Source organism: Ischnura elegans, chromosome 4 (genome assembly GCF_921293095.1).
Source record: "Ischnura elegans chromosome 4, ioIscEleg1.1, whole genome shotgun sequence".
NCBI classification, from domain to species: domain Eukaryota; kingdom Metazoa; phylum Arthropoda; class Insecta; order Odonata; family Coenagrionidae; genus Ischnura; species Ischnura elegans.
The window spans coordinates 68322678-68374506 of record NC_060249.1 but is presented as its reverse complement, the minus strand read 5'-3'; the positions used below and the strand labels follow the sequence as shown (position 1 = coordinate 68374506).

The 51829-nt window shown below is 36.2% G+C and overlaps 3 protein-coding genes across 3 annotated transcripts; all 3 read left to right on the top strand.

The window, feature by feature from the left end:
- Positions 1–3513: 3513 nt before the first annotated feature.
- LOC124157636 (chymotrypsin-2-like) lies at positions 3514–12687 on the top strand. Its single transcript, XM_046532536.1, has 7 exons — positions 3514–3601; positions 4282–4394; positions 5862–5947; positions 7250–7394; positions 8389–8502; positions 9798–9944; positions 12460–12687. The coding sequence occupies exons 1-7, from the start codon at positions 3550–3552 to the stop codon at positions 12601–12603; spliced, it is 801 nt and encodes a 266-aa protein (XP_046388492.1). The 5' UTR covers positions 3514–3549; the 3' UTR covers positions 12604–12687.
- A 2471-nt stretch (positions 12688–15158) lies between these two features.
- On the top strand, positions 15159–22814 carry LOC124156874 (trypsin-7-like). Its single transcript, XM_046531364.1, has 7 exons — positions 15159–15296; positions 16477–16589; positions 17185–17270; positions 18956–19100; positions 19806–19919; positions 20982–21128; positions 22660–22814. Exons 1-7 carry the CDS (start codon positions 15245–15247, stop codon positions 22804–22806), a joined length of 804 nt encoding a protein of 267 aa, XP_046387320.1. The 5' UTR covers positions 15159–15244; the 3' UTR covers positions 22807–22814.
- A 2991-nt stretch (positions 22815–25805) lies between these two features.
- LOC124158164 (transmembrane protease serine 9-like) lies at positions 25806–45889 on the top strand. The gene is made up of 14 exons (XM_046533348.1): positions 25806–25909; positions 27196–27314; positions 29110–29195; positions 29682–29823; positions 31069–31185; positions 31818–31970; positions 32956–33096; positions 38422–38542; positions 40421–40536; positions 41640–41725; positions 42427–42568; positions 42893–43006; positions 43527–43682; positions 45671–45889. The coding sequence occupies exons 1-14, from the start codon at positions 25861–25863 to the stop codon at positions 45815–45817; spliced, it is 1689 nt and encodes a 562-aa protein (XP_046389304.1). The 5' UTR covers positions 25806–25860; the 3' UTR covers positions 45818–45889.
- The last annotated feature ends 5940 nt before the right edge of the window (positions 45890–51829 follow it).

Sequence of the window (51829 nt, the reverse complement as noted above, 5' to 3'; positions counted from 1 at the left end):
GCCATGAGTACGCGACATAGACTCTATACTCGCGACGAAATAATAATTTTTTGTTTTCAGAATACTACTTTTTTATATTTTCCTCATTTGATTTTACTCTTATTTTTCACAAATGTTCCTATTCTTGCCCTATGTTGAAAGCTCTTATTGTTATAATATCCGCAAGAGGATAGGACTTTTCTTTAGGACTTAGTAAAAGACATTCTTCAACGTCGCTCGAGGCTGTGAAAAATATTTTTAACTTAATTGTTATAATTATTAAAAATTATAATAAATTAACTAAGCTCGCTGATTTATTAATCAAATTAATAGTTTAATAAACTTATTTTGCATTATAAACACTATTTAGTCTTCTTTCTATCATTTCAACGTTTGTTTATGCCCATATACTGGATAGTTCGCCTAATTGGGGCAAAGTGCACAAGTCCTGATATGTCCCAATTAACCGGAATCTACTGTATTCGAAGAGCGAAGTGGCCCAGAGAAAGGAACTGGGCCACCTACACTAAATGTGTGCAATTCACACGCCTGTGGCTTACTTCGGGGTTTGCTCTACCCTGTCTTATCCTAGCCAACCTTTGAGTTGGATGACCGAATATGCATTATAATGTATCGGAAAACATACTAAAAGTTATACAAAAATGTTTTCTCTACCTAATGAATGCTATAAACCATATTGACCCTAACCTCCGTTACATTTTCGGAATATTAATTCTGAAATAATAAATTTAATGAAGATAAGAATTACCATCAGGCTTAAAACACTTGAAACACGACGAAAACCTTGCTCAGATGACTGCCAAATTCGAGCCGCGTTTGTCGGTGGAGAACCCGGCATTTGGTAGTCATCGTGAACATCGCCGCGGAAACCTACGCACCAGTTTCACCTTGCTCAGATACCAAAGAAAATGAATAACTGTAGAGAATACCGCCGAAATCATACAAAAATTAAAATACGTCATTTATATCGGCAATACAACTACTACAGTATCATGAAATATTAGTAGACAGCGAGAATATGAGTTTTATATAAAAAAATATTTTTATGATATAGGATGAGAAGATTATTCTAAATTTACAGATAAAGAAGTGATATATTTTAGGATGAGGATGCGAAATGCTTTTCAAATAGGGTTACGGGGAATGCTGGTAAGTCCAAAAAATTTGAATCATAGACGTTTTTCGTGACTGTATGTTACTTAATTACCTCTATGATCCATATAGAGGTCGAATGATGATCCATACATCAATGAGATCCATACATCCATACAAGAATGTTCTCCTGCTACTTGAAGAAAAATAAATTCTTTTCGATAGTTGATCAACTTAACTCTTTTAAAATATTTGATTTCGAGATAGGTCAGAGTGAAAATGGAAGTAAATGGTTGAATTGATTTTTATGGAGTTAATATTAGAGTATTCTACCGATTAAGGTAGGTTTGCATGGAGTACTAAAGAAGTGATCTGGGAGCCTTCCTTTCCTTCCATTACCGCCTTCTTCAATTCACTATAAGGCCTAATCCCCTTCAATCTATCTAAAAATCCCATTCTTTTCCTTCCCCTCCCTCGTTTCCCTAACATTCTACCCTCTAACACCTTTTTCAGCATTCCCTCTCCGCTGAGTACTCCCTCCATCCACACCTTCTGTCTCCTCCGTATCTCATTCAAAAGCTGCCTCTCCTCACCCACCATATCCAGCACTTCGTTGTTCCTTTTCCTCTCCGTCCATTTCACCCTCTCCATTCTTCTCCATACCCACCATGGGAACGCGCAAGCCTTTCCACCGCGACAAGGTTGTAGCCCAAGGGAAAAGTTTTATGGATTAGAAAGAGGAAAAATTGCTTATAAGTTACTGATACTCAAGGAAAGAAGAGATAAAGCAGTAGAAAAGCTTCCGAGGGAGAAATTCGGATGAAGATCCACTAAACATCATTTAGGGAAAACAAAAATACTCTATGGTTTCATCGAAGTGTGCTTAAGAAACTGCGAAACTATAGAAAATCGAGTGGATAGTTCTATATTACACAGGAAGCTATATTTCCTCAGATTGTCCCATATAACGCAGGGTAGATAGAAACTATGATGCATGAACTGTAACTTTCGTCATGCAAGAAAGATAGTATTTCAAAACCCCTCTCATACGTCTGATTTTGAGAATATACACATCTGCTTCGCGCGAGGGGAAAACCAGGAATGAGTAATCAACATTGCTCTCGAGAAATCTTCCTCGTGGTCTGAACGCCATAAACCCGGATAACAAGAAGAAAACAAAAAATTACAGATAATCCATTGATGGCAAATATAGATAAGGAATGTAAAAGATTGACTTTTTGTGTTTACAGCGCGACAAACATGATTTTGTCAGCAACTTGTTTTTTTATAACTCAAAAAATAAAAATGAGGCTAAAAATATTTATTGTAAAAACAAAAATACTTCTGAATCGCTTCTAAATAGCCGCGAATTTTCCGATGGATAAACTATTATATTTTATAATTTTACTTAACCTGCTTTAAGTTTAAAATCTTTCATAATCCACCGATAAATTATTATAATCTCCAAAAGTAAGCCGCAGGATTACTAAGGAAATCCCCAATTTTTCTTCCTGAGCTTTAGTTAGTTGTTGCCTGGTATTATAGTTCGCGATTGAACAAGGACATTAAAATTTTGTGGAAGCGAATTCTATACAGTCAAAAAATCCAAATGCCTTCAATCTTTACCTCTAAATTGATATGAGAAACTTAAAATCATTTGGCTAGCACTCTGCACCAGCAAACCTTTCGCCTATTGAATAGTTTTGTTCTACGTTGCAAAAATATTAAATCACACGGATCATTTATGGCCGTAGGAGCAAAAGTGACTTAAAATTCAGTTGTTGTGCCGTACTACAACCCACTGTACAGGGGCGTATTTTATTTTGTATTTGCATTAAATATTTACGAGACCACGCTTTTTCTGAATGTCCAAATTTTTGAAGAAGGGAATTGGGATATTGTACAAGATAACTCTCATAAGGAAGTAAATAATGTTAGCAAATGATATAATCAAAAGCAATTCCAATTACGTGAAAACCTAAAATCCTTTATTTTAATATTTTTATCGATTCAACATAAAATGATACAAGGTGTATTACTTTCGGATTTTACGGAAATAGCCGTAAAAACAATCTGCTAATTATAAATATTTGGTGATAAATTTGGCTCAGTATTCCAGGGTATCCCAAATTAACGGACACCATCGGCTGGTGCAGGTGCCCCGGAGGAGACAACGAAAATCTGAGAAAATCCCAGAATCCTTTCATCATAGCAACAAATCTTCGTTGACCTGAGATATAAGGAGAAGCTTTTATCTTCTTTAAAAAAACCGCAAACAATGCATCTCCAACCTAACGTGACTAACCTCTTCTTTATCTAAGCCATTGCACAAAATTCTTACTTATAAACTTGATATCTATTTCATTACTTATCTCAAGCAGATTTAAATAGATAGGGCACCTATAAATATGGCAAGTAAACCAAAGCGTGTGGTCAGTCGCAGCCATTTCAGTCAACATGTTCCTGAAAATTGCAACCGTAGCGCTCATCTGTGTCGGCCTTGCGCAAGGTAATGCAACTTTTTCTGCTTTCCTTCTCAGCCGAACTTTCGAAGTTACATTTGGAAGCATACCACTAATTTTTACTATTATGATGCCAAATAGTAGTCTGAAACGATTTGAGCAATGCCATATGCGCACAAGCGCTTCAATTCCTTTTTATTTTTAATATTTGACAAAAATAATATTATTAAGCAGTTCGCAGACTGGAAAATTCAAGTTTGCTTCTTGGATCAGGCATTATATACTCCTTAGTGAATTCGAAATGATAATTTCTTATTTTTACCCTTGGCAGTGTCATTTTCATATATGTAAGCAACATAATTGAATTTAATTTTAGAGTATCTAAGTTTTATACAACAATGAAAAAATAATTGAAAATAAAAATGTTGGACTTTTCCTCTAATGATAATACCCAGTAAGAAAAATTTTTGTAATGCCTTTGGCATATTTACTTTTTGAAAAACACTTCAAATACATGAAAAAGCATCTTATCCGGGTTTCAACATCTTGCCTCAACCTCCAGCACAGATGTGGTCAAGACAAATGATTTTTCATCCTCTGCGTAATTTTTGCATTTTAAAAGCACCTGCGGATGACTCCGTAGATGTACTCAGCTGGTTGGTACGAGGTTGCTCCTTGAGTAATGATCCAATTCAAAAATATAAAAACTTTCCTTACACCACAACAGCGGGCCCCAAGAGGAAACTGCCTGGCATAGGAGCTGCGTTCGACCCCAATGTGCCTTATGACCCGTACATCGTGGGAGGCGATACCGTAGTAGGGAGGGAGTACCCAATGCAGGTGAGATTTTTCCCCCGAATCACAGAATCACAGTTTTGAGATAAAATTTATAAAGTTTCTTTAATAATTTGGTTAAAAATACTATTGTAAATCATCTACCATAATTGACAAGTTTTCGGTGAAACCAATTAAGAGATCTAATAGAAATTTGATTGTTTTCGTTAGTACCAAACATAAGTAGATGGTATCGGAAATAAACAGGAAAAATAATGGCCTGTATAAGATGAATGCGAGTGATTTATGCCCCTGTGGCTTAGTCTTGAATGAGTTTTATCCTCACCTACGAAGGCCAATATGTAGGTTGAGTGAGTGTAGGCTGAGTGAGAAAGTGAACGAAAGCAGCACTGTACTTTTGTATTATCATGGTATTTTTGGAAATGTTCATAATATTTTACATTTCATTTTTTTAGGCGTCAGAAACGGGTAAATTTATATAATCGTATAGATTACACAATGCAGAAAACTACAAAGTCAAAAAACCTTTTTTTAAATGTAGGTGTTCTTTCTCTATTTTGGTCGCCTGAATACTAAAATGATACAGCATCACCTATCCAACACAATCTTCGGGTTGACTAATTGGGTGAGCGATCATATAGCATCATCTCGAACAAAAATACCAGTTATATATAACCTGGTCAAACCAATGCAGCGACAAGATAAGAGAGTTGGAGGGGAGGTAAAAGTAGAGAAACAATCGTGGTGTGACGGAGCTGCGTGGTCCGAGGACTTTTATGTGGAAAGAAAAAAAAAGGCTGAAATTAAAAGCTGAAAATTTAATAACAACTATTGCAAGGCTAAGCCGGTTTCTGAATAATTTCATGTTGCTCAAAGTAATTTCATTTAGCCCCCTTTAAAATTGAAAATGGTATTAAACTCAGCAGCAGCTATAACAATTGGGTAAAAATTACTAAAATGACCAACGTCAGAAACCAAAAGCAGCATTTATTTTAACAATTGATAAAATTCAACTTTTACACCTTTACTCTTGTATTTAAACCTCCTGTCAGTTTTTCCAGTATTACATGTGCCACGGATATCATACATTATACGAAAAATATATCTAAATCTAGCTATTTTTAAGCGTGATCGAGGGAAGACTTAAAAGAATTACAAATATAAAGGAACCCAAAGATAATAACAACATAAAGAATCCGATGAATCTGTTTTTCATAAAATTTCTAAAATCATTACGCCCATTAGAAGTCTAAATATTTAGACCTAAATTTATGTAAAACTTATTTATTTTAATTTAGATAAATCACAAAGTATACCCAGAGCTCGTTACTTTTCTTTCAATACCTCGGACCTGTGGCAAACTTGTCAAAATAACAGGAAAAAAATGATAGTAAAAAATTAATGAAAATTTTGATAGATATGAGTTTGAAAATGCCCAAGAGAAGTGTAATGGTTGCTGTCCGACTTCAGATACCACGAACATAAATTGAAATTAATTTTTATCCCTAACAGATTTCTCTGCGATTTGACGGAGATCACAACTGTGGTGGCACCATCTTGGATAAAGACTGGATCTTGACGGCGGGTCACTGTTGCAAGTGAGTACTCTTTGATTTTTTTGCCATTTAGGGATTGAGTGGCCTCTGTAGAAACTATCAATACCCTCTGTGAATTCAAAGTAAACTTCTATGAACGAGACCATCTCATGCCCGAATCACATTTATGATGTCACTCAGAAGCAAACTACCAGTAGTTACCAGAAAATAACTTGAAATATCGTAAAATGGTCCCAATTCCATCCATAAAGCTTACAGATATCTTTAAAAAAATCTAAATTTCGACCGTTGTTGGCTCCGATATTTTCATGATAAATCAGTGTCAGAAGAGACGAACTCTAACAATCCGGATTAAAATTATGTAGCATTTAACTATATACACAATAAATACACGCATACACTACTTACTACAATATTGATCACATCAGAAGTGTCCACTCATAAGTGCCACAAAATCGCATTGGAGTATGAATGCTGAATGGCATTTTAAATTTAAATATTACGTCCATTCTTTTTCGCTATGATAAATCGAAGACCAGTATCATGGACTTACGGTCATCTTGCCATGAACTTAACATCTTGACTTTCCTTTTTACCTTTTTTTGACAAAATTATAGACATCTTAATACTCGGATTTTTACATCTCACCTAATCTTCTGACGGACTATTTCCAAGTCTTAGTTAACATTCAAGTGTGATGCACATTTCTTTAATGTTCGCTTTTAGTGGTCTTCTCCATCCTTCATTACGACGGTTTATTTGTACCATTTTTAATTATAGTAATCGCTTCCAGGGTATGATTATCAGAAAAATACTCATTTTGTTAAAATTTTATAGCATTCCATTCTTGTAATTGATAAAAAGCCAACTATTTATACATTATTTTCTATTTATACTTTTTTCAATTGTGCGATTATTTCTATTGGAATTATTCTGCCGGTTGGAAAAAAATTTGAGAAATCATAAAATGCATTTAAAGAAATCTTTTTCGAAGACTTTTACTTTTAAAGAAATCGCAAAGATGAAGGTAGGAGAAAAATAATTTAATTTTCAAACGAGTTCTATTCACCATAGTCAATAATTACATGGCATGCACCGTTGAATAAAAAATATATTTTCGATTATTTGGACTATTTTCAGATTTTACACTCAAGAAAGCAATGAATTTCATAAAAAAACGATAAAACATTTTCATTAACTCAAAGAGTCCTTTCTGAAAAATTATGAGTCTAGGAAATTATGCGGTCAGATGGCACTTTGAATGAATTTGAAGTAGCAAATGGATGTTAAATTGAATGCCACAATGATTAGAAATACAATATAAAATGTTTCATTTCCTTCCAGGGATTACGATGCTGAAAGCCTAAGTGTAGTGACTGGATCCAACCTATTGAGCAAGGGTGGAGTATCTCATAAGGTTGAAAAAGTCACATGGCACGAGGAGTTTGACCCATCAGATTCATGGAAGAATGATGTTTGTGTGATTAAGGTAATCCCTACAGCGATTTCCGAGTTTATTTCGGTTTTTAGAAGAACAAAATTGTGTGTTTTAAACTCAAATAAATGGTACCGATGCGGTGAAAGTAGTTCGTTCGATCAGTAAAATCTTCAAATTTTACTCTTGAAATGATGTTCACGTATTTTCGATACACGTCTAAGTGCCCAAAAGCCTGTTTCACGTGAGGCACGTGATTGCACGTCTACAAGCAACATTTTTTTCTTGATCACGCTAGCAATAACTCGAAAAATAGATAAGGGTATACTTTTTTACACCTTTTGTGCATGTATTTCCGCACGTGTTCATGCAAACCACGGCTTTCCACGCTTAATTTTTAATGCAGATTCGTAAGTAAATTTAGTTGTGCAACAACTACTTTCCTCGTTTAAATTGGGCGCACTATGCTTAATATGCGAATACTTTTGAGCCGTACAAAGCTGAAGATGTAATGACGTCTTTGCACATTGGATATTGACCGAGTTATATCGTCAGCACTTATACGAACTAGAGATGGGGACTATTATTAAAACTTGATAGGATGTTGCAAAACTAAACATATAGTAGTTAAATAAATACAAATAATTATAGCAGTTTTTCATATTTTACGATGCCAATTAATAAATGCAAAGAGAAAAATCTTACAAATGTACAATAAACAAGAATGGTAGGTGGGAGAAGGCAATATATTTTAGGGAAAAGATCGATGGGGGGTTCATTTAATCAAAATTGCGTCGTTATTACCATTATATTAATCAATTATTATGATTATCCACCCGATAAGCTATGTTTACATGATATATTTAGTCAACCTGACCTGTCTCTTTAACCAAATTCATTGTTCTTCTTTCCATGGCATAAAAGTCCTATTACCCTTCAATATTCATCAAATCCGACCAATAATTAATGACCGATCAACTCGTGATCGGTCACATCATGAATTGGAACAATCATTAAAATAATGAATGGAATGAACTGTGTCCCACAGGTGAGCCCTCCCATAACCATGGAGGAAGGCGTTGCACCCGTGGAGTTGGAGACTAATATGCAGTACCCAGCCGATGGCACCAACGCAACGGTTGTTGGATGGGGTCGAGTTTCGGTAAGCAATCATTTTTACACACTATTTTTCACCCTACGTATATTTTTATCAAGTTTTTAAAACCATGCGATGACGCCAATCAAAAATCTAAATACATTTTTAACCCTAAAATGACGCTCAAATAATTTAATTTATATAAATAAAAAAGTATCTACAGATCTCGTTCACTAACTTTAATACCTTAGTACTGTGTAAAATTTGAAAAAAAACACAAGAGCAAAAAAATCTATGACAAATTTGATAGACCTGAGTTTTCGACTATCTTAGAGAAGTCTAATGGTTGCTCCCCAGCAACAAGCGCCACATGAATCCACAGAGTTACATGAAACGGACCAAATTACCACTCGTACTTACCACATCTACTTCGAGTTACAAAGAGCAAAGTGCATTTCTGCTACTTCAACATTAATAATAATGATAGATTGAAGCTATACATATTACATTAAGAACATAAAATCGTATCCGGCTCGATTTTGTGGAAGTTCTTTATATCCATGATAAAAAGAAGAACACAATGGTAATTTCCACACTTTAAATGTCACAACTCAGCAACCGACCATGGTTTCAACACGTAAGTGTCATTTTCAAGGAGAAGTTGCTGAGTTGTGACATTAAAAGTGTGGAAATTACCATTGTGTTCTTCTTTTTTTCATGGTTACATTAAGAAGATGAAAAGTGAATGACAATTCTTATGATTTTATATCCAATTTTGGATAGCGATCCAAGCTTTTACATTTAACTTATTTATCAGGCCTTTTCCTTTCTTAGTTAGACTGCTGAATTCGTAAATTTAATGCCTCCCCATCAAATAAAAGTTTTGACCTCTTCTCAGTGTATGACTGCGTTAGATCAATTCATTCCCGGCCAACGAATCAATATTTATGTTGAATGAGATAAAGTGTTACTTTCATTTGTCTTATGTCCGTTCGATGTATAAGGGGTCAATATAATCGGCTTTATATTTCTACAAAAATACCCTTCTGTTCTCATAAATGTCTCTTCTCGTGCTGAATATCATGCTCAACGACTCCATTAACAAATCCTTGTGCAGGCTCTAATAACATTCTAGACTCTATGGTGCTATCTTCTACCTATATTTTGCTCTTGAAGATTCGTTAAATACAACAATAGTATGGTGATAAGGCACATTCAGACTGTTACACAGGCTGTTGACATTTCTCATTGCGATTTTAATTTTCTCGCATAATTTTGGATTCTATGAGTCACCGTTGTAATTTTAGGGTATTCAACCCTTGAACATTTGATCAATTTGAAAAGAAAAATTTAATTTACAGGCATGGGGAGATATTCCAGATGATCTCCGTAAGGCTGCCCTTCCAGTGGTCAACCAAAACTCCTGCCAGCAAGATTACCAAGGCGAGGAAACTATCCGAGACTCGCAGATCTGCGCCGGAGGCGGAGGAGACAAGGATGCCTGCAACGTGAGTCTTCCAAGAACCGAAAAACATTCCCGCGAGCATCTAGAAATAACCATAGTATCAGGATTTCAGATTTCCCGAAATGCACGACTCATTGAATTCCACAAGTCTTAGGTTTCCTAGTCCAAAATCAAGCGTATCAAAACGAAATCATGGTAGCATAAAAATTCTTAGAATAAAATCCAGATTAGGTCGTCCTATCGTTGATTTCCTGCAACAATTTAAATGCACTCAAAATTAATCCTGATCAAACTCAGAATGTCTTATTACCGTTGACAATATGATTGCTGCTATTGCTGATTATTTACATATTACATACGTCGGTATGCACATTTACTAAAGAGATACATAGTCACACTATTAAGCAGGAAATGAACGGGCGGCACGGCACAGCTTGGCAATAGAACGGCCGGAATACTCTCCGTTAATCCGTTCACGATGAGCGGCATTTTGGCACCAGCCACGTGAGCATGACGATTCATTGTCCTATATTTCGTTTTTGCAACTAGATAAGTGGGACAATTAATGAGGAGCTATCCCCCTGATCAATGAAAGATTATTCTTCCCTCCATGACATTTCTGATCGAAATTGGACATGGAGTCAACCTGGAAAGAGGTATCGCTGTTCTCCATCGAGTCCCCCAAATATGATTTCCTTTGCATTGCGTATCAGCAGGTGCCGTAGCTATGGGTCCATCCCCCAAATAAACTGCCCATTCATACCTTGGGTCGAGTGCTGGGGCGTTTGATACGCCTTTTTGAGAGATTTCCGGCTGAGATACTTCTATCTAGTAATTAATAAAGCACGAAACCCATTAAGAACGGTCGGAAATGCTCAACACGGCGTTGAAACGCTATGATATTCTGAGAATAGCGCCTCAGTATAATCCGAAACTAAGGCATTCTTCTGGGTAATACCGGGGTTATTTTTGGGTCGACAGTTACCTTGGACCATACCCTAAATAAGTACCATTTCGCCTTTTTGCATCAAGCCATTTCGAATAATTTTGGCTTTGCGCTCGAGGTCCGAATCCTTAAAATAACGTACTTTTTTGTACCTATATTATACAAAGGCATAAACTCTACTTGAAATCAGAATTTTTCAGGCGATTTAGCTAAATTACCGGATGTCTCAATTTATTTTCCAGATGTCAATCTATGTAGTCTATTCAATTATTAGGGTTTAACTGATAAAAGCATTCAAGCCATAGGTCTCTTGTACATTTAACTCGCATGTGCAACTCTTGCATGAATACATATAAAGTTCAATACTAAACTTTTTTCGAAATCGAAGATATTTACATATCCTTTGTAAGTTTCCAATTTTCAAGGGATATGTTGAATTCTCTGGGCTCCTTGGCGGGACTTGTTACTAGTGCCTCAACATGAAAGTTGGGTGGTCCGCGTTGTATTAATAACATGTGATATTCCACGTATATCACTCAAGTATGGAGGGAACAGCTTGGAGACATGGAATACTTCAACGAATGTTATTTAATATATATGTTTTTAAGGAGGATGCTTAACTATACAACAAGATGGGTAATGTAGGGAGAAATTAAATGCTGGAGTTTCTCTCTTACTGCTAGAGCTCTGTTCTTACAAACAAATAAAAACTAAAAATAAATTTTAGTGGGTATTTTAAAATAAAAAAATGAAATTAATTTAAAAAATCTAAGTAGACTAGGGAGAATATTCGGATTCTTTCTTTGTTAACGGCTGGCTACAGCTATTAATAACAAGTATAATCGCACACGAGCCATTGCGGTCTCGCTTCCACCCGTTCAGGACTATTGAAAAAGTACGAGACCATCACATTCTTAAAGGACAATGTTTCTGCTGTAACTATTCATGAAGCGGGCCTATAGGCTGTAAGCTTGATAATCTGATCTTAATGCTAGCCATTATTCCAATATAGCCACTAATACTTGGAAATTTAGCACTGAGTTGTAAAGGATTTAAATCAGTTCATCCTTCCAATTAAAAATATTTGCGTAAAAAATGGCTGTAACCGATGGAAAAAACGGAAAGTGGTAAAAATGTTGGGACAACGTAAGAAATAAGCATTAAAAATTGTGATTTTTTTCCATATTATGAAAGCAATCCTACCGAGGAGGTTAAATAAAATACCAAAAATAAATAATTTTTTCGCGTACAAGTTTTTCATCATCTAAGAACCTCAATGTATTTTCCAAGTCCGACTGAAACGATTATTTGGGAGAGATATTTTGCCGAACGGATTGGTATGGGAATTCGTTTTTACTCCGAAAAATAAAGGACTTCGGTAAATTGTAGGTGAAGCGAAGTTTGCGATTCCTTCTCATTTCTTTTATTTTAACATCCCCCCCACACGCTGATGAGTGATGAGGGCGCTTGCGGGGTAGCATGTAGATCCAGATAATGGATTCTTCGAAAGTATCTACTTTGCAGAAGCAAGTTCGAAGTTTTATCTTATTTTATTAGTTGATAATGTTTTATTCTTAAACCGATTCTAACTACACATTTAAATGCACTACAGGGAGACTCTGGTGGCCCACTCTTCGTGAACAACAAGCAGATCGGCATAGTTTCCTGGGGGAGGCCATGCGCCGTCGAGGGATACCCGACTGTGTTCACTGAAGTACCAAAGTTCATCGACTGGATCAAGAAAAATACTCAATAAATACTATATTCAACACAATTATCACCTAAAATATAATTTAAATCGTAAATAAATTTTATTAAAAAAAAGAAACCCTTCATTTAATACGGAATTTTATTTCATCAAGACAAATTTTCCTCCATTCACCGCTAACAGCCATAGGACTGGCAAAAAAACATCTAAATTTGTTGGCAACTCATTATATTAACCAAATCATCAATCATATTCTTGTTGAGCTGAAATCATCATTCTTTGCTTTGGCGAGTGATTAACAAATGCCGATTTGCAATTGGCCGCAATGAACCTTCATTATCTGAATGAAAGTGACAAATAACGGTAGCCATGATAAAAAGAAGAACACAATAGTAATTTCCACACTTTTAATATTACAACTCAGCACCGACCATGGTTTCAACACATAAGTGTCATTATCAAGTGTCATATCCTTGATAATGACACTTATGTGTTGAAACCATATCCTTGATAATGACACTTATGTGTTGAAACCATGGTCGGTGCTGAGTTGTAATATTAAAAGTGTGGAAATTACCATTGTGTTCTTCTTTTTATTATGGATATAAAGAACTTCCACAAAATCGAGCCGGATACGATTTTATACGTAAATAACGGTAGAAATGAGTCACGATTGGTTTCAAAAGTCGCATGGTCACCACCTGAATTCTGTGTTAGTCATCATCAGTGCGCATAGGATTTATTTAGTTGAATTCAGAATTTAAAGTGATACAGAGTTTCACTGTCACGCCTTTAAGAACAAGAGGTAAAATAAGTTTTTTAAAATTACGAATAGTATTTTTCATAATTTTTGCGTTCCATGGCTAATCCAAGAGATATTTTCTGGGAGGAAAAAAAGATTTCTACTGAGTGTATCTGAAATAAGTACATAAAAATAGTCATGCAAGGCGAATTTCACGATAAGTATACATAAGAAAATATTTTTAGGAAATGATAAGAAAGTCTTAGATTAAATGGTTGACCATCGTGCACTCAGAAAAATTTTAAACATTATCTGGGAAATCAAAAGCGTCTTATGTAATAGACTAAAATTCTGATAAGACCAAAAATGTTGCAGCACAGACGTATCAGATGAAAGCCGGAACTTAAATGAGGAGGGAAATTCGTACAAAATTAATCGGGACAGGGAATTTTCAAACTCAAATGGCACAACAAACATAATAGTTACCGAAACCCAAATAATAAACTCCGTGATTCAAACCTAGCAGTTGGTTTGGACAGGTGACGCCTGACCTCGTCCCAGAATACACTTCGAGGTCGTCGCACTTCCGTTATTTTCAATCGGGAGTGTCCGAATGTTTCTACGGAATATCTCCAGAAAAATCTCAGGGTTACTCACTCCTTTCATAGGATGGTCTTCTATTTTCACAGAAACAATAAATTCAGTTGTGATAGAGGTTGCCCACGTCGTCCAAATGACGGTGTCGGGATTCTCCGTCCTCCCTTCAGAACCTATCCCTATCCCCGAAAGCGTCGGTTGCTTTTAATTACGGCGGCGCACAGTGGGCTAAAATCGAAAAAAGCTAGCCAACACCTCAAAAATGTTTCTTTCGAGAAGTTGAAAATTTACACTGTTGTTGTCAATAAATTAGTACATGTATTGGTGCATACCGTTTTTTAAAGGTAACCTAATTTTTCTAGAATCTCTGCGGCTTCCTGAGACACTCTTTGAGCACCAGAACAAAGACGCTCATTCAAACACGGGACATTGCTCTCTACTGCTTTAAGAACAAAATCCCGCGGGACTTATTTTTAAAATTATTTTAGAGAATATAGCGACAGTATAATCGGGGGTTAAAAACTGATTTCTGCACCGCAGGCAAAATAATTCCTATTGAGTAATACTATACCGCGGAAATAAGAGTTACATGCAGAAACTTGCGAATCCTTCCCGCCTGTCCCCATCTATTAATTAATAGGAAATTTGACTTAAAATTAACTTTATTAATTTAACTTTACTTTAATTTAAATTCAATTTCTAACCTGCATAATGCACAGTAAGATCCATGCCCTTTCATTCTATCGATATCTCTATTCTCTTCCAACAGCTTTTCTGGTACCCGAATAGGCTTCCCCAAACTCTGCCTTTCCCTCGAGCTACCTTACCGCGGAGGAAAGGCTTACACATTCCGATGTCTCCTTGAGCTGCACTGTGGGGATAAAATACCAATTACTCCCGTGGGGCCCCCATAATACCTAGGGTAGGAGTCAGTCTAAATGAAGTCCATGCCACGTAAATATCGCTTTTATAATGGACGTAGGAAACCCAACCAACTATCTCCTCTCAGAAAACATGGACCAAAAAAAGAGAGCTCAAGTGAAGAAAACTAATTTCAGTGAGAAAATACATCATTTCACATTATACAGCTCCCAGCTAACTTAAAAATACTTCTTTGGGTATGATTTTTATCTTTGCAAAGTAATCGTTAAGAGCCAAATCTTGATCAACGTGAGGTCTCCTATGGCTTAAACGTAATCGCTCACATTTTGTCAAGTTAAACCTCACTCGTTGACACCATTCCTTATCTTAATCAAAGTCCATCCATTGAATTTTTCCAGCAAAAGAAGACAATTTCTCAAAAGCAATAAGCTGGGATTGGCGTCAAGACTGACTGAAATTTCAACGGAAATGTTCTTCAAAACTACGGCATCGATAATCTTCTTGGCAAGCCTCTGCATGGGTAATGTAAATTACTTATGATCTCCAACGAAACCTTGATCAAAATTTCGGGAGTATAATATTCGTCACAACCTAGATTCTCTCTCTGAGTGAATCAGATTTTAAAAAATTCTATTGCTGTTTTCAATTCTAAAGTAAAATCGGACAGCACAAACACTCATCGTTCCTGTACTTCCTCGCTGCATTTCATTTGTTGTCTCATATGATGTTTTGCCATTTTAAAATCGTATTGTTATTTTTCTATGATAAAAAAATAGATACACTAAAATCATCTCGCTTGAATGCAGACGCATAGCTTAAACGAATTAAACCTCTTCGTAGACACGGTATTGCGTGAAGTGGTGTAATCATTAAGGGTATCGCTAAGGGAGTTTATATAGAAAAACCAGCCCCACCAGGTCTCAAATATTATCCATAGGTAATGAAAGTGGATTTCGTAGGAAACATTTGTTAAAAATTCCACGAATATTAAAAACGTAATTTTGGGTTTTTATGTCAAATGCGACATCTTAGTCAATCTTAGTCATGAATGAATCGTAATTAATTATCCACAGAGGGTAAAATATTTTTAATACTTTTCTGACAGGATTCAAGTGATTAGTCCTTTAAAAAAGGAGCATAATAAGCTAGAAAATTCCTCAATGCACACTTGAAAATTGAACTTAGCAAATAAGAAAAATTCTCATTTTACTTTTTCCCGCGCCAAATTCTTTTTTGCAGGATCTAAATGCCAATCTGAGCTTGAAAATAACGCCCATTTTTTCCTTTTCTAGACCAATAAAAAATTTTCGGCTTACTATTGCCTCAATACAACAAATTACTCACATCTCTCCCAGAATGCGGCGTGGGAAGTCGCTCAATTTTCTCGCTGCCGCCGTCCAATTGCTACGCAGGCGATAACCAGATTTCACCTCCTCTACCTAAATTGAACTGGATCACGGGCAGCACCGCGAACTAAAAATGCGAGACAATTTTGGCGAAATCCTGTTTTAAATTTATACAACAGTGAATAGACTCAAGCTTTTTCACATTAAATCAATTTCCTCATTCATTTATAAATTAATTTAAGATTTCGGGTCGATATAAATGACATTAATGAAGAATTACGATGTCGAGATTTACGATTTTCAGCTATTTCTAACCTTTCCTATTTTTAGTGTTTCAATAAACCTTATTTTCAGGCTTCCCTGAGCGGAACCTAGGATGGAAGAAGGACACATCTTGGGGGCGTCAACCTCACGGTCCTTACATCGTGGGAGGCGATGTAGTACAGGGACGGGAATACCCCTCACAAGTAAGATTTATGACTTCTATTTGATTTCACCACCCTTGTTCAGTATTTCAAACGCATGACATTTGATGGGTAATTACAAAGCTCCCTAATTTATCATTACAAGTTTAAGAGGACGAAAAACTCTTTGGATAGCAGAGCTCGCTAAATCAGTAGTGCTTAGTCTTTCTTCTTGACTGATACTTAAGCATATCGTATAAGCAAGCTATCAAAAAAAAAGGCAAAATACCGAAAATAAAAAAATTCAACTAGTTGAGTCGACTACTAAACATTTTAATGGACAATTAGAGACGAAAATTAAAACCTTTTTAAAATTTGAATATAATAATTAAATCCTGAATTATTAATAGCAACCTCCAAATAAATCACGCTTCTCCGGTTCAATTCTGAATAACAATAAATTTGCATAGCTGGATAAGAGTTGGTAATTTTATATTTATATCACTCGCTAATGAATGATGTAACCTATGCAAAGGTTTCATATATACTGTCAAAGAATATTATTTCAGGAAAAGATAAAACGTTCATTTGGGTAAATATAGCGTAAATACGGCATTGTATGACCACAAGGCTAATTTGCTTACATATTTTACCTCAGGTCTCCATACGCTACAACGATAAACACATCTGCGGCGGTACTATCTTAGGTCCTGATTGGATCCTCACGGCTGCACAATGTGGAAAGTGAGTGATCATAATTTTAATCACCATTTAAATTTTAATTATCAAAAAATAAACTTGTCACTGTGAACACCTCTATACTCTGTAAGTGACACATTATGATGCAAACAATAGGGTGGTTTCCTATTATTTATTTATTGTCTAAATCGAAAGATTATTACTCCTGGAGTACGAATTTCACACTTTTAGATTTTTAAATGACGATATCAATTTTTCGCGATTAAACGAAAAGTGAAAAATTTCGAGCGCGCGAAAACGCGACGGCTAAGTAGGAATGATGGGAAAAAGTCCGTGTGACGTATTTCTGGTTCCCCCTGCCGCCTTGTGAGGTGACCTTGGGGCGAGGCTTGAGCGCTGATACGACGCAGGCTGCTTGCAGGTAGCTGAGTACCCAGCTAGCTAGTAGCGCTTGGCTTAAATAAGTATTATTATTCCCCTATCAAACGAAGGAAACTTTCCGCACTTAGGTATTTTTAATGTATGATTATTAAGCGATGTTTCCCTCAGCTCTGTGCCTCATGCATGCATTAGTAATCTCAGACGATGTAAATTTCCTATCTATTCGTATAGAAACTAGGTCCCTGTGACGTCACGTGGAGCGGAATCGCATTGGCGCCAATCTGGCCTTTTTCAAATGAGGTTAAAATTGACCGTGGCCATTCGTCTAAACTGGGATTTCTAAAACCAAATAATTTGTATATTGTGAATACACTAATGGCGGGTATGGAATCGCTATCATTGCATTTCGTTTTCTTTGATGAAGGAAACTACCTTACTCTACGCTTGAATCACAAGATATAAATGACATTTCTTGAATGAAACCGTTTGATTCACAACAAGAGAAGATTAAAATTATGATGATCTCAAGGGAATACCATTTTACCCCTGATTTATCATTAACTTACTCCAAAATATGAGGCTAGTAATGAAAGTTATTTTCGTTGGAGAAAATTATGTAATTGACATATACTTTCATCCATTATGTTTTCGTTTTAGGATCCATTAATGGAAGCCAAAAGTGTAAATTTTCTCTTTTAATAATTTATGGCAGGCAAAGGACAATGTGCATATCCTAAAGCATTGAAATTAGATAAAAGTTATAATAACAAATGAAGCAGTAAATATCAGTAGCTTAAATGGCAACGTTAGTATTAGGTAAAACGGATATTTCTCAAATTAGAAACTTTATTTTTACCACAATGGAAAAACAACCCAGTGCTGAGCGATAAATTCTGTGATAAAGAGACCGGATGAGAAACAATCGATATTACACTTTGACTAACTTCAACAAACTTTTTAATCTTATTTTCCATTTTTTCTACATTCCTACTCATAGACCTTATGGAAAAGAGCTATTAGTTACCTACCTAAGGTATAAAAGATTTCTTTCCAACAAAAAAGGAAGCAATGGAATCAGAAAGTGGCGTCAAAACATTTCAGATAAAAGACTCAAAAAATAATATTTGACAAAACCCATCTTAAATTCCACTATTTGCGTACTCCAATTAACCTACACAATAAACCGGGGACACAATTACCAAATAATCTGACAAAGTATAAGAATTTTGTCGTAGTAAGTAAGGTAGTTCTAGTTTAAATCGTCATTATTTTATTAACTCATTCACAAAACTATTATCATCAATGGACCAAATGTCAAAAAATTACTTACGCGACTAAATATTCTGCAGGGGATATCAAAGGCCAAGTATGAGCGTCGTAGCAGGATCTAACACGCTCAACGAAGGCGGGAGCAAACACGACGTTTTGGAAATAATTATCCACGAGGATTATTCCGAGGAACAGTCATGGAGGAATGACCTGTGTGTTATGAAGGTAAAAAATTTGGATTCTACGTAATGATGAAGATTTATTTTTCTTTTTATTATTATTAATTAAATGTATTATTTTTTACTCCGGCCGCCAATAAAATAAACCAAATCTCTCGCTAGCGATTTGCACATTTATTTGCGCATCTTCAGGTATTTAGAATTATTGTGATGTGAGTGTGAGGTTTGTGAGTGAATTTATTGGATTCAATTACATAATTCGCAAGTTTGATTACGCATTCGAAGAGTTTGAGTTTCCTACTTTTAATATAGATAAAAATTCTCAAGACCTTGGAGATGTGCAAATAAATGATGGAAACGTTGGTAATACAACATTAATATTGTTCGACCCGCAATATACCCTCGCTCTAACTGCTAGTAAATGGAAATCCTGTAAAAGGCATTAATACGACTATGCTGGATTTTTGAATGTTATATTAAAATATTAAATTAAACATTGAAATCCTTGAAAATGGAACTGTTGCCGTTACGGTTGTTTAAGAGTTTGATGACTTTGAGGTAATTGTGCTACTTTATAAAAATTCTCAAGATCCGAAGAATAGAACATTATTAAGCAGATGATTGGTTCATTTTATTCGTAATATAATTCCAATAGACAATAAAGGCACATTAATATTGATTTCTGATCCTATATGCACTGTTGTGGTTTTAAGTTTGGTTGTGACTCATATATTTTGCCCTAAAATTTCAGGTAACACCAGCTATCATCCTAGAGAATGGAACTTCTGCCGTTACCCTGGCAACCGACACGCAAGATCCCCCAAGCGGAAGCAGCGCCATGGTCGTAGGATGGGGTTTAGAGGAAGTGAGCAGCAATAAAATGATTACACTAAACAACGTTAACTCTTCCAGAAATTTTAATTTTAACGTATTTCAACGAACACAGCACAATTATTATCAAGATGAAAGGACATCCTAAGGTGGCCCCAAGTCTAGCTTTGCATATACTATGCAAACCGCAACACATTCATGCTCTCAACCAATTTATTCTGATACTGATTACGTATACTTATTGCCAATACCACCTCCCCTTGAAGGATATTCAACTAGTCTCTCATTTTACGTTCTCTTGGAAACTTAAAAAAGTATATTTAAAAAATTATATGTGAGATAAATATTTCATATTTAAAAAAAATCATTCGTTTTTCGCATTAGTTTATTTTCTCCCTTCACGATAAGCTTTTGAATAATAATAAGAAATTGTGGAAGACCTTACAATATAATCTATAATGAAACCAATAATTGCATTACCAGTAATCCGCGGAGATGAAGAGACCAATTGACTGTATCATAAATGCTCTGACAATACACACTAAAGTGGATGATAGTGAAAATTTCTTCGTAAACGATTAAAATAGAACAGTTTTTCACATGCGTAAATGCATTAAGAACATCCTTAAAAGCCCTTCCCTTGAGCAATCATTCACTTAATTTTCCGTGAATGCCGGTTACGAACTCAAATCATTGTGCAACAAAGATTAACCCAGCTAGACATTTTTTCCCGTCTCCAATCACCTCTTTTTTTCTTACAATACAAAGCTATGAATCTTATAGCGCATATTATCTGCAGCTGAAAAACGACATATTGCATTTACTTTTAAAGCCAGTTGTGTTAGCGAAAGATGTGAGGCTGCCCCGAGGTAGTAAAATTTACCACCCAATTAAGATTTTAATGATAACCGAAAAAATGCAGGCCGTAGTATCCTCATATCCTTCCCTTTGTCCACCATTTTATGTAAGGAGAAATCACATGCGTTCCAAAAGTCATAGAAACATTTATATTAATTTCATAACATTTAGGTCTTATAATGAATTAGACCTTATTTAGTAAATGCACCTTACCATTTTTTTCTCCATTTCGTTACAGACAGGAGGAACAATCTCTAACGATCTGCGCAAAGCTGTCATTCCAATCGTTGACCGTCCAGCTTGCCAGGCAGACTATGAAAACGAAAAAGAGATTTACGACGAGCAAATATGCGCCGGAGGCATGGGGGACAAGGACGCCTGTAATGTGAGTTTCCGTTTCACTCAATAGATGAGAGAGATACTCCTCTTCATAGTGCGAGTCTGTCTGTGTAGATATATTTCAACTGGATTCCCATATTGCAGTTAACCTAATGCCCCTTGCACACACACCGATTTTGGACGGCCGGTAAAAAATCGGCCGATATTTTACCGGCGAAGCGATGCTTGCACACACGCCGGATTTTTACCGTTCAAACGATAAGTTGCTATGTTTTTGAGCCGGCGCCGGCGATCCACAGTGACAATGGCAGGCAACTAACCGGCATTTTGCCGGTGCCGGCGCGTGATCGGTGTGTGCGCAAGCTCTAATGCTCTCCCATTGTTCACTATTGGAATGTGGACGGCCGATATTTTACCGGCCATCCAAAATCGGTGTGTGTGCAAGGGGTCTAAAGCAGCTTCTTTCAATTCCGGCCATTATTGACGTCACTGAGCATTCCCATTGTTTTTCTTTCCCGTTCTCGCTCTCCTATTTTTCTTTCAATGGGCTCGTTCGCGAATTTCATATTATTTTCAATTTTGATAGCTTGAAAAATAAAAAGATCCCCACGTTTCCATTTCTTGATCTGTCACCAACTTTTTGTGCTACTTGCAACGAATATTAAGCAGCCTAACCCTTTCTCAGAAACAGGGGCGCCGACTTATAAAAAATATTGGGGGGGCCCATATCGGAGGTCTTGCCCCGGGAAGAGGTTAAATTCAAAGCGTATCGCAGCACCGAAACACTACCACGATTCACACCACTTGATTCAGTTAACCTGCATAACCTGCTTAACCTTATAATTATTTGTTTCAACACACATTGTTGAATTTATTTTAATAGGTAACTATTGTCAAACATGGGAAATAAAAATTACCAATATTTATGTGATTTCACAAGGCATAATACAACTTAATAATTTTCTTGAATTATTGAGGGGGCTCGGGCCCCCTCAGGCCCCATGGAGTCGGCGCCACTGCTCAGAAAAGTTGATGACGCCACTCTCTTCCGCCAATCGGGTGACCATATCTTAGATACTGTTCGTTATCACGTGATATGTTGTTGGTCACACTGTTATGAGCGATTCATTCCTTCAACAAAAGATTCTGCCTCAACGATAAATGAACCTGATATCTTATGAAGTCACCAGCTCATGAAAAGCGGGCGGAAAATTTCGCGTTTTAATGATCTAAATTTCCGAGAGTAAGAGTGAGTGAGGAAGTTTTCTTTTCTATCGAACTTATATTTCCCTTCTATGCACAGAATTATTTTAATGAATTGCGATTTTGGGTCTAATGTAAGTGAACGACCCCGTTACAAACTCTTATCAAGAGTCAGGGGCTCCGAATATCACCTTGACTCAAAAAGCTCCATTTATTCCAATGCGAAAACATTTTTTCCTCTAAATGGCTTAAAGTGGCTTAAAGTGAAAATGGGAAGGTAGTTAAGGCTCTCGGTCTCGCATCTAGATGATTGGATTTCCGCATGCTCGAATTAAAAGGCTCTTGTTATCATACCCCGCTCTCTTACGTTTCAGGGTGATGCTGGCGGACCGCTATTTCTCGACGAGAAGCAGGTTGGAATCATTTCGTGGGGAAAGCCGTGCGCACAGTCAGGGTACCCCACCGTGTTCACAGAGGTCTCTCACTACACTGAATGGATTAAGCATCACATTCAGTTGTGAAAAATGATCATCAATATAGAAAATTTTATATCATGGAAAATAAATATGTACTAAATAAATAATATGAATAAAGTCTTCTTTTTAATAATAATTTTGACTCGTCAAAAGCCACCCAACTACAGTCCACAATAGGCAAACGAATCAATGCATTCACTGATAAGAAATTAAGTTACATGTCCAGGGAAAAATCAACAATAAAGATCAGTACCTATCAGTATCAGATAAGTACCTAGGTTTATACATATTATATCAGATGATTGAATCATATGATAATTTTCGTACCATGATTTTTAAACCTAGGTTTTCATAGGTATCACCGAGTTCGATACACTTATATAAGGTATTCATCTTCATTCGTCATTATTAAATACAACAATCTAATATTGTTTAACGCAGCTTTCTATTCACCTCTTCTATCTGCTATCTTTTTCATAGTGTCGTATATATCCTCTTTTCATCATTATCTGTCCTATATAATTCATTCGGGGCGTCCCTTTCCGATTGTCCCATCCCCATGTCATTTATACGATTGTTTCCATAAGGCCATCAAGCCTCATAATGCGGCCATTTAAGTTGTATCGTCTTTTCTTTGAGAGTTTTAGAAGACCACTATTTCATCCCACTCTTCTTAGCACTCACTTATTACTTACTCGGTCGATCCATTTTATTTTCATCATTCTTCGATAACTACACATTTCGAATAATTCCACTCCTGACTCCTCATCACCTTTATTGACAAATAAATCGAGAATTTTTACTTAAAAGGTAGGTCAACGACGTATAAATTCCTAATGTTCGTCCTTCACATTTGAATACATATCCGCTGAAGGAAGGGATATCACATATTCAGGCTTATATCAGGAAGGAGGACTTGAAAATAAGTGACAAAACTCATCACATACCACGCTTCATGCAAGCCTATGTGCATTATATTTCACCCCGATATTGTACTGTAAACCGATACAATGTATTGTAAAACAATGCTCTGTCCTTTCCATAGACCAACGGCAGTTTTCTTCAATTAAAAAAAATTGCTTCTGGAGTATATTTTTGAGAGGGGAACCCAGAGGCTCTATCCGAATTTGGACTCCACGACCCTGCTAACGAACAGTCACGTAGAGGTGAACATGAAAAAGTCAAATTAGCTTCTTTCTTTATTAAAACGCAGCAATTTTCCTCCAATATTGTTTTATGAGATTGATCAAAAGAAAAAATTAAACATTAATATCGATGTATTCAACGGTGTTTGGCGAGATGTTGTGGAACATATTGCAGTTATAAATGAAAGTATAAATGAATTAATATCGAGCTTGGATTCTTTTGCAGCGATGATGATTAGATTTTTTTTCAGAAATATCATAAAATAAAATTCATAGAAATCAAACAATTTTCAGAAAATCGAATATCATAAATACCTAAGGCCTCAAATTGCTCATGATGAACAGTTAACAGCAATATGAATAAAAAATTCAAGCCCAAAAAAAAAGAAGCAAGAAAGGTTTTGCGAATATGAGAAGACAAAGTGCATATTGGACACGCGTTCAAAAAAGCATTACGTCAAATAATAATCCTATTGATACAATTCTGCATCAGTGGCACGTAGTAGCAAGAGAAGATTAAGCTGGACAGCGGATTAAAATCGGCTCTGATGGGCAGATTAAAAAATTGGAGCAAGGTGGATTACGCCTCAGGATAAGCACCGAATCAATGAAATTTGTTGATTTTGGTGTAATCTCCTGATATAACGATGTGAGAGCGCGAGATAAGAATGTTTGAGTGTTTCATCAAGAGCTTTCCATCAGAACCTTGAGTTACTGTTGCTGGAAAAATGACAGAAAGTGGTCAAATGGCTGTAATTACTTAGAAATATTTACTCATTTCAGCAGCAATCGACCCAAATATTGAATCGCATATTACCTCTCAATTATTGTTTTAAGGGTAATCGACCTGCTAATATAAATTCAACATTAAGGTTATTTTGAAACTCAAATTAAATTCCACCCCTGGTACAACTAGTTATACACGAAGAACGTCTTCCTGACACTCTTTCTTACATGATAAATTCCGTGCTCAGACTTTTCCGAGAATGTTTTCCTATTCTGCTTCGAAACCCTCTTTCAGCTATCTTAATGCAAGTTAAATAAGCTTCATAATATAATAAAATGCATAAAATAAACTCCAATTACGTGTTTTATGAGGTGGATCACAAGATAAACAAATAAACACGACTATCGAGTTTGGATCCTCCAAACTCTCCTAATTCAAAACTCAGACGATTTATTCGTAGACAATACTCTCCGGTTTGTGGATGGGAGCATTTCCGATCAATTGGCGTATCCTCTGATTCTCCATTACACTTCTTTCAATGTTCAAACTTGGAGATTTTGCGAGGCATAAACCGTGCGGAATGCGACGATGAAGTATCTTTTGAGTTATTAACAATTTCAGAAAGCATATAGAAACGTTGTTCTTCGGAAAGTATTTCTTCTTTTGTCGCACTGCACCACACACAATTTCCTCGATACAATTTCCATTTTAATTATATTTCCAACCACGCATCCTCCCAGTCACGCTGGCTATCTATCTGCCCGAATCTGGACAAACAAAATCATATTCGGATGCAAAGTTTATCAAAACCACATTTTCAGACGTTTTTCACCAAGCATACAAGATTAGTTTCTGAAGTCGAAGTAGAATCTAAAAACGCTTATAAGAGCTCGCATAAAAATTTTATTCCCTTGCGGTATCATTACGACCATCTCAATCAAAACAGAGTATGTTTGAGCATGAGTTTCGGATAAACGTAGCAATGAACGGAAATGACACAGTTTTTTCTCGATAAGAAATAAACGAACGAGCATTGAGTAATAACGCTGTAAAAAACCGCGGGATCAAGCAATTATCCTCAATTTTATGTTTTCTTGGTATCATTTATCACGGCTTTTCTTAGCACACCCCCACCATGGGGAAATTTAATTCCTATGGGCTATATAAGCAGATTCCAGAAGTTCATATTCAGTCGAAGTCGAAGTCTTGCTTGAGGGAGTCATCACGATGCCTCGCATTTGGATTCTACTCATCGCTCTTCTAAATTTTTCTCAAGGTAAGACCTCAAAAGTTCAACCAGAGCTGAGCTGTATTTCAGACACAAGTTTTTTTAGATACGTTTTTTAATTCGTAATTTGTATTTGGCATCTCAAATACACGGCCTGAATGTATCTTGTATTTTGTACTTCAAAGATTTTAAATTTTTGCTATTTTCTCATTATAATATAAAAAATACATTTGTGAAATACTTTTGAAGTAGCTCTGATAGCACTCCTGTAATAACATCCTTCAGAGATTACTTCCTTTTCGGTAGAATCGCTTTCTTCATGTTGGCAACTATACATAATGTGTCAAGGAAGGTTATATTTTTTTAAGGTCTTTTAGTTTCCATTCAAATATATTATGCATTTTAAAAGATATTTAAAATAGTATTTTGTAGATTGTTTTCATAATATCCAAGTTAAAGGTATTTCGTATTTTGCATTTAAAATTCATTTGGAGCTATAATTTGTACTTCAATTATATTTGGAGCAGTATTTTATACTTAAAATACTCCTTGGTCTGTATTTTGCCCAGCCCAGAGTACAGCAATCGATACAAGTAGAAAGCCCATGTAATATCTTCTCGCCAAGTGAATGTGCATTCCCAGGAACAAATATTCAACATCGAATCAAGGACAACTCGCGTTCCGGACCATGCATGGGTATCTGTTAAGACATTTTATCAGCACGAGATGGCAGAGGTAGTGTTTTTTAAAACCGTTATTTCTACTGAATCGCCATATTGTATGAGACAAATGGTCATTTTACAAATTTCTTTGCATGCTATAAATGCTGCAACGGCAAAAAAGAAACGCGTCAATTTAAATCGGTCGTCGGCACATTGACCCGATAATTATAAGATCTGCACTCGGATTCCTAGCTTCGGTGCTCAATTTTTTATCATGGATATTCGCGTACATTTATTGCTCAACACAGGCTATGAATAGAAATCATTCTAACGCAGGTCCACCTCTATCTGAAAACTGCTCATGATACCTCTATCTGAAAAGGAACTAGAAAAAATAGAAGAACTGACGATTAGCATGTGAAATCTGGTGGTTCAGGAAAATTAGGACGAAATTCTTTTATCAAATTTGAAATTATCTTTTAATTACTCTTATAGTAAAGTGCTCCTCCTCGTACCGAAACACAAACCTTGCTTAAACTGAGCAAATTATCTCATTTTTCTACCTAGCCAGCAAGTCAATCTTAACATATCAATGAAAAGAGAAAAATACAACTTCATATCACTTAAAGGCCGTCATAATAAATCTTGCATTTACGAACGATTTTTTTTCAGGGATCCCTTACCGATCTAACAGCGCAGATTGGGTGGATCGTGGCCTTGATCCCATCAGCAACTCAGTTCTACGGATCGTCGGAGGTGATGTAGTCCACGGCAGGGAGTTCCCGGCGATGGTAATGGAAGATTTTACTGACTCCTTTTAGCAGAATTTAAGAGCTTTTTAATTTGAAATTAATAAATTCCTTGCTAATTGAAGATAATTGAACATAAAATTCTAAAAAATGCCAGAATTGTTAATGTGCGTCAAGATATAATTATTTGTAGGAGAATAATGAAAACACATAAAAGTAAAGAAAATAATATCTATAGTGAAATCGTACGCGGATATCGGTAAATGTACAAAGATATCTTGCTAAGCGAAGATGATTAAATAAACATAAAATTCTAAAAAATGCCAGAATTGTTAATGTGCGTCAAGATATAATTATTTGTAGGAGAATAATGAAAACACATAAAAGTAAAGAAAATAATATCTATAGTGAAATCGTACGCGGATATCGGTAAATGTACAAAGATGTCTTATTCTCCTGACTCAGAGCTATTTGATTGCTCTGCTGTGTGAGAATAATTCAATTTCATGGTTTTGATTGAATACGATCGTTAGAAAGGGTCTAACAGGTTAAGATGGTGAAAAGTGCCCCCCTACATATTGAGAAATAAAAAATATACACTTAAAGTGCATCCAAAATGATGTGTTTACCCAAAGTTTCAGGCCTCAACAATGAAAAATAACCCCCGAAAAAATTGAAACACGAATTTTAGTTTTTTAACCATATCTTTAGTTTTTATTTTTGTAAAATCGTTTTCTTGATTTTAAATTGTGTATACTATTATGGTCTACCATTATAATTTTTTTTCAAAACATTTGAATCGAAAACTAAACTTTTACATAAGTTTGAAAATTTCAAAATTAAATTAAAATTTTTAGGAAACAATAAACACGACGAAAAAAATATATGTTGTTGTCGATAAGTGTATATTTTTTATTTTTCAAAATATGGGGGGGCACTTTTCACCATCTTAACCTGCTAGACCCTTTATCCAGAATCGTACTATTCCAAAGATCATCTATAGACGATCTGGATGAAAACTTGAGCAATTAACTAAGTCTTCTCTCGCAATTCCAACCCATTCTGTTAATCATTGGATCATTGTTGTGGAGATGGAGAAACTTGAATGAATGTTGTGGAGAACACTTTATGTTACATTTCCTAACTGATATAACTTTTCCCGCACATGGCTTCTGGCACGCTAATTCTTTTACATCATTCCTAAAAATTCAGTGCTACTCGAGATTCTTATGTTCGGCCAGATAACTTTTGTCAGCATCAGATTTCATTCAATAGTTTGTCTTTAGAATAGCACCCTTTTCTAATAGGATGCCCTGATGCGTTGACAGACAATCAAAAATGGAATTCTCATTGCGATAAATTTTAATATTTTAACTATCTGTAGTAGTTTCAGCATGAATACATTAAACTGTGTGACTGACGTAAATCACTTTTCAAATTATTTTCTAGTTAAAGCTTGACAAACAAATTTCTACTCTAAATACTTCAAATGATATTTTAACTATGAGATCTCGATTATCTAATTTATATCTGAGTAGTAAATCTATCCCATAGACACCGAGGACAAATTTCTCTCGCATAAAGTGTAGGTATTATCTGATTCTCACATTTAAAAAAGACAGATGGTATGATTATGGCAAAAAAGAAATATACCTAGTATATTCCATTCGCGATATGGAAAGCAAATACGAGTACAATTGAGAACTCTTTATCAACTCTCTTTCTGGTAGTGTTTACACACAAAAAAACGTCGGAAAAGTCATCTAGATGGCGACTCATAGACATCATTAAAAACTAATGTAATGGTGGATAGAGTAACATGATTATTATTTTTCAGGTATCCATACGATACGGGGAATCTCATTACTGCGGAGGATCAATTCTAAACGATGAGTGGATTGTTACAGCAGCAAGCTGCGCCAGGTATGCATTACGAGCAGACAGTTTGGTGTTATTTTTTCATAAGTATTTTTTTACTTAGTAATTAGACCATTGTAACCCAATGTTTCTTCTAAGAAACATCAAAAATGTATACATTTTCAACTCTGTTCAGAAAAGATCTAATATATGTGTTCTTTTGTGTTGTACATTTTAATGGCGAAATACATATGTAGCTGCCACAGTAATTATGATCAAGTAAAAAATATTCATATTTTTAACATTAGGAGTCTTGAAATTATATATCTTCCAGATGCAGCTCTTGGTTAGTTAGGGTTAATTGGTGGTTTATCATGAAAGATTAAAAGGTCAGTGATGACGATACTTGGACCGCTCGTTATGCGATACAATAATGAGAAAAATTAGACCAACTATCTTCCCAAAATGAAAAACAGAAGACTTTTACGACTCGTAGCTGATTTCATCTATCCAGGTTCGGGGTCTTTATGAACTTCAACATTTATTTTACAGCATGGCAGCTGCGAAGTACCAAGTCGTGGTTGGATCAAATAAACTAAATGAAGGAGGAACTACACATCAAGTAACATTTTTGCGCGCCCACGAAAAATATGGAACAACTCCAAGCAAGTCGTATGACATCGCCGTGATGAAGGTAAGCAGAATTTTAGAGTGAATTTGAGACTTTGTGATGTAAAAAAATGGAAGTTCAAGATATTCTAAGCATTCAATGATTCAACTTTGATGCCTTTCATTAAAAAAATGAAAGATCTGAAACATATTTATCATCTTTGGTTTCTTTGATTCTGCAAATTGGATTTTGGTTTGCTAGTTCTGTCAAATTAGTAAGACAAACTAATAAACAAACAAGCAAAGATGGCAAGTAAATATTTTACGAAGCTCACTTCAAATAAATGACATGATGTATGACAAAGTCAGAGGAAAAGAAATCAGCGATAATTTGAGCAAGTATAATAGAAAAAGCTTATGCTTCAATATCATTGCATTTAATCTTAATGATCTCATTAAGACACTATCATTTTATGTTGGTTTGGAAGCCTTTGTTGTTTTGTATTGATTTTTCAACAGGAGCCAAGAGCGGCAGTGAATGCGTGTGTGCGATATTTTTTAGATTGTATATACTTAAGAACTGTAATATTTCTAAGCTTGCCGCGTGAACGGCGGCGAAATATACATGAATTACCCGGATAGGGTAATGGACTGCGTAGTGGCCCGGATCAGGGGCGCAGCTAGGAATTAAGGCTAGGGGGGGGGGTTTAGGAGCAACTTATACTTACGGGTGTGGGGGTATTGCATGCCCACTAGGGTAAGCAGGAGTTGCGGGGGCCCTCCTCCAGAAAATTTTAAGAATAATGGTTCAAAATGGCGAGTTTTACGGCTTTCTGAGGGATATTTGATAAATTCTAACACTATTCTATGAGTAATACTGATCCAAATAAGTAAAATGGATTAAACTTAAAAATTTCTCTGAGCTCTGTGGGGGGTTTTATCCCCTAAACCCGCTGCGCCACTGGCCCGGATAGCCAAAGGTCCGTGATTCGATTTCCGGTTCAGGGGAATTTTTTCTCATGCCAATGCATGCATGCTTAAGAACTATTGGGACTACCCCGCCGCCCTCAATGTGCTGCGTACGAAGGGAATCGGTGTGGTTTTAGTAAGTTGCAGACCAACCAACTCAATTTATATTTTTTATATAATGATAGATTAAAAACTAATGGTAGCCGGTGGCTTTATGAAGAATACATATTAGCCATGCAATAATATGTCCTAATCCTAGATGATGATTCGATGACTTTACTTAAGTGAATCATGGTAGAGTGTGCTGCGTAGTGAGACTCCAACCTCATTTCAATTGTTATTTCCCACCACTAATCCGCAGGTGAGCCCCAAAATTGAGATTGGAGACGGCGTGGGAGTCGTGAAGCTACCAGCTGATGGGGACACCCCACCGGCAGTGGGCACCACTGTAACTGTGATCGGATGGGGAGTTACGGCCGTAAGTATATTTCAAATTCTTCTATTAACAGCGTAAATCACCGAATCAAACCATCCACTATCAGCCATGATTGATTTGATTTTTTAATAGATTAATTAATTTTACCTTTCTTTGGGACCGGTGGTAGATAGATCGAATAAAAAGTAATCTGAGCAAAAATACAACATGCGCAAGCGGAAGCATTTAAAAAAATGTACTAAGATTGTCCATTGTTACACGTTACCCATCCAAATTATGGCATTCATATAGTAATAATGGCATCGACAGAAAGCTTAAGAAAAGCAGAGTACAACTGTTCAGATATGGTGGAAACGTTTGGTAAGATCTCAGGCTCTCCCAGCTTATTACAACAATAATGGCTGTTCGTGTTTGTCACCGGGTCACATTCTACATCTCTCTCTTGGCAGTAATTATTAATGGCAGAAACGAATAACAAGACCCGGCGAAAATTCGAACAATATTTCCCAACATGTTCCATATGTGGTCACCATTCAATCCTGCATGCGCTGAAGCAGAGAGCTCCGTAAGGGTCAAGCAAAAATGAAAGTCTGCAGGTGTCACGGCCAACTCACTTTGAAAATCGTTCTCGTATGCCCATTAACCATTCCATCTTGTTCCCCTTCCTTTGATAGGATCACGGCGAATTCTCCAATGACCTACTGAAGATAGAGGTGCCCATTGCGAACCACCAGACATGTAGCGACCTGTACTACATTATGACCGGCAGACCCGTCAGCGAAGATCAGCTCTGTGCCGGCGGAGAGGGAGGAAGAGACAGTTGCAATGTGAGTTCTCGATAACGGGATTGTGTTGTTTTCCAGCTCCAAGTGGAGGGTTACCATTCATGACTCTTCGCACCCTTCGTTCTTCCCTCACCCAAACGCTTTGTATCTGTATTTTACATGTTATATCTTATTTCCACATTGTAGCATAATTTCAGTAAACGGAATTTGGGTCAACCGTAACGACTCTGTAAAAGGAATTGCGAGTATAAATAATGGAGGAGATGTGAACATAGGAAAATAAGGCTTGGTGGACTGAAGCTAGATATATGTCTATCATGGACCGCCATACGTGCAGTAACCTTTTCCTAATTAGCTATTGTTACTGTATAACGACCAGCGGACCAGTCAACAAAGATGGCGAAAGATGTAAAATCAATGGCGAAGATGGCAAGAGGGCGAAAGATGTAAAATCAATAATTGCTTATGTATCATCAGAAACCCAAATGTTATTACGCCTAAAATAAACTCATATTCGCTAATATTCACTAGTTTGGAATTAAAAGAAATTATATATAGCCCATAGAAACAATTTGTCACTTGAATGATACTATTTAAAATAAGAATCATTAAATGCGTTGCGCTAGGTATTCCGGGGAGTTTTTTTATTACAATACTGTAATTTGGGGAACGAAATAATTTTACATGCGAAGTATTTAACTTTAATTGTCCACATATTTTCACTTCTTAATATGTTACGTGTTACCAACTTCCATTAATAGAAGCTGAGCGACTGCTTTTTTTGTTCGAATTCCAATCGAATAATCGAGGGTACGTAAAAGTAGGTTTATAATCCTTGTGAGATTAATTTTTCCCCACAAATACATAATTAGTATTCCAAAGTTTCCATTTAAGCATTACGAAAAAAATACAGATTTATTTTCATTAAAATTAATGTAAATTAATGGAATATTTCTACTTTCGGAAAAGCCCGCTGACTATGATGAAAATGCAATGCTCCACTAACTGATATGTACTTTCTTTTTAGGGTGATGCCGGTGGACCCCTGTTCCTTGGAGATGTGATGATTGGAATCGTATCCTGGGGACTTCCTTGTGCACACCCACGGTACCCAACTGTGTATACATTGGTTTCTCATTTCACTACGTGGATAAACACAACCATTAGCGTATAACTAGCACATTGAATATAGCACAAATGTAGATGATTTTTGAAGAATTTGAATTTGTATGCGAAAGAAAAATTAGATATTGTGCCCAACGAGTCATCATCAGTCGTCATCACTCATATCGATTTCACGCTTTCATCCACTCAGTTCTCTGATCCGCTAAAGTATTTTAAACTTCTTTTTCTCATCCTTCATCACCACACTTGCATAATATTACTCTATTACTCCTGGGGCCATTGAAAACCAAGTCTGTATTTACCCTCGACAACCAGCTGTCTACAATTCCCGCTGTACTCTGTCATTTTCAATTCTTCTCCCTTCTGCCTAAGATCTTCCCGTTCTTGTCATTCCACCTCAAACTTGGTCTCTCTGGTGGTCTCCTTCCTTGAAATTTTCCATTCCATGATCTTTTTACCATCCAGTCAATGACCCTGCCACCTTAGACTTTTGTTTTTGACCACTGATACCATGCCTGACCTGTTATATATCTATGACTATCTTATATCTCTGTTTTTTTTATTCGCCACTGGTTTCATTCTAGGGTTGGACCAAAAACTCTTCATAATACTTCATTTTTAAATGTAAATAGTTTCTTTTTTGACTTCTTTGTGATGAACCTAACCTCCGAGCCATATATCTATACTGGTTTTACCATCTTTATATAAATCCTTATCTAAGTATCTCTAGAGAGAAGTTTACTTTAAAAAACTCATCTATACTTCAGTATGTCATATCAGTAGCAATTATCCTCCTTAATATTTCAGTTCCCTCTCTATTGCCTTGTGTTAAGGCTACTCACAGACACCATATCAATATATTTTATCCGAGATCCACTTTTGGCATTCCTGCCATCCACCAGCAAACGATTACCGTTGAAATTCGTAACAGAATTCATAGTACCCTCAATAGTTCTTACCAGTATTTAACACAATCAATCCATCATAAAACTGGAGTAAACGAAGATGAATTGATGAAATGTGAACAAGAAGCTCTTTTGGTGCAGTTACATCCAAACTATGATTATCATAAGACCACAGTCTCCTGGTCTTTCCAAAGACCCATGGTCTTTCAGATAGAACTTTCACCCATGCGAGGTATGGGGCTCTGTAACGATCCTAACCAACTTCATACTCCGCAAAATCTGTCCATCTATGTCGTTCCAGAACATTTTTCGTCCTATCCTTTGAATCTTCCATTTCTTACCCTTTCCTCAATAAATAGCAACCATATAGTCTGCTTAAACAATACATTTTAAAGTCAATCATCCTATAATACATCCCATTTGCATAAAATAATTTCCAACGCCATGTTCATATTTGAAATAACAACTTCTATTTCCATCTTCACGCCTGTCGGTTATCTAGCATCTAAGCTTTTATGTACCGAATTCTGTTATTCCCTCCTATCACTTGCATGTTAAGCGTAACTCGTTCACGCTCCACCTTTTTTATGCTAGAATAAGACCATTGCTCAAGTAAAATTAATTATTGATTAATAATACTCCAATTCACCCTCTATTGGGGGGTGGTCTAAAAAAATATATAATGAGTTCTACAGAAAATGTATGTGAATCAAATGTTGAAAATTAATAAAAAAATGTTGTTGAATTATTTTTATTTCTCCAAATTATAGATTAAGCTTGGAACTATAAGTATGTAAATTACAAAAATCAAAAGGCCTAAGACCTCACTATAACAAGGCAATAATTAATTCGCAATTACAAAATAATATATTCAAATATTCCTGCCTTAATTTGGCTTATTATTATCTCTGTACATTAAATTAATGTTTTCGGGTACCGAGGTAACTAAGGTGCATTGACCCTGGAAAAAAGGGGGTGTAATTTAATTTGACTGGGAAAAAATTATGAACTTGAGATTTTTGTACCCCTTGCATAAGTACATTGCTTACGGAGTACGACGGAATATCTTGTTGTTCTTATGGCTCAATTATATCACCTCCAATTATATCTTTCCAAAGAATGGAAAGCATTCGAGTAAGATTTAAGAGTTAAGGCAGATTAAAGGTTATGCTTGATTACTGTGAGAGAATGTATGAATTCATCATTTAAATACATGTGAATTGACTGAGGCGATGGCCTAGATGTAAAAAAATTTGAGGAGAAATAGGATGTGGATTACAGTTCAGATAACATTTTCATCGCCCAGTCTTCAATTTAAAAGACAATGCATACGTATAAGGACTTAAATAGGCATTTCCTGGATATGGTGAATATCTGTTAAGTATCTATTTAGTCTTTCCGGAGCATTCGTGCCGAAAACTTTGGTATCTGGTAGACTATGTGACATCTATCACCATGCATTTCTTATGAGAGAAAAAGCAACTATTTAACGATGCAGATATAAAATTCCTACTGTCACATTCATAATTGGAGAGTTCTTTCACTAAAACATACTACCCCTTCTTTACCACAAATTCCGAGTTGAAGTCAACAAATGAACATTTCATGAGGGCATAAAAAATTCTGATTGAGAAACGCATCGTTCACTAAATGACGGGTAATCAAGATGATCCACTGTCGGAGGTGATATAATTGAACCATATTAATAACAAAGATCTTTCATCGCACTCACTAAACAATGGAATTATGCAAATATCAAAGGGTTTAAAAAATTCTCAAGCTAATAATTTTTTCCCGGTCGAATAAAATTATAACCCTTTTTCCAGCGTTAAAGTACCTGAGTTACGTCGGTAGCCGAAAACATTCATTCGATAATTTCGCGTTAATCATGGCAAAGGAGTAATAGAAAAGGGAGCGCATTCTAATATACCGTATCGTATCGAATGATTAAGATACTATAATTTCCCCACCATCAACCATACTTTGTGTTTTTTTAATAGCTCTATTGCGGTAATTTATCGATACCGTTTATTTTTAAATTATTGAAAGAACGCATAGTTTCCAAATACCATTTTATAGTCTCTTCTTTGAATTTTCAACTGATATCTAGCCATCGCCATCTCAATCTTTTCTACAATCTTCTTTAAACATTTATTGATATCTGCAATGGCAAATAAATCATTGGAAAATAGCAATAAGCTAATGTTTTCTGCAGGAATGCATTTCTAGGATGAAAACAAAAAAATCACGGGAAGCAAAGGAAACCCCTTGTCTAATCAATTTCCTTATACTAGCATCTTTAGATGGGCCCTGATTTCATTGATAATAAGTTTTTAAATAAAACTGTGGATTATCTCATTGTAGTACTCAATAGCACGTAGAAATATTTCATTGTACCTCTTCGTTTTAAGTGAAAAATTAGCAGTAATTCAAGTACCTTAGGAAGCAAGCGACCAAGCAGGCTTCATTCTTTCATTGCTGAGGCAAAGTAAAAAAGACAACTATTACTTACACCACAACTGGAGATGAATGAGCAATCATAACGGAAATCATATGAACTGTTAATGGCGTGATGAATATTTATCAGATGGAAGATACATATCATAAAAGAATTTATAATGACTTGCATATTATGATAAACCAAATGCCTCTTTATCTGATTCAGGCATGAGACAATTAACCAGCCCATCACTTTCAAAACATGTATACAAAATCTAGCCATCATTCACGCTTTAAGTTTTTGAAAAAAAAAAGGATTAAAATCATGAAATGAGGTGAACGTGGGCAATGTTCAGGGTGACGCCTTTGACTCACACATGAAAAAAGGAATCGTGTAACAGCTCGCCTGAGAAAACAAAGATGATCTGACTGAAAAAACAGATGAAACTGAAGTTGGCGTTGACTCCTAAAGATTCAAAACAGTCCCACATCGCAGAATGCGAGATTATCGTTATTCATTCAAGAGAGGCTAACACTGATAAAATAACTAGGTCCCCCTGTAAGTAATCCCTGGTGCTAACTGGAAAAATTATGATGTACCGGAAAGGTGGCGGCGCGAATAGGATGCCAGTATTATTTGTTCTATAATAATACGATGAATTTTCTTGCCAAAAGAGAACATTTCGTGAAAATAATGCTATTGTATGTTTCTTAATGTAGCTACTACAAAGACTTCGCGTATTCATTTCACCTTTTTCCTGATGCATTTACCTCTGCAGTTGCTGGATGAAAGTGGAATTTAATCCCAAATGTGCATTTAGCTTTTGTCGGATGTCGATAACTTATGTATTTTGAGATTTATTTGCCAATTTGACTAACTATCAGCACCTTAAATATAATATTTATACTTCGGAATTTAAGGCATTTTGCTGCAATCAAAAATAGCCCGCTAACCTTCCAAAGTAACTGTGGAGGGTACAAAGGAAAATTTAAGGGAAATGACAGCCATTTTGGGGGTTATGGCACATAGAAACACTCTTGTTAGTGATTTAAATGTCCGAGGAGATGGTTATGAGCAGCTGTGTTGAGTGACTCCCAAAGAAAAAAAGACTAGGCATTGACCAAGTCCTCGTAGAATACACACTATTTCCGAACCGCGCGAAGTTGCGACTCGATAAGATGCATTAAATTCACTATGCAATAGCAATATTCTTCGCAAGCATTATTTTCCCACACTTTATCAACTCATATCTGTTAAGTATATTTTTTAAAAATATTACTGGGCGGAAAAAAACATTTTTGGAATACGCAACTTGGCTTCTTAATGTTATGACTTATGGGCACTTCCGCTTAACTTTTTTGATGAAAAATATAAAGTGAATTAAATTATTGTAAACCACTTAGGCTTTAATCCATTTCCAAGACAAATCACGTCTGTCTTGGTTGAATAGTTGTGTATGCCCACCTCCTATTGTTGTAAGTTGAATTGTTTTGATACCCTATTAAGATGGTCGAAGTATAATTGTGTACATGAAGTGATATCACATTTATAAATTACTTGCAAGAGAAAACAAAAAGTATCAGGGGCGGGGAAGCTGTAGGTTTAGGCAAATTTGCCAATTAACAGACCACTATTTGTGAAAAAGGTGTGTATGTGACTCGCAAAATTGCACATACGGCTATTTAGTAGAGCGTAAGACATGAAAGTGTTCATAGTATAAATTTTTTGCATGACAACAGCCGCGAGTTATGTATGCACAACCCGTGAATCAGAGGCTGCGAGGACCAGAGGAGATATGATGAACCGTCAAAGAGCCTTCACAAATCTCGCCTTGAAGATATCTTAACGTATCACACGACATTTGGGGATTAGTCATTGATATGAGTCAGTGGAATCGAATGGTGCAACGCCAAAGTTTAACAGTGGACTAAAAAAAATGAAATGCACTCATAAACCTGCAAAGATAATTGAACTTAAGGGATAACACACGGGGATGATAAAACAAGCCAAGAAGCGCTTTTAGAATTCTGCGGACTCAAATCACAGGCACATAGCTGTTTCCACGGTTTCTAAAATGATTCGAGTGTTATTGACCACAGCATTGATTTTGCTATTGGCATTTGGATCCAATGGAATCGAAACAGGTTGGTAATCAAAATTTACTAATGCATTTTTAACTTAGAAATGCTCCTGAAAGATTCCGAATAATGGCATACACAGGGCAGAGAAAAATTGTGTCTCGAAATTTTAACCCTGGATAGCTGATTCTTGTAGGAACCAAAATTATTAACGATGATTCGGTCGAAAAGGCACCATTTTTTAACTACAGAAACTTAGAGAGAAGCGCTCCGATTGGCTGCAAATTTTCCCTGTTGCCGGATGTTCTGGATAACTCACGACTTTGCCTATCAGAGATCGCGATATATCCGAGGCATATGGTAATTGGGCAAACTCGCGGCCAATCGGAGCCCTTGGCTCAAAGTTTCTTTGGTTTATAAATGGTACTTTGTCGACCTAACCATCGTCAGTAATTTTGGTTGCTACTGGCATCAGCTATCCAGGGTTAACATTTTGTGACTCAATTTTTCTCCACCACGTATATATTTCGCCACTCGTCTTAGGAGCTACACCAATAAATAAAATTCAATTTATGAAAAAATAGTCAAGTTTCACTTCAAACTACTATAGTTGGAAATGCTTGGTGATTTTCTATAAAAAGTTTTAAATTTAACGACCCAGCTTCAAAATCTATACAAATAATTATGGATTCAATTAATTTAAAATGTTATAAACAAGGTATTCTTAAGATCTCCAACCTGTTAACTTAAATCTCCCGATTGCCGTACTTATATGAAGAACCCAAGAATAGCAACGATAATTAACCCTTTTCACGAATTTAAATGATAGTTTACGCATGACGGTGTTGATCGAGGAAAATTAGTAAGTAAAGACTCGGTCTTGGTAGAGTTATCATTGAGTGACTGAATCAATCACAAGAGTTTGAATAATAGCGAACCAAATGAGAACGATGCGTAAGGTCGAACGGAAGCGGCGAGCCGCGGGGCGAGAATCGTTGACGTCATAAACTTATCTGCGAGAGGATGTCGATTTTTGACCGCGAATGGCTCGAGAAAATTGCAGCATATCGCGATACGGAAAAATAGGGTCTCTATATCTTTTATAACCTCTATCGTTCATCACTATCGAAAATACGAAAAGTCTATATTTAAAATATAAATTATCCTACTTATAAACTACTCCTATCCTACATTACTCCTATCCTCTATATTATTTCTACTGTATAGATACCTTTTTCTCAACTTATACGCAATCAAACTCTACAAATGAGGTACCAAAATGCACAGAATTTATCAGAGAACATGCGACGGCATACCTTACTTCCTAAATATTGCTATTGTTTCCTAAAATTGGTTTTTGAATAATAAAAAAAACAAAAAAAACGGTAAATATTCCTGACGTTAACGGCGCGCAAACTGATACCTTTGTTCATTTGCAACAATATCTCGCATTCTTTAAATAACTTTCATCAAAATGCGGCTGATTCCACATTCAAGTCTCCTGTTGATACGTAAGTATGAGTCATCATGTTCGTTTAACAGAGGATAGTGTAATTACTTCCCATGTTGTGTTTAAAGAGGTCCTCTGACCTCAATTTGTACATGAACATTCCAATTAAATTTGTACATAAGACCCTGCTTTTTTTCTACATTTTAAAATTAGAAACGCCTCCTAGAAATTCCTCTGTGGACCTGCATTGAAAAGAGCGGGGGAAGCCCGCTGGGAGCGGGCGCAGCACGCTCGTCCTATCCTACTTTCATAAACGGTGAATGAATATACTAAACGTGATAATCTTGCGTAAGGACTACAGCGACACTTCACAGATTTTCCAAAGTTTACAGTGACTAACTTGATAAAAAAAAAGTGAAGCAGTGGCCTAGAAAACAACCGAACCTGCGATTAATCGTACGGGTACCCATTTTACAAAAAATATTTTCTTGCAGATCATCCGGGCGCCCGACCACAACCAACCTTCTTCAAGAAGGCTCTAAAAACAAAAATCCCCACGCCCTACATTGAAGGAGGGGAGTTGGTAACTGGAAGAGAGTTCCCTTGGATGGTGAGTAATACTATTCTAACAAATGAGCATATACAATTTTGGGATGGACAAAACCGTTCTACTACTCTAACTACATTTTCAAGCTTGAGAGGTAGAATTAAATATGTATGAAACGTGTTTGGTTTAATTTTCAGAGAATATTACCTTAGGTGCATAGCACAATTGGTGCACATTTCTATTTTTATATAGTTGGCGTGCATCTAGTTCGGTATATATTTGTAAAATCTTAAATTTCAGCTTTACAACGGAGCAGTTCCGATTAGATCCTACATAGGACGTATTTCTATGTCCACTTTAGCGAATGAAGAGATGTCACGTGCCACGTTCAGCACGTTTGAAAATCACTCAGCTGGCCAAAAACTGTGGTCACAGGTGTAATATTTGGATATTCGATAAGGTGGCAAAAGTATAAAGGGCAATATAAAAACCCGCTAGTGACCTACCATGCACAAATAATCATCCATAAAAAAATGTGTTCAAGGAAATTAGGGAAAACAAAATTTAAAAAACTTCTGCGACGTTAGACGGTATTAAGAAAATGAATATTTGGAATGGAAATAAACATCTTAAAAATTCAGAAATGGACCTGATCAATTGTAAGGTGTTAAGAAAATAGAAAGGACACTATCGCAAGTTTGTCGCAGATGGGCGAAGGGTGAATATAGGAAGTAGCACCTCGTTACAGAATTTGAACCACTAAAGTAAAAGGAGAGAAAAAAAATGCTGTGCTGTAATTGTTTTCGATTAGAACTAAATATTCTCTCATAAGTTTCCTAGGGCTTACCCATGGTCATTGTCAATAACAATGTGACAAGTAACAAGACTAGTAACAATGTGACAAGTTTGAAGTAATCTTACTGAAATACTGGGTCATCGAATGGAGAAAGATTATACTTTTCAATAACGCAATATTTTCTGTCGCACAATATGTCGCTTTTTTGTACAGCTATATCAAATCTTTGTTAAGCGGAATTTCGCCCAAAATTTTTGAAGTGGATACACCTATAAGTTAGAATCGTTAAAGAATGGTGGTTCAAAAGATTTTCTGAAATGATATTAGGCGATTTGTACTACTTGAGCTTCATTCATACTTACTTTCACAGGCATCAGTGCGCCTTTCAGGATACCACTTCTGTGACGCTGTGATTATTAAGCCAGATACTATCTTGGGAGTAGCAAGCTGCATGTAGTAAGTATAAGATTATACCACACCATTTGAACAGAAATAATAAATGCAAGAGGGACTTAAGTCCCAGTTGGCAACATAAATGATTCCGTTGCCCTTCCGTTATTTGTATCGCATCCTTTGCGATGAACGCTACCAACGAATACCCGCTACTTCAAAAAGATTGACTCATCTACGTATAATACGCGGTTGAAACTCCGAAAAAATATACCAATATGATGCTTAAAATGCCATACCGATGCACAAAATTTCGATTACTTCTTGCACCCAGTCCTTATGATAGTAGTAACGTATCAGCTGCCCACCAATTGTTACAAAACTATTTTATACTCGCCGCTCAAAAAGAATTATTAATCATCTAGTTGAGAGTTGTCAGAAATCAATAATTTTCTGAATAATAAATGTACCATGTATACCTTGCTTACTTAACTTCTTCTTCACCAAAATAATTTAAGTTTTAAAATTTTCTCAATTCCAAGATCAACAAGCCAATTATAGGTATTTATTCACGACAATTTAACCCTAATTATTACCATTTGTATCAAGATGTTGAAGCTTATTCCTTATTTCGCTTACAAGTTCCAATACATAACCTCGGATACCCCACATCCCTCAATCAAAACCGCTGCTACCAGCTTTAATCTTCCTCGTGATGACATCATTTCCTCAACTTTCTAATCTTTCTTGTAAAAATTCGTTTGTAGCTACAACTGGGATCTGTACACAGTTAAAGTGGGAACAAATAGCTTGGACACAGGTGGCACGGTCCATACTATCTCAGAGGTTACCATGCATGAGGCCTACAATGTGTCCAACTCCTGGATCAACGACATTATGCTATTGAAGGTAATATATAGCTTACTTACCGATACACATTTCCGACAGAAATTGAAACTTTAATAAATCAATTATTACAAAGTTGTTAGAACATTTACTATCTAAAATGGTATTCTTTTAAGTTATCAAAGCTTAATGAGAAGCTACAAAAACAGCATTTAATTAATAAATAAATGAAACTCTCAGCAATAATCGAAAAAATGTGAAATTTGGCAAAATAGATATTTCATCACATCACCATAAGAATTTAAAATGATTTCAAATTTAATACATATTAGCTTAGCTGGTGCCAATGAATTCAATGCTCTGAGATGATGTAATTTATTTTAATAGGTATCACCCCAAATTGAGATAAGCGATATAGTGTCGGCGGCAGTGCTGCCAAACAAAGGGCAAGTGACACCGGTTGGCACCCCTGGTGTGATTGCTGGATGGGGAGCACTTAAGGTGACTGCTACTACATTAATTTAAATTTCGAGCCTACAAAATTCAGACTTGAAACAGATTAAAATTATAAAAACCCTGCTTGTGATAAGAAATAAGTAAATAATTAATTGAAGGAAGTTGTCATACCCGGCGACCACAATATTCTGTTACCAAAGTTCAACGTCCTGGTTCATACTAGGGAATTGGAAAAGCTCATATATTTCTTGGAGACCATAATTAAGGCCCCTAAAACTGTACAAGAATGAACGCATTTCGAAGAAATGTATACTTTTAAAAACCTGAAACCCTCTCACATTTGCCACTGAGAGATCTCGTTTCACGGCATTCAACACATTTCTTTAGTATTTAAAAGTATATTGTTAATAAAAATGCATAGAAATACCGATTAATTCTTGCACAGACAATCTAGAGCAATAAAAATATTTACTATCAACATCAATCGGGCAAATTTTATATATACATAAGGAATCGACTTTGAGCCTCCAGGCTCTTACATGAAACTAGGATTTTTCATTTTCAGTATTATGACCTTCCTGCAAATGACCTTCATAAAATATCCGTGGAAGTTTACGATCACAAAAAATGCGAAGAGGCTTATGCACCTATACCGAAGAAAGTCATACACTCAACCCAAATATGTGCCGCCAGTAAAGAGGACAGGAAAGGACCGACTAACGTGAGTATCTACTATTTTATCTAGATTAATATGAGGATTTAAGAAAAAAAAAATCGTGGATTAAGGAATTAATTAAATCTCATTATGAGGACATGAGTACAATTTTCTTTCGAAAATATATTCATATACGTTAAGCGTACCAATGTGATCCCCACAGTAGGCTGCCTTAGAATGAAAAACAATTTTCAACTTAATCGGATAACATGGGACATTGCCTCAATGTTTCAAAAATATTTTCAACACCCAAACACACTTATTATACTCCAATTTCACTTACGGAAAATCGATTTTCGATCCGAAGCTAAAGCGGAATTAAAAAAAGAATAAGAGAAAATTTGTGAAGTATGGCGGATATTTACTGAAATCATCATTTAATGAACCATAAAAAACGAGGAACCCATACCCACAGTTGATAACAAAATGTCTTCTCTGTGTCGATAGGTAGGTTAGCATTCGCTCCAAATAGAGCAAACATAAATTCAAAGACCATCCCTAAAGGAAAGAATGGAAAATGTCGTGATGGAATAGTTGTTCCAAATTTTTATTCTATTCCGTCAATAGGCTATGATCAGTAGTCATTTACAAAACTCAAATTGAGCTGTGGTATATGCAACCCTAAGGTTTAGCTCGTTTGGTATTATTGCGAGAGTGAAAAAATACTGAGATGCTGTCAGGTATTAGAAATTTTTCTGACAAGCCTTTTAAGCAGTATTTATTCGATCTACGTTACTACCTTACGATATCAAGCTGATCGTACTACATCAAGCTGATCAAGTGGAAACATTCAATTTAGTGGTTTCTAGCAATTCAGCATGGCATGCGAACGTACACTGCCTCATCAAATTACTCACCTGAGTCTTTTCTGTGCCTTAACCTCCTCCAAATCACATATCTATAATTATTGTATCTGCATTTTATTTTCTAAAGTTTAAATTCGCTGTTGCGAATCTGTCATTTAAAAAAAAAGAGGGAAAAATTAATAAAAAGAAAAAATCATGAAATTCAAAATGAAAAAAATAAGCATTAAAAAATAAATAGCAACAAATTTTTTATTTTGTTATGCATTGAAATATTCAAAAATCCTGTTTACTATTTAGTTTTTAAGCTTCGTTGTCACGCAAACAACACTCCAGCCGCCAACAGAACATATGCACTAGTCAATCATGTACTTTTGTCATGTCTGGTTGAGGTGAGATTGACTCACCAGTACATTTTCAATGTTCGCGCCTTCGGACATGTCATTAAGTGAAGAAATACCGAAATCAACGACAATTCACAATGTGCTCCCTTTAAAATTGTAACTTTAATAGCTACTGAGTCATATTTCTGTTAATTAACGTAGTTTGTATCAGGTTAATTCATTTCCTCACTTCAGTAATGTATTAATGCGAACTTCAATGATGCCTTATAACAAAAATTGTGCGAAAAAATCTCGAGGTAAGTTGATTACAGCTGTGAGGGCCAATGCATCACTATTCAGGCGGAAAAAATATAAAAGCATTTTTATTTCAACTAATGCCCTGATTTTTTTAACGACTCAAAAAGTATAGACCGTTTTATTCTGATATAATTATTTGTTAGGATTTCTATTTCATAAATAGAACTGTGTCATTTTATCATCAGAACATTCTTATCTACTTGAAAAAAATATTTCTTGCAAATTTATCAACAACGTAAATGATATTGACATTATGCAAACTAGTATTAATTCCAATGCAATGCCAATGTGTGCTAGGAAACCTATGTATCGTGCGTTTTCATGTCCTAGTTGCCTAAATCTTATCATGGAAATCTTTGACGCCACAGAAAAGTTGAGGACACCTTTCCAGCGACCGTAAAATAGATTATATTTTATTTGGTAAAAACAGTCTCTCAACTTTCAAGCCTCAAAGTATCTGACCACGTGGAGGATATTTAAAAGGGAGAATGCATTCTAAGAAGCTAAATGTGAAATTAAGGGATGCTATTAATTTTTTACAATATTTCAGGGTGATGCTGGCGCTCCACTCATGGTGGATGGAGTAGTCGTTGCCCTTGCATCATGGGAGAGGCACGCCAACTCACTGGGTTATCCGGCAGTGTTCACGGAACTCTCGCACTATATCGACTGGATAAATGACCATATGAATGGATGATAAAGATAGAATTACGGCTTGAAATACTTGAATAAAATTTGCAAAACTACTATCAGTAGATGTTAAAATTTATGAATGATTTACTTCATCATATTACCCCCCTTAAGATCCATAATGATGGTAACAAATGACAGTAGCCTATAATGAAAAATAATTGCTGAAAAATTCAAATCCACTTACATAGCCAAAGATCACACTGAACGGAAATACAGAATATTCCTGTGGAATATCCTCGTAAAAAATTGGAGATTGGGTAGGATGTAAAGGGATTTTGTCAACTGAAATAATTCAAATAAAAATACATTTTATGGAGGGATAACGAAGGAGTCAAGAATTATAAAGAAGACAAAATGTTATATACCAAGTGCACAGAAAAGTAAAAAAAAACAAGAAAAGAATGACTCTGGAATATTGACCTCATAGTGTCGTTTTTTTTATGCCCTTGGGACATCTGGAACGATTGAGCTGAGGCTCTGAGGTTTATAGTCACGGCATTGAGGAAATTTATAGGCTCCAAAACATAAAAATTAAATGCTTTCCGTCTATTTGAGGCTTGATCACTCACAAATAATAATTACGAGTAATTGAATCAATTTGGTATGCATACAGCTCACAGGAGAGAAAAAGGGTTATTTATAACGTAACTAGCGTTAATATTTTACCAAGGATGTTTAAAACGATATTAAGTACTTGGAATCACGTTTTGTCCTCCTAACGCCTAACAAGCACTCAAACAACGATTTCAATGTTCACGAAATAAGGGAACCCATAATCATTATCGGATGCGGTACGTGAGTAAATTTAAGCACCGTATATTAAACGCTTACACAAAAAAATAGCGATCAAAGACTCAGGGGCCTCCAGGACTTCACTTTGGGTCTTTATTTGACGAATTATAGATAAAAGAATTGAGAAATATTAAGTCATGCGAATACAAAGTCACGTATTAGATCACGTATTGGATCAAGTCGAAGTCTCAATGGAAATGAGGGATATATTTCGACGTCTTAAAATAAAGGACAGAATTGTGATCACTTAAAGAGGAAAAAAACTTTTCTATTTAACTATATTGAGCATCTAATTTCTCTCTAGTTAAAAATATTTTATCAACGTTTATTTTTTTAAACATAGCGAATGGAGAGAAGATTTCTCACCATTTAATACACCCACTCTTCTTCACACACCGAATCAATATTCACGATTAATTGTTTTTCGTTAGGTTTGGTAAAATCTGTCCTCGAAAATAATGTTGATAACAGAATGAAAGGACTGCGGAATCACTTGTGGTGCTAAGTGACATTAAGACTTAAGTCCCTCATGCATTTATTTTTTGTGGTGTAACTTTATACTTACAACATGCAGCTCGCAACTCCCAGGATCCATTCTGGATTAAGAATGTTAGCGTCGCAGAAGTGGTATCCTGAAACGCGAAGTGATGCCTGTAAGTGAATGAATAATTTTCATGTAGATTATTCCAAAAAATATTTTGATCTATTGGTCAAGTTAGCGCCGAGATAAGGTTAAATTTGATGGTATTACATTAGAATTATATTTAATTAGGAAAGTGACAACATATAATTTGATTATATAAATCAACAAGTGTACATAAATTAGAAAGTATTCTTTTTGGACCAAGGTTTATTGGACTTTTTTCTTGTTTTGTTGGGTGCTACCACCTCTCAAAGTATTTGAATACTTTTTTCGAACACCTAGTAAAGTCTGCGTACCCTATTGGCTGATTTATATTCTTCAAAAGCTGCGGTGTAACTTTGACCTTATTACAGAATTTCTCATTGCGGTGCTCACCATCCAAGGGAATTCTCTTTCGGTCACCAACTCTCGATATAGGGTGTAAGAATATTTTCCTTCCCGGCAGTTTTAATGCGGATTGGCAGTGGTAAGGCGTCAATTCCCTCTGTAATGAAAGGACGTTTTTGAATTAATTTCCGATAGCGCACTTGTACTTTGCAACCTTAAGCAACCCCCTTCCTCTAGTTCCTTGATTTGTTGATGAATATTTTTGGGGAGTGCTCTCTCCTAATCCTGAAAATCTACGCTCTAATTTGCATCAAAAGAGCTAGTTAATGTGCTCGAATTTATTTACGAACAGCTGCCCCTCCGAGTTCCGCAAATAATACCTATTGCTAGATCCATAACCATAACAATGGCAGTTATGAATGAAATTAAAATTATTTGACTCTAGCCAGATAGTAATGCCAGTTAATGGGCACAGTACCTGTTAATGGATGGTTCATTCTATAATTACTTATTTCTCCAAACCGTACATCAGCCAACACCATTCTCCACGTCCCCCTCTCTCACTTAATGACTTAATCCTTAGCTTGGTTTGGAAGGGTGTGTATAGAGCTCAAACCGAAGTTATGGCGCAGGCGAATGAAATCACAAACATAGGCTATGAGGACCAGTTTCTATCCCTGGATACATCTCACTTCCAAGATTTGTGAATAAAAAGCCTTCTTATAGGGGTGTCTGACGCATTCACCCGTAATTGAACCTGGGACCCTTCGGTCAGCAACCTTGCGTTCTACTCGCTCGCTCGACATCCACGCTCCCCGTTTTGTCATGGTCTCTCCATTATCAAGATGTTTTCTAAAAGCACCTTCCGGTTGAATAACTCACTTCTCTGTACGAGGTGACCATGAACTCGTTCGATGCCCGTTGAAGACAGGTTACACAGAGCATTTTCTGGCTCGCAATAGCGTGTATCCGTGCCTATACGCTTGCTTATTTTAAACGTTTGCTCTATATTTTGTCTCAATAATTGCTTTTTATGTAAAATTATTTTACAGTCTTGCAATTCTCTTTTCTAAGCGCTTGCAACTCGATATTACATATTATAAAGATACATACTATTTCAGATAAGTTAATCGAAAAAATTAATGAATTTGGAATTAGTAATACGGTTTTTTTCATTTTTGAAACTCCTTGCATTTATTTAAAGTCCCATAAGTTTTATACTTGATATAACAGGATGCTTATTATTGAGACATATAATATTCATAAATTTAATATTTTATTATTAATATTAATATTAAATGATTTAAATATTTGATTATTCCCGGTAGGGCCACCATGCCAGATAGGTCGACGGGTAGGAGCCAGACGAAAGGTAGTCCACGTGATGGTGTGACGTAAAAAACACTGTTATAATGGAAGTGGAAAACCCTACCAACTATCTCTTCCCTGAAAACATGGAGTTTAATCGAACTAGCCTCGCATGGAATCGCGGGACTCAGCCCTTAAGGGTGGGTGTCGTAGTTGGTAGCGAGGTCGGTAAGGTCCTCGGGGTCCTAATCGTGCGAAGTCCTTGCAGAGACATATCATCATCATCTTTTTCAACATCAACAGCAGCAACAAAGGAGGAGGACAAGAAGACCAAGAGATGCAGAAGAAGAAGGCATCGATGAATGTAGGGACGTGGAATGTGAGGACAATGATGAGGGCGGGTAAACTAGAAAATATAAAAAGGGAAATGCAGAAAGGGAGGATAGATATCTTGGGTCAATCCGAAGTTAGGTGGAAGGACAGTGGGGACTACTGGAGTGACGGGTACAGGGTTATGCATAGTGGTGGGGAGGAAAGCCAACGAGTGGTAGCTTTAGTATCAAACGGGAAGATGGGTAAGCGAGTGGTAGGTATAGATCAGCTAAGCGATAGAACTCGTGTGGTAGAAATTGAGGCACAACCCACCAACCTTGTGGTGGTTCAAGTTTACATGCCCACTAGCAATAATAGGGAAGAAGAACTAGATTAGGTGTATGGACAGCTCGAGGAAATAATTAGAGGAACCGCGGGTAAGAAAAATCTGGTAGTGATGGGGGACTGGAACGCTTCAGTCGGGGAAGAAAGGGATGGAAGCGAAGTAGGAGAATTTACATTAGGAACTCGGAACGACAGGGGAGACAAAACTGCTGAATTTTGCAGGAGAAACAAGTTATTCCTAACAAACACTTGGTTCAATCATCACATGGAGATGTCCAGGGGATATTGGGAGATATCAGGTAGACTACATCATGGTAAGACAGGGGTTTAGGAATGGTGTGAAAAACTCGCGCAACTTCCCATACGCAGATGTCATGCAGAGTCATGCTTCCTATATGCGGAGCAGCGGATGCAGATTAAGACCACAGCCTAGTACTTATGAAATGAAACGTAAGATTCAAAAGACTTAAAAGTTAGGAAGGTGAGGAAATGGAATGTAGAAGCTCTAAAGGGGAGTATGAGGAGAGAATATCAGGAGCTTGTAGAAAATAGAATCAGAGAGATTGAAAGTACAAAACCTGTTGAGGATATAGGGAATAATATTAAAACTGGAGTAGTAGAAGAGGCTGAGAGGCCCATTGGCTACGTTGACAGTAGAAGAATAAAGAAGCCGTGGATAACGGAGAACATGATAAGAGAAATGGGGGAGAGGAGAAAGTGAAAGAACGTGGACACAAAACAGGGTAAAGGATAGTATAGGCAAATTAATAATCGATTACGGCGTGAAACTAAGAGAGCAAGAGAGGCTTGGTGGAAAAGATAGTGTGAGGAAATGGAAAAGTTTCAGAAGGAAGAAGAGGTAGGCGCGTTATACGCCAAAGTTAAGTCGCTATCGGTCGGTAAAAGAGGACAAGCAATGTCTAAAATTAAAGCTGAATATGGAAGGATGCTAACCGAGCGAGAAGAGGTACAGAGTAGAAGGAAGGAGTACGTGGAGGATCTGTATGACGGAAGGAACAGGCCAGAGAGATTGACTTTAGAGGAGGAAAGTGAAGTGGAGGAGGATAATCTTGGGCCGGGGATCTTAGATGTGGAAATAGAAAGAGCCCTTATTGATATGAAGGCTAGGAAAGCAGTTGGCGTGGACAATATCCCATGTGAGCTTCTGAAGAATCTAGTGAGGGATTGTGAGAAAAGGTTTTTCAAACTAGTAGGTACGCAGAATGTATGAGGAGGGATGTTGGCCAAAGGATTTCGCGAAGACGGTTCTCATTCCGCTACTGAAAAAGAAGAAAGCTGTGGAATGCGGAGATTATAGGACTATTTGCCTAATATCGCACGCGGCGAAAGTGGAACTGAGGATATTGAACAGACGAATGGAGGAGAGGGCAAACGAGTATTTGGGCGAAAATCAATTTGGTTTTAGAAAAGGGAAGTCAACTCGTGTTGCAATAGCGATAATGAGGTCCCTAGTGGAGAGGAATCTAGAATATGACCAGGGTGTGTATGCCTGCTTCGCGGATTTTGAAAAAGCATTTGATAGAATGAACTGTGTAAAGTTAATGGATATTCTCAAGAAAATAGGTGTACATTGGAGGGATAGGAGACTCATTCGTAATCTGTATATGGATCAGACTGCGCAAGTGCGGTTAGCGAACGGAGTATCTGGGTGGTCAAGCATGGGCCGAGGAGTGATATAAGGCTGTCTATCGCCGCTGCTCAAATCGCGGGTCAAGACAACGAAGTTTTTCATTCTGAAAAAAAATTGACTAAACTCAAAAGAGAAGTGTGGGGATAACTTTGTCGTCAATTTACTTTGCTGTAACTACGTAATTAGTGCGAAAAAACACGAATGATACTTGTGTAGTCAAATGCAGAGTAACAGATCTTTCATAAATGTGCATAAGAAATCTTGTTTTAGTTTAGTGGAACTAGCAAATTTATTGTATTTTAAAATAATTATAGAATATACAGTGTATAAGTAATGTAACTTAAACCCCTTTTGGATCATTTAAGGATATTTTTTTAATTCCCGATCATGAGGTCTGAGAAGAAAAAGACGCACAATTTTCTCAATTTTAGTCTGTTCTCTAATTATTGAAGTAAGCGGGTCAAAACAACGAAGTTTTTCGTTCTGTCTTAAGAAGTGGGTTGAAGACGTTGATGTCGCTCGCTGCACCGAAAATCACAGTGGCCAATGCCATAGAATTAAAAATACTACCTCTGAAGATTCTCCTTTCCTCTATTTCTATCCTCAGGTAATACATAAACCCCTCTCTAGTTTTAGGC

Bases quoted from the DNA above. Each gene is read 5' to 3' on its own strand.
- LOC124157636 (XM_046532536.1), top strand. From the start codon at position 3,550: ATGTTCCTGAAAATTGCAACCGTAGCGCTCATCTGTGTCGGCCTTGCG. The intron at 7,395-8,388 runs GTAATCCCTACA...TGTGTCCCACAG, and splicing joins ATGATGTTTGTGTGATTAAG to GTGAGCCCTCCCATAACCAT. The intron at 8,503-9,797 runs GTAAGCAATCAT...TTTAATTTACAG, and splicing joins TTGGATGGGGTCGAGTTTCG to GCATGGGGAGATATTCCAGA.
- LOC124158164 (XM_046533348.1), top strand. From the start codon at position 25,861: ATGCCTCGCATTTGGATTCTACTCATCGCTCTTCTAAATTTTTCTCAA. The intron at 42,569-42,892 runs GTAATATATAGC...TTATTTTAATAG, and splicing joins ACGACATTATGCTATTGAAG to GTATCACCCCAAATTGAGAT. The intron at 43,007-43,526 runs GTGACTGCTACT...TTTCATTTTCAG, and splicing joins CTGGATGGGGAGCACTTAAG to TATTATGACCTTCCTGCAAA.
- LOC124156874 (XM_046531364.1), top strand. From the start codon at position 15,245: ATGTTCTTCAAAACTACGGCATCGATAATCTTCTTGGCAAGCCTCTGC. The intron at 16,590-17,184 runs GTAAGATTTATG...ATTTTACCTCAG, and splicing joins GACGGGAATACCCCTCACAA to GTCTCCATACGCTACAACGA. The intron at 17,271-18,955 runs GTGAGTGATCAT...AATATTCTGCAG, and splicing joins ACGGCTGCACAATGTGGAAA to GGGATATCAAAGGCCAAGTA.